At 37.1% G+C, this 72,089-nt stretch overlaps 1 protein-coding gene across 2 annotated transcripts; it reads left to right on the plus strand.

Moving 5' to 3' along the window:
- Positions 1-3,877: 3,877 nt before the first annotated feature.
- Positions 3,878-39,785, plus strand: LOC111884461 (callose synthase 7). 2 transcript variants are annotated; one of them, XM_023880788.3, is made up of 41 exons: positions 3,878-4,289; positions 10,573-10,673; positions 10,832-10,944; positions 11,024-11,111; positions 11,191-11,301; positions 11,982-12,089; positions 12,184-12,273; positions 12,371-12,462; positions 12,539-12,671; positions 12,762-12,887; positions 12,979-13,055; positions 13,128-13,215; positions 13,292-13,405; positions 15,542-15,659; positions 15,738-16,069; positions 16,156-16,208; positions 16,279-16,339; positions 16,417-16,498; positions 16,589-16,638; positions 16,725-16,811; positions 16,899-17,104; positions 17,190-17,271; positions 17,367-17,530; positions 17,621-17,744; positions 17,850-17,956; positions 18,025-18,127; positions 18,205-18,356; positions 18,450-18,559; positions 18,650-18,757; positions 18,839-18,907; positions 18,976-19,162; positions 19,255-19,366; positions 35,141-35,263; positions 35,342-35,460; positions 36,960-37,043; positions 37,126-37,238; positions 37,385-37,614; positions 37,698-38,495; positions 38,572-38,622; positions 38,723-38,905; positions 39,351-39,785. In XM_023880788.3, exons 1-41 carry the CDS (start codon positions 4,088-4,090, stop codon positions 39,594-39,596), a joined length of 5,697 nt encoding a protein of 1,898 aa, XP_023736556.1. In that variant the 5' UTR covers positions 3,878-4,087; the 3' UTR covers positions 39,597-39,785. The 2 variants fall into 2 exon arrangements, with proteins under 2 accessions (XP_023736556.1, XP_023736557.1); XM_023880789.3 differs by having other exon boundaries at positions 13,128-13,212.
- The last annotated feature ends 32,304 nt before the right edge of the window (positions 39,786-72,089 follow it).

Raw genomic sequence — 72,089 nt, forward strand, 5'->3', positions numbered from 1 at the left:
AAATGTGATTAATATGTGAATTACATGTGATTTTCGTGTCATTAACATATGAATGTGTCCATATATACGTAATTCTAATTTAATTCACTTGTGATTTACATGTGAATCATATATTATTCATATATGATTTACATGTGATTAATATGTGAATCACATGTTATTAATATGTGATTTACATGTTAATCACATGTGATTTAGATGTGAATCACATATAATTCACATGTAAATATATAATCTTTTTCGTACCTTATAAAGTAAATAAGTAAAAGTATGAGGCTAGTGCCATTGAAGATAACAAAGTTCATTAAAACTCAAATAATTTTAACTCTATAAATAGTTGATGAACTTTTAGTTACAAATAAAAAAAAATTAAAGATAATAAAGTTCATTAAAACTAAAATAATTTATAATAAAGGACAATACTTTTTAATTGTTTTTAAATAAAGAAACTTGAAAATTAAGTAAAATAATAAATGAAAGATCAAAAATATTTGTGTCATTAAAAGTTACATAAATGAAAATGGGATATATATTATCAATTATCATTCCATTCCACGATGGAGTGAAGAAAAACACCCAATGAAACAATAATGATAATGAAAATACATTAAAACCCAAATAATATATGATAAAAATAACACTTTTTGTTTATTTAAAAATAAATGTAATTGAGTTGATGTAATATAAAATATTTGTGCCATCATAAATTACATATTTAAAAATGGACTTTAGTCAAAATTTTCATGCCATTCCATGATTGAAAAAAAACACCCCCTGGCTGAGAAATGAAAATTAGCAAAATGATTCCTTCCGGAATGGTCAATTCCATTCCATTGGGCAAAACAAAACACTACCTGAGTATATGAACTTAATCACTAGAAATTATAATGAAATGAATGTTTGATTATAATACAAAAAAAAATAAAATAAAAAAGATTGCCATGATCTTTAATGGAGGAAGTACTTTGAACAGACAACTCCCTTTCTCTTTCATTCCAATTATCCTCTTTTGTCCGATAATCTACTAATTTATAGCTTATCTCTTTGCACATGTTTCCAGATGCTTCTAATTCTGTCTCCAATTTAGATACCCTTCCATGGTATGCATCATTTTCTTCTTTGGCTTTATCATACATTAATCTAGCTTTCTCTAGTTCACTCTGTAATTCTTTTGTTTGTTTAACCACAGATGGCATAATATTCTTTATTAGCTCTACCTTTTTCAATAAAGATGCAATCATGTCATCAATTAGTATTGAGAAACTACCAAATTGGTCACCAAGAATTTGGTTTCTAGGATTCAACTTATGCAAAGTGTTTCTAACATGTGAACTAATAATAATACCCTCACTATCTTCTGCATTGAACTCTTCAAGCATCCCAATGTTCCAATCATTGTCAAATCCAACATCCCAACTTTCCTATAAATCATAAGAAATGAGATAGATACAAGAGACAAAAACATGAAACAAAATAACTAAAATTGTAAGAACTAGTGATATTATTACCTCAACTGAATGATGCTCTTGAAACTGTTTTGAATCAAAACTACCCTTTATGTCTTTGAGAACACAGTCAATTTCTTTTAATTTTTAGATTTTTTCTCAAGACTTATCTTGAAAAAAGTGAATAAAGATTCATCTTTTAACAACACTTGAACCTAGAGAGCTCTTGACCCCATTTATCATTACATGTATTTAACTCAGTTTTGAGGGTCAAAATCTCCTGTTCAACTTTCTTCTTTTTCCCAAAAAGATCAGAAATAGTGTTCTTATGGTACTCAACTTCATGAACTAACCATTCCTTCATCAATCTCTACTTTAATTTCCAATACAAATTAGATTTTTATTCCAACATTGTATGGAAATCAAACTAAACTTGTAATTTTCACTAAAAAAGCCTAACTCTATAAACCCAAACTCTATAAAATTATAAACAAATTGATTATAAATTTATGATAGAAATTGGAAAAGTCAATGAACACATTCAAACAATATACCTTCCAGTATCTCCACTTCCCAAAGGCCTGATGTGCTTAAAATGACGAAGTCCGATTATTTCACCATCTGCAGTGATCTACAAAACAATAAAAAATGTAAACAATGTTAACATTCAAATCGAATTGATTTAGAAAGCTGAATGTTAAGAAGAATCAAATGCAAGCACCATTAAACATGACGTCGGAACTTAGAATCTAGTTTAGGAACCTGTAACAAAAAGGAGCTCTGATTCCAATCTCAAACACCGAACTCTATGTTATTAGGTTAATTTACTTGATAAGCGAGACCTATAATTTGCTAAAATGTCCAAGTAGTGAAGCGAGACCTGATCTCATTGAAATCGAAACACAGTTGAAGAAATTGGTCGAAGACTTGAACAACGCCGACAACGATTGAACCTCTGAATCAGGAGGTCTGGAGCGATCGGACCTCTGGTTGACTTATTAGGACACGAAACTCCGAGAGGGAAGAAAGACATAACTATCATGTAGTTTAATCTATCAATCATTGGGGATCTTCATTGGAGATCGGTTTATGATATAATGGATCGATGAAATGGATTTTGTTTCCAGATCAACGGTAGCGGCGTTAGGCGATGGAAATCATGGAGAAAATTGGTGATTGAGGTTGATCCAGGGAAGAGGGGTGATTCGATGAAGAAGACGAGAGAGAGAGATATTTAATCGGGGGAATTAAAAGAATTATTTTATTCCTAAAATGCCCCTGATACATTTTAAAATCATACTCCCGTGTCTTATTTTGTCTATGTATTTACAAAAATACCACAATGCATCTTGACTATCTTTTTTTTTTTGATCCAACGCCTCCACTTTTAGTTCTCGGGTTATCGGAAAAATATGAGTTTTCAAATGATCATTCATATATATATATATATATATATATATATATATATATATATATATATATATATATATATATATATAGAGAGAGAGAGAGAGAGAGAGAGAGAGAGAGAGAGAGAGTTAGGTTCAAATGTTTTCACTATTTATTGTGTGCATATATGATTGATTCTGGACCAATCATTTTAGTTATTTTAAAAAAGTAATTAATGCATATTAAATGTTGAAGATGTAATTAATATCCATTATATCTTCAACACGTAATATACATTAATTACTTTCTTAAAATAACTAAAATGATTGGTTCATAATGAATCATACATGCACACAATAGATAGTGAAAAACAAAATAACCTAACCCTATATATATATATATATATATATATATATATATATATATATATATATATATATATATATATATATATATATTAGTTTATAACCCGTGGGAACCACGGTTACAAACTTAATTAAACTTTAATATTAAAAACTCAAAATTATTAATCACTTATTTTAAATAAATTATTCATTAAGAGATTTTTTAGTTATATAAAATTATAGTCATTGCTTTAAATAAATATGTATAATTATATCACTTTATAATTTGTGTTAATTTTATTTAATTTCCATTCTAATGTTATTAATTTAATGTAATTAGAGTGAAAAATTTAAAATTTGAAATTTGAAATTTGAAATTTGAAATGAAGATTCAGTAGGTTAGCAAGTTGCGTGCATTAATTAGGAGATATAATAGAGTAACACATGTTAAAAGAAAAATAAAATATGCATTAATTATGAGGCCTAATATGATGACGTATGTTAAAAGAAGAATAAAACTATTCTTTTATTAGAATATTAGAATAGGGATATATATATATATATATATATATATATATATATATATATATATATATATATATATATATATATATATATATATATATATATATATATATATATATATATATATATATATTCTTCGTCCCTACCTTCATAAAAAGTTGAGAAATGCTTCATTCTTTACTTGCTATCAGTGAACGCACTAAAAGCTAAGTAATTCCCCAAATTAACAAGCAAAGGATCTTTACACACTCTATATATCAATATTAAGAGATACAAATATTGTTTTCGTGTACAAATTTTCAGCAGCGTTGAGGGTGGATGGAGAGACAATTCCAACAAGTTTCAGGTGGATATCAGGGGTGCTGACGGAGTTGGGGGGCAGGAATGGCGAGTACGAGTGGGACCAAAGATGAGGTGGGTCCACCGAGGTCAGTGTCAAGGAGGATGACGGAGACTTCCGATATGGGTGATCCTGAATTCGATGCTGTTGACAGCGAGCTTGTCCCTTCTTCCCTTGCTGCTGTTGGTCCTATCCTTCGGGTTGCCAATGAGATCGAGATGGATAATGACAGAGTTGCTTACTTGTGTATGTTTCCCCTTACTATATTTGACTCTTCCTTTCCTATAGAATGCAGAATTTCTTATAATTTTGGGTGTGGAGATAAGTTTTTAAAGTGATTGAATAGAGAATATATGGATTCAGACTAGATTGCTTCTATAAATAGGATGAATCAGAATAATAACTAATTACTTTTAATTACAATAGCAAATCACACAGATCCATGGTATCTAGTACTATGTATAGTCCTTCTGGTGCCTCTGCGTGGCTTTTATGGAGTTATAGCTACCTAATGGGATTCAAACCTTGCTGATTCTACCTAGTCGTAGGTCTAACCTCTTAATTAATTAGGGTCTTTTGGTGATCCTTGTTATCATGAGACGAAAAATGGAATAATCTTGGAGTTATTTAAGTTTGTTTCTGCTTGAAATTGGTTTGATTAGTTTAATTAGAATATAAGTTTTGTTTCACCTTTGCATTGTATAGTATGATTTTAGTTACCGTAAAATTTGATTGCTATATTCTTTTGGGAAAAAGGGAGATGCATAGAGATTAATTTTGATTACTAAATAAAGAATGATGGACTTTTCTTTTGAGGTATTCACAAAAAAAAGTGAAAATGCATAAGTTGGTAGAAATGCTGCATTGTAAAAGTAAAGAAAAAGGAAAGCGAAAATAGAGAGAAAAAAAAAAATTCAATATCTTATCCTCAAAATTAAAGTTCATTAACACAGACAACCTTGAAATAGTCTAGAAAATTAAAACAAATTGGATGGGGAGCTGGATGCAGAGGAAAGAGGCACACAAGCGTGGAGAGCCGTTGCTGGGACCCTGGGGCGAAACGTCATTAGGGCCCTGATTTTTGATGTTATTATACCTGAAATAAATGTAGTTTTAATTTTTAATAACTTTTTGGCCCCTACAAATTCATGATATATCTTTATAGGGTAAATGACACAAAAAATACTCTTTTTATACAGAAATTCGATTTTGACACCGTGTTTTTTTTGTGTCAATTTTGACACTGTGTTTTCCAATTTGTTACAATTCTGACCACTTGACCGGTTAACCAGGTTACATGCTGACGTGACATGATGACGTGTCAGTTTTGATGACGTGGCATGCTGATATGATATGCTGACGTGTCAAAATTGATTTTTTTTCCACAAAAAACACTAAGTTTTCACTTTTTTTTTTTTTTTCGATTTTCACTAAGTTTAACTATTTATTTCAATTTTGACACTATGTTTTTTTTTTGTTCCGAACATCATTTATCAAATTTTGTTCAATTTTGTCTATTTTCAATTTGAAACCGTATAAATATATTTTTTTATTACATTTTAAACCGTATAAACATATTTTTTTCGTTTAAAAACCAGATTTTTATTTATATACAAGGTGTTTTTTTCCTTACATTCAAAACATTAGTTATATCATGAGAATCACACTAACCATCAGTTTCTAATAAGATGTAAAAATTTGATGAGTTGCAAACTTGATATCTGAGTTTTGGTCGACTACACGCCTCCAAACCTCCAAACACATTTTAAAGTTGCATATTTAATATAAAATACAATTTTTATATAACTAATACATCTTTATATATAAAAATATGGTTTGAGAGTAAAAAAAAATGTATTTATACAAAACTATGGTTTTTAAATGAAAAAAAACATATTTATACGGTTTAAATGCATTAAAAAAATATTTATGCAGTTTCAAATAGAAAATTGTCAACATCGAACAAAATTGGAAAAAATGATGTTCGATTTGGAACAAAAAAACATAGTGTCAAAGTTGAAAAAAAATTAAACTTAGTGTCAAAATCGAAAAAAAATGAAAACTTAGTGTTTTTTGTGAGAAAAAAATTCAATTTTGACACGTCAGCATATAATGTCAGCATGTCACATCATCAAAAACTGACACGTCATCATGCTACGTCAACATGTAACTTGGTTAACCGGTCAAGTGGTCAGAGTTGTAACAAATTGGAAAACACAGTGTCAAAATTGACAAAAAAAAACACAGTGTCAAAATCGAATTTCTGTGTAAAAAGAGTGTTTTTTATGTCATTTACCCTATCTTCATATATGCTATGCAATTCAAGAAAATTATTAATTTTAGATTATATAGTAATTAACTTCAATAAAGCTTGAAAATCAATTTTATATCATTATCTTTCCTTAGACATCGGGATAATAGGTAAGAAAAATAGATTAGTAGTTAACAAAATCTCAAAAAATTATTGAAAAACCAAACAAATCCTAGAAAAATTAGGTTCCAGGTTGATTAAGAAAGCCAAGACTCTATAAGAAAACAAAAAAAATAATCATATGTAGAACTTATTATTTGGACAAAAAAGAACCGCTAAGATGTGCACTTTTTTTTTTTTTTTTTTTTTTTTTTTTTTTTTTTTATCTCTCCTCTTCGTTGTTCGCTGATCTGCAATTCCGACCAGCAACCTCGGTAGCTGATGAGCTCTATGTCTCTCATCCCCGCTAAATTTGTAAATTTCTTCGCTTTTTCTTATTTTTTTTCTCTATCACTCTTCCTCTCGTTAGATTAATAGAACTTAGATATGATAAAATTTGAATGATAGAGTTGGTTATGAGCTCAAAAAACTCAAAGTACCACAACATTGTTTAAAGGAAAATGCTTTAATATTACTTATTAATTGTTATTTAATAAAACAAAAAAAACCAAATTCATTTGTTAAAAATATATAATTACAAATCAACATCCTAATCATATACTATATATGACCTTTCCGATCGATTTTTGTTAAAAATCTTATATATAATAACTTTGTTAAAAATCTTATAAACATAGAAAACTTACAAAAATTCAAATAGGTATTTTGAATAACTTTATTTGTTTAATAGCTATTATGTTATATTTATTATTAACTAGTAAAAAACCCCTGGCTTAGTCCCAGGTCTTTTTTTTTTTTTTTTTTGGAAACATCATGAAAACAAAAGCCAAAAGTCATAGGAATATCGTATTTTTAGCTGGCAACAAATAAGGGATTAAAAATGTAAAAGTTTGGAAAGTGATGTGGCTAAATGAAGGTCAACAAAAGTTTACTAAGGGACTAAAAATGTAAAAGTTTGTAAAATGATATATATATATATATATATATATATATATATATATATATATATATATATATATATATATATATTCTTTTCTCTTACACTTGCGATTTTTAATTTAACAATTACATGAGATATTTAATTAGTTGTTACTTTTTTTATTATAAATTATGTGATCCCAGTCCATGAGGTATTTGGATGCATAAATGTGAGATTTTGTGTATGCACCTTGATGCATATGCATCTACTCGAATCATAGATATAAAATCACAACACTTAGTTTGATGCATTTATAGTTACACCTTAGTGTGTATCGAGCCATGAGCATGCTTTTTTAAACCAAGTTAGTAAGAAAATACTTTAACTAAGGGAAAGATTTCCATATATTAGGGTCTATGATCCATAAGGAAGCGGTATTGAAGATCACGTTACCACTTCATAAAGTCATGGTCCTGGCAATAGAGTAGCTTTGGAGAGAAACAACCTTGATCCATAACACATAAGGTTTTAAATAATCGAACCCATACCTTTATCCCCAAATCAATGAGTATTCTACTTCTTAGCCTAACCCATTTACATTATTAAGATTACAAAAATGTTAGTTTTTCATAAAGTGTTATCTATAAAATATAACATGCATCACATTTACTTCATATTTAAAATAAAATTTCTTAAATAAAATAAATGTCTACTATATCAAACAAGAATCAGAGCATGTAGACATGTAAAGTTAAGAAGTTGAGGTATGCGATTCAACATGACGCGAGTCACAGAATCTAAGTGCAAGAATGAATTCTGCATTCGATTACAATTTCTAGATGAGATGCTAGAATAACTTGTGAATGCGAATATCAGATTTTCGATTGTGATCCATATTGCTAATTGATGATTTATAAATCGAAAATTGGTCCAAAAAGTTTGGAAAACCAAAATGAGAATCAATTATCGAGTTCCCATCTGCTTATCTATTGGTAGTCGGTCCTCCCTTTAGTGGTTTGGGCTTGGGATTTGAAATTAAGAATCAACATGATTGGGGAAATTAAAAATTGTATTTCTAATATATATATATATATATATATATATATATATATATATATATATATATATATATATATATATATATATATATATATAAGTGGCATGTTTTAAATGAAGTAGATCGTTAATGATCCATACTTAAACCTTTTAATAAAATGATTAACGAATATACAAATAAAAAATTAAGATCTAAACTCTTATGACACTTATGTGTTGGATAAAATCAAGGCCAAAACTTGCTTCATTGCCAGGTCTATAAAATAGAGAGCACACACATGAGTTTTACAAGAAGGACCAAGGATATTGTAAGACTACCTATGTTCTATGGATTTAAATGATGATTAAAAAGGAACGCAAGAGGAAGATAAAGGTTGTGGAACTGAAGATGCTGGATTAGACATATAGTAAAACATTATTGGATTGGGTAGCGAAACTGAGAATCAAAAATTCATTAAGAGTTGAGAATTACACCCACTATAATGAAACTGTAGGAAAGAAAATTTTGTTCGAATATGTTATATTCATAAGAGACAACTAAAATTTTATGGCTAGGAGGGTGGAGAGGGTCACCATAGAGGTGTGAGGAGGAAGTGACACCCAAGAAGGAAGTTAGAAGATAATGTGAGGTTAGACTTGAAGAAGTGACTCTTTTCGAGAAGATATGGCCACTGATAGGAGGGTGTGGATGCTTAGAATTATGATAGTGGAGTAGTATGGAAGTAAAATATATACTAGCTTTCTTATCACTATTTGTGCTTGTCGTGTAGTATTTTACCAGTTAGTTGTTGTGCCCTCTTTACTTTTCATCTTTTATTGCTAGTATCTGCTTTCATTTTTTATGTATCCGTTTAGTATTTACCTAATGTTGCTTATCCTTAATCCTCTTCACTTTAAGCTTTTATTGCTGGTATGTGTTTTTTCTTTAGTACACAACACTTTTATTTCTCCATTGAGGGTGGAGTTTTTTATGTTGGTCCTCCCTTTGGTGGTTTGGGCTTGGGATTTGAAATTAAAAATCAACATGTTCGTGTAAATTAAAAATTAAAAATTATAGTTCTTATATTTATAAGTGACATGTTATAAATGAAGCAGATCGGTAATGATTCATATCCAAACCTTTTAATAAAATGGTTAACGGGTATACGAATAAAAAATTAAGATCTAAACCCTTATGACACTTATGTGTTTGATAATATCAAGGTCAAAACTTGCTTCATTGCCATGTCTAGTAGGATGGTTAAAATAGAAAGGTCCAAGGATATTGTAAGACTAATTATGTTTTATGGATTAATTAAATAATGATTAAAAAGGAAAACAAGAGGAAGATAAAGGTCGTGGAACTGAGGATGCTGAATTAGACATATAGTAGAACATTATTAGAATGGGTAGCGAAACTGAGAATCACAAATTCATTGAGACTTGAGAATTACACCCACTATAATGAAATTGTATGAAAGAAAATTTGGTTCGAATATGTTATGTTCATAAGAGACAACTAAAATTTTATGGCTAAGGGGTGGAGATGGTCACCATAGAGGCGTGAGGAGTAAATGACACCCAAGAAGGAAGTTAGAAGATAATGTGAGGTTAGACTTGAAGAAGTGACTCTTTTCGAGAAGATATGGCCACTTAGAATTATGATAGTGGAGTAGTATGGGAGTAAACTATATACTAGCTTTCTTATCACTATTTGTGCTTGTCGTGTAGTTTTTTACCGCTTAGTTGTTGTTTCCTTTTTATTTTTCATCTTTTATTGCTAGTATCCGCTTTCTACTTTATTGCTAGTATTCGCTTTCACTATTTACGTATCCGTTTAGTATTTACCTAATACTGTTTACTCTTAATCCTCTTCACTTTAATCTTTTATTGGTAGATGTGTTTTTTGTTTAGTACACAACACTTTTATTTCTCCATTGTGGGTGGACTTTTTCATGTGCACAAAATACGAAGTGTGGGCTTGGGTTTTTTTTTTCTTTATTTCCTATGCCAAAGGTCTTCTATGAAGGATTCGCCCTATGTGCCTACATTAGAAGTGTCATTTACTAATTTTATGAATTTATGCAATCACATATTCCTAGTAATATTTCTTTATCTATTATGAATAAGTGACAAATACACATAATGATGGTTGTGATTTCTGGTTGCTTATAACATTTAATGCCTTTAATTGGTTGCATTAGGCCGGTTTCTTGCATACGAGAAGGCTTATAGGATGGATAACAAATCTAGTGGACGTGGTGTTCGCCAGTTCATGACATACCTACAACATAGACTTGAGAAGGTTACAATTATCACTGTTTTTGTCATATTTAGCTAGTCTTTCACATCATACTAGTTACATTAATATGACAATACTGTTTTAAGTTAATATCAAATTATTTGTATAATATTAAACTTTTATAAAATCTAATGGCAATTTCAAATGTTCTATTGGTGTAGGAAAAAGAAATGACAAAACCTAGACTAGCACAAAATGATGCTAAGGAAATCCAAAAATTCTACCAGATCTTCTATGAGAGAAACATCAAAGACAACAAATACTTAAAGAAACCGTAAGGCTTGTTTAATGCTTAAAGATATTATCCTCTACTTACTTGTTAATCTTGTTATTTTGCTTTTGTCACTTTTAAGTGAAGAGATGGCCAAGATTTATCAGATTGCAACTGTTTTATATGAAGTATTAAAGAACGTGGTACCTGGTTCAAAATTCGAGCCAAAGGTATGATTGGTGTATTTGATTTCTATGTAATGTAAGTTTAAATACCATATTGCTCATGTATGATTTCATGGCATTGTAGACTCAACACTACGCACGTGATGTAGAGGAAAACAAAAAGCAATATGAACCCTATAACATTCTTCCTTTGTATGCCGTTGGAATTAAACCAGTAATTATGGAGATTCCCGAGGTCGTATTCGGTTATACATAAATCTTATTTTCTAATATATATATATATATATATATATATATATATATATATATATATATATATATATATATATATATATATATATATATATATATATATATATGACTTTGTGTACTTAATATTAGAGATAGAACCATCAAAACAACACATTTTTAATAAAATACAATCAAATTTCTCTACCATCTTTTTTGCGTCATCTATTATGGATTATGCTAGGCTTTATATAACCTGTTTAGTATACGGGTCTAACAACTAAACACGTAATTTTTATTTATTTACTTTTTGTATGTTTATTTTTATTGTTTTTTTTAATTTTGTTTTTATAATTTTCACTTATTTCAAATTTCAAATATAAATCAACTTTTGGTTTACTCCTTTGTATTTAGTATTTTGTTTTGTATTATATGTTATTTGATAAAACTTATAACAATAAAAAAAAATTTAAAATAAAATTCATTCATATATTTTATATCAAGTATTATCTATCAAAAACAAAAATATTTAAGGTCAAAGTTGAAGAATAAATACTTCAAAAGTCAAATGTGGACAATTAATTTGGGACCGAGGTATTATATATATATATATATATATATATATATATATATATATATATATATATATATATATATATATTAATTTTGGTATTCATATGTGATTAGATAAAAGCAGCTCTTAGAGCAATTCGCACTGCGGATAACCTTCCATCTGACTCAGAAAAATCTGTTAATGATATTCTCGAGTGGTTATCATCAATTTTTGGTTTTCAGGTAACTTGTAGTCATTAACCGCTTTATTTAATTAACTATGCATAAATTGTTTACAAATATGACTGGTTTAAATTTTTGCTATTCTAAAATGAAGAAAGGAAACGTTGCAAATCAACGGGAACACTTGGTATTGTTACTTGCAAATATTCATAGAAGGTTGAAGGGTGTCGAAGACTATGAACAGGTAAAGCTCCCACTTTTTCACTATAATATTTGAACCGAACTTCAATGCTTACTGATCTTTAGAGATGAACTGAATACCGATAAGGAACTTTTTGCAGTTGGGTAGCCAAACGGTAAAGCATTTATTGGATATTACTTTCAAGAACTATGTCTCATGGTGTCATTATTTGCACCGAACATCAGTCATTGAGTAAGTTATTAGCAAGACGGCATAGCATGTTTCTTGTTCTTTAAAGTGAGGATTTAATCTTTTTTGTTTGTTCAAGTTCAAATAAGGTTCCACCTAGTGCTGATAGGCAGCAGTTGCATCTTCTCTACATTGGACTCTATCTACTCATCTGGGGTGAAGCTTCAAACATACGGTTCATGCCTGAATGCCTTTGCTATATTTTTCATAATGTATGTTATTATTTTGTTCATATTTACAAGAATACAGTTATCATTTTGTTTATATTTATGATGTGATCTTATTTTCGTTGAACAAAAAAGATGGCAAAAGAAATGCATGAAACTTTATTTGGCAAAGTCCAATCTGTAAGTGGAGGGAAAAATCAAGTTGGTGAGGAAGCATTTCTGTGTGATGTCATCTCACCTATTTTTGATGTTCTTCTTAAGGTAATAACATCAGAATGCACTATAAGTTCTGTTCCTGTTTCATGAAATCTACTTTCCTAATGAGACTTACTATTTTTTTTAATGGTGGCAGGAAGCCAGGAGAAATCAAGGTGGCAATGCAAGCCATGCTTCATGGAGAAACTATGATGATCTTAATGAATATTTTTGGTAACACTTTATATTATAAATATGGCATTCATGTTAACACTATTGACCAACCTTTAATTCTTTCTCTTGCAGGTCTGACAAATGCTTTAAGTTAGGCTGGCCAATGAATCGCAGATCTGACTTTTTTATTCACTCCGATGAGTCATCGCGCCATCATGTAGTATGTGTGCATTTATGCAACTTTAAAGCTAGCATTATTCACCAAATAAAAATGCTCAAATTTAAGTAATCTGCAGGGGCGCAATCAAGTTGTAAAGAAGACTAAAACAAATTTTGTTGAAGTGCGTTCATTTTTGCACCTTTACAGGAGTTTTGATCGGATGTGGATATTCCTCATATTGGTCTTGCAGGTAGGTATATAACAGAATTGAATTGATTTAACTTTCTCTATCCCCCACCACAGGATAGGCATTCCTTTTATAAATGATAAAAGTTACATATTACATACACCAAGAATAGGAGAAATACACAAAAGGCACAACAAAAGTTACAAAGACATATTACCATCCCCCCTCAAGCGAAAGGGCGGAGAACCGAGACGAAGCTTGGAACGAAAGAATTCAAATTGAGACCGGGAAAGACTCTTAGTGAAAATATCAGCCACTTGAAGCTTGGTAGGAGCAAATTTTGTGAATAGTTTACCGGAGGTCACAAGTTCACGAACGAAGTGGTAATCTATATCAATATGCTTGGTACGTTTGTGAGCCACAGGATTTTGAGTCATGAATAGAGCACTTTGATTGTCACACAAGAGTGTCGGTCGATCAGGGGGCAAGGCACACAATTCATGCAAAAGATTTGTAAGCCATATAATCTCAGCAGTAGCGGTTGCCATAGCACGATATTTAGACTCACAATTGGAGCGGGAAACAGTTGGCTGCTTTTTCGCACTCCAAGAGATGAGATTCCCACCTAGAAAGATGGAGTACCCATAAGTGGATCGACGAGTCTCAAGGCAGCGAGCCCAATCAACATCTGAATAGCCCAAAACAGAGGAATGTGCCATCTTGGTGAAGGAGAGCCCATAGGAAACTGACCCTTGACGTATCGTAAAATTCGTTTAACATGTTGCAAACGAGTAGTGGTGGGAGTTTGAAGAAACCGACTGACTTGATTTACGGCATACGAGATGTCAGGTTTGGTAATAGTTAAGTATTGGAGAGCCCCCACAAGAGATCGATAAGAAGAGGGATCCTTGCACGGTTCCCCAACTGTGGAAAATGAAGCAGTAGTGACTAGCGGAGTGTGAACGGGTTTAGCATCGAGAAGATCATCACGTTGAAGAACTTCCCGAGCATATTTAGATTGGCTGAGAAACAAGCCATCATCAGTGCGAATGACTTCTAGCCCCAGAAAATAGGTAAGACTGCCAAGATCCTTTATTGCAAATTCAAGATTGAGTCGAGCAATGAAAGATGTAAGACGCTTGGGTTGATTGCCTGTTAAAATAAGATCGTCAACATAAACCAGTAAGTACATAATGCATGAATCATGAGTAAAGACGAACAACGACGGATCATATCGACTGCATGAGAACCCATTTTGGATCAAAAAATGACTTAGACGTTGAAACCAAGCCCGGGGAGCCTGCTTTAGACCATAAATAGCTTTGTTAAGTTGACAAACATGATCAGGAAACCGTGAATCAACAAAGCCTGGAGGTTGTTCCATATACACACGTTCAGTTAAGTGACCATGAAGGAACGCATTATTGACATCAAGCTGATGGAGTCCCCAATATTAAGAACAACCATGGCCAAAATGACAAGTATAGTAGAAGCCTTCACAATAGGACTGAACGTGTGGGAGAAATCGAGTCTGGGTATTTGGCTGTAGCCTTGAGCAACAACACGCGTTTTGTAACGTTCAATGGTACCATCGGAACGGTATTTTGTGCGAAATAACCATTTTGAACCAACAACATTTTGTCCGGTTGGTCGTGGAACTAACGTCCAAGTATTGTTATTATATAAAGCATCAAGTTCCTTTTGCATGGCTGTCAACCAATGTGGGCTTTTGACGGCAGTTTTGAAACCTTTTGGGTCACGGGCTGAGAACAAGGCGGAAAACAAGGCATGCCGAGTAGCATGAGAGAAGTCAGCACGATATTTTGGTTTAAATATTCCTGATTTTGCCCGAGTCTGCATTGGATGAGAAGGAGCAGGTGGACAAGGCGGTATCGGGGTAGGGCCAGACTCTGCAGTTCCAAAGAATTCGGTTGTCGGAGTGGAGAGGGATCCAGACGCCGCGTCAGAGACTGGGTCAGAAACTGGATCGAAATTTGGCTCGGAGACTGGCTCGGAAACGGGCTCAGAGACTGGTTGGTTGTTAACAGGCAGAGCCGGAGTGGATAGGTCATCAGAATAGGAAAAATACACAAAAGGCACAACAAAAGTTACAAAGACATATTAACAAGAATCATGCAGTTAGTTGATGGTTTCTTATTAGGCTGGTAGCATTTCAATCTTTTCATTTCGATTTTGTAGGCTATGATAATTGTTGCATGGCATGGAGATGGATCAATCTTCGGAATTTTAGATGAAACTGTCATTAAAAACATCTCCAGCATATTCATCACTTATGCCATACTTAACTTTATCCAAGGTACATACTTACTTCCTGCACATTCTTTCGTTACTTCTAGCTGTTGTCCTTTTTGTAATTTATGGTTTCTCTTCACAGTTAGTCTAGACATAATCCTTAGTTTGAACGCATGGAGGAGCTTAAAACCTACACAGATTCGTCGCTGTATTTTCAAATTTGTTGTAGCTGCTTTTTGGATGGTAATCTTGTCCATTTGTTACTTAAGATCAGTTCCAAATCCAACAGGATTTGTGAAGTTTTTCAGTACTTTGGGAGGAAATTGGAGAGGGCAAATACTTTATAATTATCTTATAGCAATTTACTTGATACCCAATTTGCTGGCTGCCTTGCTATTTCTGCTTCCACCTATAAGGAGACACATGGAAAGTTCCAATAGGCGTATACCCACTCTTATAATGTGGTGGGCACAAGTAAGTTCATTTACGTGTGGATTGGTAGTTTGTATTGATGTTACATTCTTCTTGTTTTTTTTATTGAATTTTGCAAATTTTTATAGCCAAAACTCTATGTTGGAAGAGGCATGCATGAGGACATCTTGTCTCTTTTCAAGTAGGGATATAAAGTTTGATATGTGATTTTTTAAATTTCTTTTTTCTTACTTTGTTAATGTTGATCTTAGGTATACTCTATTTTGGATAGTGCTTCTAATTAGCAAGTTCGCATTCAGCTTCTATGTGGAGGTAATCATGAAAATGATTGTTAACACATATGATTTGTATAGACAGTTTATGCTTAAATATTTGCAATTTTCATATAGATACTGCCACTGGTCAAGCCCACAAAGTTAATCATGAAAATGCATGTTAGCAGCTACGAGTGGCATGAGTTCTTTCCCAACAGTAAAATCTTAAAAATTATATACAAACTTTTCTAATTGTGATTCTTACTATATTATGATCTGATTACTTACTTATTTGAGCATTTTGTAGTGACCCATAATATTGGCGTTGTTATTTCTATATGGGCTCCAATTGTCATGGTGAGTGTTCTTGAAAATAATTACTTTTGTTTTGCATTTATGAGGCCGATTAAACGTATGTAAATTGTAATGTAATTTCATTTTAGGTCTATTTCATGGACACACAAATTTGGTACACGATATATGCTACTATTATTGGTGGCATCTACGGGGCCTTGAGTCACTTGGGAGAGGTTAGTACGCATATATCTTTACTTTACTAAAATTTGAAAGAGAAAGATGACAATTGACATCATCATTCTGTGTTGTTTGATTCTTAGATACGGACACTTGGCATGCTGCGGTCAAGATTTAAATCTGTTCCTTCAGCTTTCTGTGAACGCCTTATGCCTGTGCAAAAAAAAGAACCTAAAAGAGATCACGTGGAAGATGATTTATTGGTGACCAGAAAGAACATAGCAAAATTTTCACAGGTGTGGAACGAATTCATATTTTCAATGCGGATGGAAGACTTGATCAGCAACAGGTTTTAAACAGTTTGTTGTTATTAATATAAGGAATCAAACTGAAGCATGCAGAATATACTGTTGACATTCGTTTTATTTTTGAAGTGAGAGAGATCTGCTTCTTGTACCATATACCACAAGTGATGTTCCAGTTGTCCAGTGGCCACTATTCATGCTTGCTAGTAAGGTAGAAATCCTCCGGCCATGCCTTTGCTTGACGTCTTTTTGTTATTGTTTATCTGAAGTTAAACGTAATCATGGTTTGACTTTTTTCCACTTAAGATCCCCATTGCATTAGACATGGCCAGCGATTTCAAAGGAAAGGAAGATGGAGATCTGTTCCGGAAGATCATTGGTGATGATTATATGCGGTCAGCAGTGATGGAATGCTACCAAACACTTAAGGAAATATTATTTGAACTCATTGATGATGACCGGGATAATATGTAAGGCGTACATCTTGATCCTATTGCAAATTTATACTTACAAGTAGTTAGAAAATCTATTTCATTTTCATTTTCTTTTTCTTTTTACAGGATCATACAGTGTATATGCCATGAAATAGAAACTAGCATTCAACAGCGAATGTTTTTGAATAAATTTCGTATGAGCGAATTGCCTTTACTAAATGATAAGCTGGTGAAGTTCTTGGATAATCTGGTAAGATGAGGCATTTCTTTTAAATTGTGGGCTATTATTCCTTGTCATTGTTAATATATTCCTTAGATTTTTTTTTTTCTGATTACTCCATTGGGTGTCTGCCAGCTAGCAGACAATGTTGATGATGAGAAATACACATCCCAAATCATCAATGTTTTTCAGGATGTCATGGAGATTATCATACAAGATGTTATGATCTATAACGGGCACGAGTAAGTCTTTTATTTTGGACTGACCATCAAATATTCTGTTGTAAAATTTATTTTGTGTCCTTTTGTAGGATACTTGAACGAGCTCACGCTTATCATCGTGATAATGACAGAAAGGAAAGATTTGAGCAAATCAATGTCCGATTAACTCAAATGAAATCATGGAAGGAAAAGGTATCATCTGCCATCTGGGCACCCTCCCGATTTCGTTCTTATTATTCCTTTTTCTAATTTTCCATTTGTGCACCTAGGTGGTAAGGCTTCGTATGCTTTTGACTGTTAAGGAATCCGCATTTGATGTGCCTAGAAATTTGGAAGCTCGTAGGCGTATCACTTTCTTTGCAAACTCCTTATACATGAAAATGCCAAATGCTCCAATTGTCCGTGACATGCTCTCATTTAGGTCAGCAATTTTCCAACCACTCTTATATTTCACTCATGGATGCCCTACATTATTATCCTTAAGATTATATTTTGTTGTTTATGTGAACTTCAGTGTTTTGACTCCGTACTACAAGGAAGATGTCCTCTATTCAGAAGAAGAGCTTCACAAGGAAAATGAAGATGGAATTTCAATTTTGTTTTACCTCCAGAAGATATATCCAGGTGACTATTGATATTAGTTTTGACTGTTGTCCTCTTTATATAGAATCAAAATACATTATTTTTTTTTCTTGGTTGTTAATGCAAAACCAGATGAATGGAAGAATTTTGAAGAGCGGATTAAAGGTATATATGGAGGAGATAAAACAGATGCCACACGTCAATGGGTTTCTTATAGGGGGCAGACTCTTTCCAGAACAGGTTTGTCTGTTTGCATGCTAGTTTAATTAAAAGTTTATATTTTATATATTAATTAGAAGCTCATTCACAAAAATTTCTCAGTGAGAGGGATGATGTACTATAAGGAAGCTCTGGAACTTCAATGCTTCCTAGACTATTCAAAAGACGATGGTTAGTGTGATCCATTAAAAAATTTAAGTGTCGGTATATTTTTTAAATAATTTAAGTTTTTTCCATAGAGATTTTTACTGGATTCCGGACATTGAACATGACTCACCATCACATGTATCTCAAAGAACGTGCAAGTGCAATGGCTGATTTGAAGTTCACCTATGTCGTCTCATGCCAGATTTATGGTGCTCAAAAGAAATCCAGTGAGGAGAGAGATCAAAGGTGTTATACTAACATCTTGAATCTCATGCTGACGTAAGTATATTTATCATTTATGTGATCATGATCATATATTAATCAAAAATTTAAAAGTATATTTTTTAATTAATTATATTTTGAACGGTCAGATATCCTTCTTTACGTGTCGCTTATATAGATGAGAGAGAGGCTACTATCAATGGTAGATCTGAGATGGTTTACTACTCTGTTCTAGTCAAAGGCGGGCATAAGTTAGATGAGGTACCTATATATTTTTCTATTGAATGGAGACTCATTAATACTTATGTTTATTGTCTTGATCTAAAACAAGGGAAGGTACGTACACAATATATAGATAGAGGGAAACCCTAATTCAGGAAAAGCCGGCCCGTGTGCTCAACGGGCCTACCTAGAGAAATATCACATATATACATTCTAATACTTCTCTTCAAGTTGGAGCATAGTTGTTAATAATGTTCAACTTGTTTCAAATATTAGAAAATTTTCTCCTAATTATTGATTTAATATTGAAGACATTAGGAAGCTAGTTTGTCGTTCGAACATGAGACATAGTGAACATGAGATGTAGTGATAGTTCTCTATAGTCAATCTTTTTGCGAGTGAAGTGACAATCAACTTCAACGTGGTTGATCCTCTTATGAAAAATAATATTGTTTGCAATGTGAATGGTTGTTTGATTTTCAAACCATAAGTTCATTGGCTTGGATTAGGGAAACCAATTTCGACAAGTAGATTTCCTTATCGTATCTTCAGCCGTAGCCTTGGTTTCACATTTTGCACTCTTCCGAGAAACAACATTTTGTTTTTTACTCTTCCAAGAAACTAGATTTTCCACTTCAAAACACACAGTATCATGTAGTGGTGTCTGCTGGTTTGTAGGGTCACCATCATAGTTGACATATGTAAACCCTTCCATACCATGATGACATGAGTTTGGTATAAATACCTAAATTCAATGCATGCTTAAAATATTTCATAATTGGGCAACAACATCCCAATGTGAGGTTCTTGGAGATAACAAAAATTGCCTAACTATACCAACTGGGAACACAATGTTCGGTTGTGTTATTGTCAAATAGTTCAGCTTTCCCATAACTCTTCTATATTTTTCTTGATTCTCAGTGGGATTTATCATTTGTTGTTAGCTTCATATTCATAATCATAGGAACTTCACACATATTGATTTAATCAAACAGGATTTAACATATCCCGACAATACTTTTGTTAAAATAAAAAAGTATCCTTTATGAGTACTAAAGACTTTGATTCCCAGAAAGTATTTCAAAGGAACCTGATCTTTTGTTTGAAAAACGAGATGTAAGGAAATATTTTAGTTTCTTTATTCTAGCCTCATTATTGCTAGTAATCACATCAACATATACAACAAGATGCATCTAGAAGAAGACGAAGTAACTAATATCGAGTGTTCATATGAGCTTCTCTGTAAGCCAAACTCTATTATCACCATGTTAAATCATCCAAAGCAAACATGAGGGGACTGCTTTATACCATACATAGATTTGTGTAATTTTCAGACTTTACCATACCCCCTTGCTCCCCTTTAGCAACAAAATAGAGTGGTTACTCCATGTAAACCTCCTCATGTAAATCACCATGCAAAAATGCATTTTTGACATCTAGCTGGTAAAGGGTCTAGTCATACATGGCAGAGAAAGACATAGATAGATGGATGGAGGATAACTTAGCCACTGAAAAACGGTGTATGACTAATCTACTTCATAGGTTTGAGCATATCCTTCATTCCTTTCACAACATGTCGTGCCTTTAGCTGAGCCATCGAATCGTTTGGATCAACTTTAACAGTAAATACTTGGTTGTTTGGATCAACTTTAACAGTAAATACATGCTTACAACCAATCACCTATTTATCTAAAGGTAAGTAAGTCAACACCCATGTACTGTTATGATCAAGAGCATTCATTTTTCCAATCATGACATCTCGTCATCCAGGATGGGTCAAAACTTCATTAACTGTTTTAGGGATACAAATAGAGTCAAATGTAGAAACTAAATATCAAGAATTTACAAATATCTTATCACAGGAAAATAAAAAAGGCAATAAGGTAAGTACAAAAATTCTTACCTTTTTAAATGGAAATGAGAACATCAAGGTAGGGGACATGTGTATCTACATGGATAGAGCACCAGAGGCATGAGGTTCATTGTTAGGTTGATCTGTCGAGAAATATGGCAGCAGATCGAAATTTAATGTTGAAAGTTTTCACATATGGTAGATATGAGGAATTGGTTGCCTAGCAAAATCTTGAGGTTGAGTGGAGGCAGATGGGGTGGATGCCTTATGTGGAGGTGGATTGGGAACTAATATGATAAGTTGCTAGTGTCTTTTTCTTGGAATGGCTAATACAACCTTTAATCCTATTCCTATATTACACCTTTGTCCACCACGAGACTTGAACTATAAAGTCATGATTTTTTACCTTATTTTTTACTTAAAAGAACATTTAAAACATAATACGTTAACATAAGTCTTATTTTTCTTTTATTTTAAAAACATCACCAAAGTCACATTGTCATAAGAAAACAACACTAAAAAATAGTTTAAGTTTGCAAAAACCAACTGTAAATGAAATCTCAACAATCGACTATTATAAGATTTACCAAGAACATAACTACCCAAAAGCCCCATCCGCACCAAGCCAATCAATCACAATATGTGAACAAATGCAAGGCGAAAACAACAAGAAAAGAACAAGTGTTAGCAATTACTAAGTGAGTACTGAAAGTAGGAAACCCTGTTGTTCCATTGATTTGCCCATAGGGGATATATACAATACAATCAGGTCTATAACTATGGAAACACGTATACATCAAAATAATAAAAGATATTTACAATAAAACATAATATATATCTAATATATCAATATATATATATATATATATACATATATATATATATATATATATATATATATATATATATATATATATATATATATATATATATATATATAGACTAATACACCCCCGCAGTCTGACCGATGGTAGCAATCCGAAGACTGGACTTGAACTTCTGAAATAGAGGCTTAGGTAGACCTTTGGTAAAAATGTCCGCATATTGATAGTCAGCAGGAATATGAAGAACTCGAATGGAGCCGATGCACACTTTATCTCGGACGAAGTGTATGTTGATTTCCACATGTTTGGTTCGTTGATGTTGCACGGGATTCCCTGTAAGATAAACAGCAGAAACATTGTCGCAAAATATGATTGTGGCTTCCCGAGTAAATACAAATAGTTCTGTCAAGAGATTCCGAAGCCATGATGTCTCTACAGTAGTGTTTGCAACGCCTCGGTATTCAGCTTCGGCACTAGAGCGAGAAACTGTGTTTTGTCTTTTTGAAGACCAAGAGACTAGATTATCTCCCATAAAGACACAGTATCCTGATGTGGATCGTCTGGAGTCTGGACAACCCCCCCAATCAGCATCAGAGTAAGCAACCAGGTTGGTAGATTTGGAGCGAGTTATTGGGAGACCATGAGAAATAGTACCTTTCAAGTATCTCAAAATCCATTTGAGGTATGCAAGATGTGGTTCGCGGGGAGCATGCATGAAAAGGCATACCTGTTGGATGGCATAAGTAATATCTGGACATGTGAAGGTGAGGTACTGTAAAGCACCAGCAAGACTGCGGTAGAGAGTACCGTCTGTAAGTAAGTCACCAACAGTAGCACTGAGCTTAGAATCCGTGTCACATGGAGTGCCACTTGGTTTACAATCGAACATGTTTGCACGCGATAAGATGTCAGCAACATAAGATTCTTGAGAGAGAAATAAACCATGTGGTGTATGATGTACCGTAATACCCAAAAACTGATGTAACGTTCCAAGATCAGTCATAGCAAACTCCTTAGATAAAAGTGAATTGAACTGTTGAAGGAGTTGGGTATTAGAAGCAGTTAAGATAATGTCGTCCACATATAGGAGAAGGTAAGCCATGTCGGATCCATGGTTGTAGACAGATAATGAAGGATCACTTTTAGTGCTTTGAAAACCACAACTAGTTATGTAATTAGCGAACCTTTGGTACCATGCCCTGGGGGCCTGTTTGAGGCCATATAGAGATTTCCGTAACCTGCACACATATGATGGATTATTTTTATCAACATAACCTGGAGATTGGGACATATATACCGTCTCGTTTAAATCTCCATGCAGAAAAGCATTCTTGACATCCAATTGATGGATTGGCCAAGATCTTGAAACAGCCAGGCTCAAAACAGTCCGGATGGTAGTAGGTTTCACTACTGGACTAAAAGTTTCATCGCAATCAATACCAACCTGTTGTGATCTTCCATTTACGACTAAACGAGCCTTATATCTCTGTAAAGTACCATTAGCATGAAATTTATGACGAAACAACCAGATACAATTTATGAAATTAGTATTAGCAGGTCTAGGTACCAATTCCCACGTGTTATTATCTAATAAAGCCGTATATTCGTCGGTCATGGCATTGCGCCAATTTGGATCATTGAGTGCGGCACTGTATGTCTTAGGTAACGGAGAAATGGACTGGGTGTTGTGAGTAAGAAGGTTTAAGGGTTGTTTGGGTTTGGAGGTACCATCCCTGAGACGGGTGGTCATAAGGTGACTGTTGATGGGTGGAATAGGGGTGGCACCAGTTCTAGGTTGTCGATGATAGGTGCATTTTAGAGGTGGGAGAGATGGTTGGCTAGTGGTGGCAGGAGGAGTTGGGGGACTGTGTTGGGTGTCTGTCGCAGGAGAAGTGGGGGATGTAGGAGAGGGTTGAGGGGATGAAGGTGGGGACTGAGTTGGAACAGTGGGAGGTAGATGGGTCGGTATGGTGGTTGGAAAGAAGAAAGGAGAGGGTTCGGTGTCAAGGAAAGTGTAGTCTTTGGCAACTTGTGTAGTTGCAAAAGGGAAAATAGATTCGTCAAAAGTGACATGGCGTGAGAAAATGACCTTTCCGGAAGTGAGGTCAAGGCACCTGTATCCGCGAAAGTTGGTTGGGTAACCTAAAAACACACATGGTGTAGATCTAAGGGCTAGCTTATGTGGTCTGTTAGCTGTTTGGTTTGGATAACATGCACACCCGAAGACCCTTAAGTGTTCATAATCAAGGTGTCGAAGGTAGAGAGCGGAGATAGGTGTGTGGTTTTGTAAGGTTTTGGTAGGGAGAATGTTATGTAAGTAGGTGGCTGTGAAAAGACTTTCGACCCAATAAGATGGAGGTATCGAAGCATGAGTAAGAAGGCAAAGCATTATTTCATTAAGGCGACGAATCATGCGTTCCGCTTTGCCATTCTGTTGCGAGGTTTGTGGGCAGGAAAAACAAAACTGAAGACCATGTCTGTTAGAAAAGGTCTTACACTGTGTATTATCAAACTCTTCGCCCAAATCACATTGGAATGATTTAATATTGGTATGAAATTGTGTCTGAATATATTTATGAAATTCGGCAAATTTAGTGAATGTTTCAGACTTGTATTTTAAGGGAAAAACCCATGTATATTGAGTTTTATCATCAATGAGTACCATATAGTATTTGTAACCAGCATGGCTTAACAAGGGGGAGGTCCATAGATCACAATGTATAATATCAAAAGGTAAGTAGGTGATAGATTGTGATTCATGAAAAGGTAAACGTTTATGCTTAGAAAGTTGACAAGATTGGCAAAGAGTAGAACTGGAAGTCTTATTACATGGAATAAAATTAAAAACGCGAAGATAATCCATAACATGATGTCCTGGGTGTCCTAAACGAGCATGCCATGGCAAGTTGTTATCAGCAACAAAGGCGGAAGCAGTGGAAGTGTAGGTGAACGGATAGAGATGGCTTGTGCTATCATGTCTGCTGAGGATCTTCCTAGTCTGGTAGTCCTTCACAAAGAAGCCAAAAGGATCAAAGTCACAAGAAACCCAATTATCAGTGGTAAATTGTCTAACAGAAATAAGGTTTTTGATAATTTGAGGAGAAAACAACACGTTTTTGAGATGCAATGGTTTGGAAGATGATGGTAGGGAGGTATTTCTAGATCCTTGGATTGACAGCGACTGACCATTACCAACATATATAGACTTAGTAGATGTAACAGAGGAAGGAATAGTAACCATACCTGCATCAGATGTCATGTGGTTTGTTGCTCCCGAATCCATAAACCACTGATTATCAGTTTCTGGTTGAACATTCAAAGCCCCGAAAGCTTGACCCAGGTCATTAACATCCAAGGGGTTAAGGTCAGTGAGATTAACTTGTGGAGCATTTACGGGTTGCGGAGGTGGTGGAGTAGGTCCACGATTCTGATAGTGTGGCATGGTCCAAGGAGGTTGAGTCCAGCCCGATTGAGTAGGATATGGGCATGGTGGTGGAGCTGCCCACCATGGGGCCCACTGTTGGGAGTGCTGGGCTGCCCAAGGTGGTGGCGATACTGCATAAGGAGCAACAGACCTGGGACCTGAAGGTCGTGAGCCAAATTGGTTTGATGGTGGCTGATTGCGGCGGCCGGAGGGGCGGCGCTGGTTGTTGCGAGGAGCTGAGTCACGACGAGCAGGGGCAGGAGCAGGTGTCGGTTGATCCCGCGAGACGGCTGCAATGACAGGTGTTGGGATATGAGCAGAGTCACAGGCCAATTGGCATCGTTGTTCATGGTCTAACATATTACAAGCATCTTCCCATGAAGGAAATTCATGATTGATTTGAGAGGCTGTGACATCGAATTCAGGGGGAAGACCATGAACAAGTTGAAGAACCAATCGGGTCTCGGTAACCGGGTTATCTATGTCGGTGAGTTTGTCAGCAATCTCCTTCAATCGTTGGCAATAGGCCTCGAGGGAGGGCATGGACCGGAGCGTGAGATTGACAAACTCTTGTTCAAGTGCAGCAACCCTGGATCCCTTGTTGTTGTGGAAGATGTTCTTCACTCTATTCCAGGCTTGGTATGCAGTAGATTCAGTCTCTAGCACCCATACAAGCAATTCGTCTGACAGTGTAGCATAGATCCATTGTAAAACGATTGCATCAATCTCCTTCCATGATGTGTGACTTGGGTCGGTGGGAGCTGGTGAAGGTGTTCCATCAATGTGTTTGAGTACCTTGTACCCAGTAGCATTGAGGCGAAAGAGCTTCACCCTTGTAGCATAAGAAACCTTTGATCCATCCAATATCCTGACTTTATGTTGGATATTAGTTACAGAATAGACGGGGTGGAGAGTAGCCGCTAACGGCTGTGATTTAGAAGCATCACCCATCGATATCAAGAGCCTGAAGGAAAGGTGGCAGAGGCGGCTTGTGAACAGGCAGCGACAATGTGTTTCCTAGGGTAGAGGGCGACTGCGCTCTGATACCATGAAAGTAGGAAACCCTGTTGTTCCATTGATTTGCCCATAGGGGATATATACAATACAATCAGGTCTATAACTATGGAAACACGTATACATCAAAATAATAAAAGATATTTACAATAAAACATAATATATATCTAATATATCTATATATATATATATATATATATATATATATATATATATATATATATATATATATATATATATATATATATATATATATATATTGACTAATAAGTACATCAAAAGTACAATGTTAAAAAAAACATGAATATCCCAAAACGAGTCATTTAGTTATCACATAACATGTAATCAGTTTCATAAATTGTACCGCATCACATACTTGATATTTTTATCACTATAATAAGTTGATATTAGTCATTGTTCTAATCTTCATTAATAATTACTCTTCACTAATAATTACTCTTCATTAATCATTATAATTATTCATCACTTTATAATATTTTTAAATATTAATCTTCATTATCATCGCTTTACTTCCTTATTATGAGTCTTTTTATTATGAGCCTTTATGTTTATCATTAACCCAAAAGGAAATACCCCATTCACTACTAACGTGACTGAATCGACCTAATGCACTAACTGAGACGTTACTCTCACTAGTAATGTTGTCCCCGGTGTGTTGCTTTGCTACTCCGATGATGCATATACAAGTTCATGAGTTTTAGATTGAGAGTGGCACTTGTTATCTGTCCCCCCGTTGTGCTGTGTTCACTACTTTGACAATGCATATCCAGTACATGAGTTGTTGCTTGTTGTTATCTTTCTGTCATTAGATACTTCTCACTCAAACATGATGTTTTTACTTGGCATCCATCAATCGCCAACATTAATCCTGTCCCAACATCAATGGACCATGTACTAAATGGTTGCCTCAAAAAAACCACTCGACTTCAGACATGGCTTAAGCGCTTATCCTATCGGTATTCTTTCAACCTATCAGGCCATCAGAAAATCTGAGTAGGATGAACGCCTAAGTCTAGTTTCCTACCCTCATCCCTCTAAGTATGTTTCCCCATATTAGTTTTATTATTAAATACATACAAAAGGGCCTTTTACATTTCATCGTATTCTCATCATAATATAATCATGCATACCACATCATCACTTTAATAGCCATGTTATATCACTAGCATGCGTTGTGATAATCATAGACAACATAATTTCCAGAAAAACACAGTATACATACATCACATATCATAATCAAATTATACCCCTCTTTCTAGCATGATCATATTCACACAATTCACACACAAACATAATATCAAATATCTAGCTGGCAATACACCCTAGACATTCCTTCCACGGTAAAGAACAAGACATTTCAAACATATACATCATTCACAATCAGGCACATAATTCCTATAACATCCTAGTATCAATTCACACATTCTAGGATATGAGATTTCCCCAACAAAGTACTAGGATTACAAGATAAGATGATTCACATCTACTCCAAGTTATGGGAAGAAATGAAGAGAGGAAGACACTCTTTTGGAAGAAATTAAGCAACCTAAAAGAGTATATAAAAGCCCTTAAAAAATGATCCCTAAAAACAGAAAGTGGCCAAGACAACGCAGTTTTCACGCCGTGAGTAGTGTGAGACCATGCCACGGTTTGGTCGACAAGTCGCGAATCGGAAAAACACAAACCCCTTCACCGCGCCGCAGACACTGGTGTGTCGCCCATGGGAATACTGACTGTTACAAAAATGTTTTTCGATGATCTACCCTCTCATGTCTTATCAAAAGCCCTTTAGGGGGGATTTCAACCATACCAAGCTATGATTAAGTGTCCATAATGGTTAGGACACTTTGAGGATCAACACAATACTTTATACCATGGATTTCTCACAATCTGTGGATATCTCTTGAGTACGACTTAAAGGAATAGTAAAGAGCTCAAGGAAAGTATACATACCTTCTGAAAAATTCTTAAGAACACTAGGGATTGGATAGAGAGGACACATTCTAATGAACGCCACCAAACTCCACCAAGATGGGCAAAATTTTCACTTCAATGACTTCTACTCCAATGATGGAAAGCACTCAAGAACACTCTCTCACTCTAGGGTTTGTTGGTTGCAAATGGAATGAAATTCCTAGGTTTTAGGGTTGGGATAGGTTATATACTCCATAAGTTACAAACTCAGCCCTCAATGTATGAGAAAATTACCCCATGGTCCATATACATGATCAATTATTGTTTTCTTACAATCTGGCCCTCGTAACTTAAATTCAACTAAGATAAAAGGTTAACTTAAGAAAATACATAAAATAAACTAACCTCGATGAAAAAATGGGAAAATTCAGGTTGTTACATGTACCCTCAACCCCTTAAGGGAGGGACGCCTTTAAAAACGTCTAAGAGCCCCTTGGTCATCACTGTCCCTATGATTTCATGATTCAAACACATGAAAGAAGGGTAGATTTTCATGAAATTTAACATACCAAGATAAAATATATCTATTAAGTGTAGGAGAAAAACATTTATCTCCTTTTTGGAGCTAGGAGTAACCAAGAAAGACATACTTTAAGGACTTTGGATCCAACTTAGTTACGTGTGGTCGGGTGTCACAAACAAAACAAGAATTACCAAAGATCTTTGGATGGAGCAATGATATTGTATGGAATAAGGTTGAGAGTCAAATTCCAACATCCAAATCAACTGAGATTATACGACTGATGAGAAAGCTGGAAGTGGAAATTGCATTCGACAAAAAGGTTTTAAGGATAGCCATTTGGAGTATAAGAGTTCTCGATACCTCAAGTAAATGACAACTCTTAGGTTCTATAGAGTCGGAACATCAACGCAACATGATGTATATGGAATGATATTTTGGTGCATATAAGACTGAACGGTTTGAGATGAATACTCTTTTGCATTATCAATATATAGGGTTCTGTCGAACACTTAGTTCGACTTTTCATAAGGTGAACTCAAGTAGTTCAAGAATAATCACGAACAAGATTAACAAAGTACTTCAACCTAATTTTAGATGTAACATGATACAAACCCTAAAAAACGAAATGGACTAAGTCAAAAGGGAATATATGCAACCCTTTTATTTACTTTATGACTTAAATGAATACGTTGATGTTTAGAAAACTGATATGACTCACACTATAAAGATTAAAAATAAGAAAAATCAGGACATAACTTCTTCAAATTATGTAGGGAAGGATGTACTAATCTAAAGCGAGCTTCAATTAGAGACAATGAATTGGAGGAAGTCAATAGGTATGGTGTTTGGATTTCAAATATGTATCTAGGTCATCATATTCCCGTCCTTTGCTAATAATCTTCTTCGTCGATAAATCTAAGAACATAAATCAGAAAGAATGAGACAATACACTTTAAAGCACGAGTAATTTTGCTGACGGATAACATATTAAACAAAAAGTTAGGCTCAAGACCGAATATAATGAAACCAATGGGATAAGTTTAATGGTTCCAAAACCAAGGATAAGTAGGGTAGATCCATCGGCCGTCATCAATTGTGACATGGGATGAAGACATAGGTTTATTGAAATTGGAAAATAATCATATGATTACTTGTCATGTGATTCGAATTCAGAAGCACCAAATCTGTCACCCATTTAGAGATAGAAGATAATAAGTATTTACTAGATTTACATGCCCCGGTAAATAAAACAGTTGGATTCTCTGTTCCCATGAGTTCCCTTGAGTCGAGCATACTTATCACAAAGTATATTGTTAATGTTCTCCAAAAGTAAAAAACATGTGATGAATGGGTCCTTCTGATTTCTAGCCAATAGATTCTTGCATGTGTGTTTAGTATAACCGAGATCAAGGAAATAGTAACACTCGACATCATCAGAAAGTTTGCGAGTTAGTGGTACGGTTACTATGACCTCTTTTGAAGCTCCCCGTGGCCCCTACGAGATCCTCCTTAAAAACTACCATGCAATCCTCGTCGACTAACTAAGGTAATACAATGATCAGAGGTTTTAGAGGATGAAGGCTCTTATTTTGAAAAACATAAAAAAAAATGTTTCCTAACGGCAAGGAAATGCATATTCGTTCAAAAAACTTAGATCTAATACCACCTCTGGTTTTAGTACGAACAGAAAACTTATGATGGAAATATGTTCCCTCCTAAGTTTTCATAACTTTCATATTAACACTTAAGAGAAAAATAGATTTGAGTTCCTCTTAAACTTTGTTGAACTCCTTGACAAAAATAGTAAACGACTTATCCTAATCTTCCTCATGATAGAATGACTTATAGATGTAGATTCAAGAAAGATTGATTTACTTAATTAGAGTAGAGGAAAGAAAGGTAGTCTATTAGTTCCTTCACATGTGGTGATTAAACAAGGAAGAAACAAAATGTTCAATATTACTGCTAATTTGTAAAAACAGAAGGCTCAAGGTAGTCTATTAGTTCCTTTACCATAGGTTATGACCCTCACAAATGAGGGACTGTATCTCATGTGAGATGGGAGGTTATTCTCATGCTTTTGAGATAGAGTCGAATAGTTTCGTTCCATTCAAGTAAGTTGGAGTAGTTTAAATTGTTATCAGTGAGTCTAGTGAGTCTAACAACTACCACCTTAAAAATAATACGTGGGCCACTACTACTGCTAGAAATTTGTCATCTCCTCTCGACGTATTAAGAGGACAACTTGAACTCAAAATCACATAAAAATGAGAAAAGGAATAGAACCAGATTGGAACCCAAAAAATCTCGGATGGTGAAATATGAACCAATGAGATTGGAAGAATTCCAAATGTCGGCACCACACCAAATATCAAAACCAAAACAGTGCTCACATGCTCTCACGTGTCGGTGCATGGTCGAACATTTAAAATGAGATGCGACACGTGTAGCTCATACTATGTTCAGAATGGTGGCATGTTTTTAGATCTTCCTAATGGGGGGATTCTGAAGACAACGATGATGGCATTGAGACAAAACGCACTCTTGAAATGGACATTCTCATGATAAGAGATTTGATAGGTTTGTACTTATAGATTACTCCCATTCACAATCAAAACCAAACCTTCTATCCATTAAAAAAAATTCTCTCTCTTCCACCTATCAACCCTAACTTTTCACACCCATCGGCAAACCAACTCAAACCATTTTTTATTATATAAATCGTCTTTAAGATTATTTTTTATTCTACTAATATTTATAAAATAAAAATAAAAATAATTTATTTAGTTAAAATTAATAAATTATTTATTTTAAATATAAAACTAACTAAAAGTATTTTACATTTATGAAACAAACTTAATAAAATAGAGAAACCAAGTTAAAATCAAAACATGAAATACAAGATTATTGATATGGAAGGTGCAAAAACAACATAATCGTCCATTAGTGCCAAAAAAATTTCATATATGCTCAATCAAATCATTTTAAGCGTGTCATGATCTTCTCTATTATGAAGTTGTGCAATTTTGGTCATATAACGGATAGGTCTGCAATTCGTTGAGTGAAATATTCTAATTTTTTTTCGTCATCTTCAATAGAGGTTCTTCATTGTTGGTTTGTAGGCCTGTCATCTAGAAATTGCACAACTTTATAATAGTGAAGGTATGTACCACGATAATATTATGATTGATAATACACACAATCATAATTTTCCCCATCATATCCTTGTCCATAAAAAATGGGTGTCAAAGAAATGTAAAACGAGATTGTAAAACTCCAAAGTCTAGTTCAACATCGTTTTTAGTGGCCTCTTGATGTTCAACAAACAACTTTTGTTTCTGAAGTTGGGGGGAGTTATTGACTTGAAAAAAGCATCCCATGAAGGATATATATCATCAGTGGGATAATATGCCATATTAGTTTCCCGTATATTCATGACGTAACTCCTATGGGTGTTCGGCCTGCTAAGACATCATCAAAAATAAGAGATCGGCTGAGGACGTTAATGTCATTGCATATACCTGGTGTTCGAAAGAATTCATTCCATATCCATAAGTCATAAAATGTAATGGCTTCCAAAATGATTGTTGGTTTACTGCTTCTACATGCATATTTTCTAGCCTAAGTGGTGGGGCAATTTTTCCATATCCAGTGCATAGAATCAATGCTTCCTATCATACCTAGAAATCCACGTTACTCCGTATACGAACTAGTCTTGCCAAATCAGCTTCATTGAGCCTTCTAAGATACTCTATATTGAAATATTAAATGATACCTTCTAAAAACTTTATTACAACATCCCTTATCACAATTTCACTCATTCTCAAATACTCATCGTGCGCATTTGTTGATGTCCAATATGCCAAGACCTGCATAGGTACGGTATTTCTGCAATAAGGAAAGACCTTGTCTACCGGTAGCATTACGTCTTTGTTGAAAATATAGGTCATTAGTTGTAACCGTTTTCACTATATGGATAAATAGTGATCTTTATATACAAAATCTATGCTGAAAGGTATCTTGATCATATGTTGGGTTTTGAAAAGAGTAGTCCTCCATTAGACGTGCCTCATCATGCTCACGTTCTTAATCACAATACCCCCTTCTTGATTTGGGAGGATGATCTTCTATTAGTAATTCAATGATGAGTTCAGCAAGTTTTTGAGTATGTTGAACGACCTGTGCTTCCCATTCTGAATATTTATTCAAACTAGGTGAGTTTTCATTATAAGACATTTTTCAAAGAGATAAAAAAATGAAGAGTTAGTGTTGGATATTAAAGTATGATGGTCCTATAGTCTATTAATACTAAAAATAATGATTTAAATTTTTTATAATTATGAATAGCGATAATGTTAAATTGCTTTATCAAATAAAATCCAAACATCTAATACAAGGTTGACACCTTAAAATGAAGATAATATTCGATTTGGTAGATGATATGATGAAATTGACAACTCTATGTTCAATAAATATGATACTGACGACTTAATGTGTAAAAAAGATTTATGAACAACATTACTTAATAAAATATATTACAAATATGTGAGATACAAAAATACAATATCTTACAAATACATGCCACATAAAACTCCATAATTAAATGTCTTACAAGTGTATTAGAAGATAAACTGAATATCAAACACATAGTGAATGGTAATCAGTTTTCATAAAACTTTGACATCCGAAAATGTTTCATGTTTTCTTCTTCAAGCGATAAATGATACTTTTGTAGTAGTGTGTTCAGATGCATAAGTTGCATCTTCATTAGCTCCCATTCATTTATTTTTTGCTCCCTTTCTTCAATTTTTTCCCTTTCTTTATCCATTTCAATTATTTTTTCATGACTTCAAGTTCATTTTCTCTAGTAAGACACAGTGAATGAAGTTTTGTAGTAATTTCATTAGAAGCCTTCCTTTTCCCTTTTTTAGCTGCATCGCAACATTTTGGATGTTTAACTGTTAAACCATCGCTAGTTGGCGTTTCTGGGTTGGAATGGACACAATACTCCCCTTCTTCAGTAGTCCTTGATCTTTTTGTGCTGCCGCCACTTTTTTCATTACCCGCTTCACATTCAGGACGATAACGTGTTGTGTCACAATGTAACTCTAAAGCCTATTTCTCGTGTTTACACATAACTTCATTAAAAAAATAATGTCGTTAAAGTTGTTCCTACTTGCCTCATAAATTTTATGGGCTTCATTCTCAGCATCTTTCTCTTTCCGACTCATTCCATTTGTTCGGAGATTTTCTTCTTTATAAACACCAACCCACTTTTGTGCATTTTCACTAAGTTGCTTATAATGACCACTCATTTGATCTTCGTTCTTTTTATTAAGCTTTTATGGATATTCAGCCCGAGCAACATCATACAGTTCCTTCATTTGTTCCCCGGATCATGTTTTTATTTTGGTTTTTTCCACACTTCTTATCTTCACTAGCAAAAGACAATGCTGACATTAAAGCGACATCTTCAACATCATTCCATTTTTAGCCTCGTGGTTGTTTTTCAGTATTTTGTCATGTTTGAAGATTATTTGTAACATGGTCGTGGTTGGGAGTTAAAAAAAACAGAGATTTTTGAGGATTAGAACAATTTTAAGTGTCTCCAAGATTTATGTAAAAATTTGGAAACGAACCATCCATATTTAGAAAATACTAATCAAAAGAGATTAAAAATACAAAATGGAGATTCGATATGAAAATATGATGATATCATACTTTATTTATATATAAAACAAGTTTTAAATATCAGTATTTTTTTAAATTTTCTAAAATGGATAATTTTTAATTTTATTGGATATATAATTTTATCCTATAAAAGTCTCAGCTTTCATTTTCATTAAGACAAGTAGCTTAAAATATATAAAAAAATTGACCAACTTGACTGTTGATACACCCACTCCGTCGGTGGGTTTTGCTTTAGTTTCTCATTTTTTTAAATATTATTTTGGTGACCAATTGATTTTTTTTGTCACCAATGGGCATAGTCTAACCTAGTTATGATACTGTAATCATAAACTCAATAATACTTATGTATATCATCTTGATTTAAAACTAGGGAAATGTAATATATAAACCGAGGGAAACCCAAATCCAGGGAAAGACAATCTCTATGCTCAATGAGAATTATCACACATCAACATTCTAACATGCATAAAATAACTAATTGATGATGGATTAAAGTTTACCTTTGTGTATTTTTGTTGTTAATTGTTATCATGGAATATTCACATGATAGGAAATATACCGTATCAAGCTTCCTGGCAATCCTTCAAAAATCGGTGAAGGAAAACCTGAAAACCAAAATCATGCGATTATTTTTACTCGTGGAGAAGCATTGCAGACAATCGACATGAATCAGGTAATTTAGTACTTTACAAAAGTTTCTTTTTTATTATCTTTTAGAAGCATTGTCAAATATCTTAAATTATAAATATAGGACAATTACTTTGAGGAAGCATTCAAAATGAGAAATGTATTGGAGGAATTTGATAAGGATCAACATGGCCAACGTAGACCAACAATATTGGGGTTGAGAGAACATATCTTCACCGGAAGGTTTGTATAGTTTCATATTTACTTATTATAAAGCTTGTGATGTTAAACCTTCCAAAAGCCACATTCCCCACTTGCATCTCATATATATGGGAGAAGTGAATATACCCTAAATATATATAATCTTAGGTATCTAAACCTAACATAATACACCGTTTTGTATCATATATGCATTATAAGGCTTTTAAACTTCAACCCCTAACTTGATTTATTTTTAAGATTTCCGAAATTTCACTATTATGTTACTCTTACATCACATCTTTCTGCAGACCTACTAGACTATATATTATAGTTGAAAATGCAAATTACTTAAGAGGAAGATAATGTTGAAATTTATAAAAATCTTGGAAGTAAATCAAGTTAGTATTTGAATTTTAAGAACTCTGGACGATTACAATGCATATATGATACAAAACGAAGTAATATAATGAGCTTGGGTGCCTAAGCTTATATACCTTTAAGGCTATTTATGTTGGAAGAATTAGGGTTTATGTTGGAGATCTGGATACCCCTTGGATCGTGTGAACACTTTTGGAACTGATATTTGTACCATATGCCTGAGTTGCAAGAAATTCAGCCTAGGATAATCCAAGATGACACTTACGAATCTAGGCACATAAATCGTAAGCCAAATTTCCGGAAGGATTTTATGTTCATCTGAAGAAAAGAGAGCTAATGGTTGCGTTCCTCTTCTCAAAGAGAAGAGTCGTTTATATAATAAACGAGATTTAGAGTTTGTCTCTTTGGGTTGGCCGTTATGGGTTGCTTTGTAAGCAAGTCAGGGAAATCCGGAATTTAATGAGGAAATCAATGGTTTCCAAAACTGACGAATTTCGTCAGTTTTACCATAATCAACATCAAGATAATCACCCCAACCAGGGGCTCTGCCACTTGGACCCCACTAGGGGCGCTACCCCTAGATCCCGCCAAAGGGGCGCTGCCCCCGGACCCTTGACTTGTCGTTGAACCGACTTCTAAATTGATATTATACATGCGTGCACTCCGCACATACCCTTACATATATTATAGTACAAATTATGAAACCCCTTAGCTCACATGTAAGTTCCAATTACATAAAATGATATGGTAACACTAAAATCACCAACAAATATATATATATATATATATATATATATATATATATATATATATATATATATATATATATATATATAATATTTTATTATTTACATTTTGGCTTATAAATAGAAGTTGTATCAGGTCATTGTAACCCACAATTGAAGCAAGTTGTTTCTGCCTTGTAATGCCTTTTCTAGTAAAAAGGCTTTTGATAACACCTAATTTTTTGTCCCATGTTACCATCTATTTTGCTTTGTATTTACGGCCACTATAACCAATCATTCTCTATGGTTTTTAGCACTAAACTACTACACGCACATTGATCATATAAGCCCCGACAAAGCTTTTCCAACTTTTGTTGGCCAAAATTTTAACGGATGGAAGGTTACCTTAATTCTTTCACTCGTTGAATTATTTTGCAGTGTATCATCACTAGCTTGGTTCACGTCCAACCAGGAGACAAGTTTTGTGACAATTGGCCAAAGGGTTTTAGCAGACCCTCTAAGGTATGATAATGAAAAATGGTTATATGAAATATAAACTCTGCTCTATGAATTCATTAATAGTTAGAATATTTATGCTTCACAGGGTGCGATTCCATTACGGTCACCCAGATATATTTGACAGGCTCTTTCACATCACAAGGGGTGGCATAAGTAAAGCTTCAAGAACCATCAACTTGAGCGGTGATATATTTTCAGGTAACTTTCTCATCATCCCAAAGATATTATGTTGTAGAACTGTTTCCACACAACAAAGACTTAAAATAGTGCAAAACTAGTTCTAATATCTTTAAAGTTATGTTCTTGAACTGCCCTATGAATTTAATCTAATTACATTTTTCCAGGTTATAGTTCCACTCTGCGTGGAGGTTATGTCACACATTATGAATATATCCAAGTAGGCAAGGGTCGTGATGTTGGTATGAATCAGATATCCCTTTTTGAATCCAAAGTTGCAAATGGAAATGGTGAACAGACGCTTAGCCGTGATGTTTACCGACTTGGTCGCCGCTTTGATTTTTACCGAATGTTATCATTCTACTACACCACAGTTGGTTTCTACTTTAGCAGCATGGTATAACAAAATAAAAACTACTTCTATTTACTTATAACTTTTACAATATTATTACTTGCATTAAATAACTTCTTTTGATCCAGGTTACTGTGCTCATTGTTTATGCATTTTTATATGGACGTATATATATGGTTATGAGTGGGTTGGAAGGGAGAATGGTAGAAGATGAAAGTCTTAATAGCAAAAAAGCCCTAGAAGAAGCTTTAGTCATCCAATCTGTCTTTCAGCTCGGTTTACTTCTCATGCTTCCTATGGTTATGGAAATAAGTATAGAAAGAGGATTTCGCACCGCATTACGCGACTTTATCGTAATGCAACTCCAACTAGCCTCTGTGTTTTTCACTTTCCAGCTTGGAACGAAAGCACATTACTTTGGAAGAACAATTCTACATGGAGGTTCAAAATATCGTGCCACGGGTCGTGGTTTTATTGTCTTCCATGCAAAATTTGCAGATAATTACAGGCTGTATTCGCGTAGTCACTTTGTGAAAGGGCTAGAATTGGCTATTCTGCTTATTATCTATCAGGCGTATGGGAACTCATACCGAAGTTCAAATCTATACTTATTCATTACGTTCTCGATATGGTTCCTGGTTGCTTCATGGTTGTTCGCTCCTTTTGTGTTCAATCCTTTGGGAATTGACTGGCAGAAAACAGTGGAGGATTGGACGGATTGGAAAAGGTGGGTAGGAAATCGTGGTGGGATTGGAATTGCACAAGATAAAAGTTGGGAATCATGGTGGGATGCAGAACAGCAGCATCTTAAGTACACAAACAAAAGGGGCAGAATTCTTGAAATTATACTTGCGTGTCGGTTCTTCATTTATCAGTATGGACTTGTGTATCGTCTTAATATTGCAGGTGGCAGCAAAAGTATACTGGTTTGTTTCCTCCTTCCTAGTTTATTTGTCTTGTATAGGGTGCAATCTATTCTCATTAATTATTTTATTTTGTCAGGTTTATGCGCTTTCATGGTTGGTCTTGATATCTGCTCTTCTAGAATTGAAGGTAAAAAAACTAAGTTGATCATCTATGATTATGTGGTAGACCTAGAAAGGCAATGCAAATCCTGAAAGCCTAATTGTATGGTGTATACTCTTTTTGTCAGTTGGTCTCAATGGCCAAACAGTTTGGCACATATTTACAGCTCATGTTCAGGATCTTAAAGGCATTTCTCTTCCTTGTCTTCCTTTCGATCATGACGGTCTTATTTGTTGTATGTGGCCTGACCATCAGTGACATATTTGTTGCCTTCCTTGCCTTTGTGCCAACTGGTTGGGCATTCATCTTGGTAAGTAACCCTTTGGATCAGTGTAGACTTGAGTGGTGTTTTTTTTACTTAATGGGCTTAATGAGTTAAACACTTAATCGAGATAACTATACATGGCTGTTAATCTCACTTCAACTAGAAAAAAATGACTTAATGGGTTGAGACATAAAAATTGGCTTAATGGTTTAACACTTAATCTCACTTCTTAAGTTGTTGGTTCAAATTTTCACAATAGTTAATCAGTTTATCAAGCATTTTGAAAAAGTAAAACAATAGACAAACCTATGTGTTTCTTTTTTACTTAATGCAGAAAGAATGAACTAATAGAGAATGTCATGGAACTAGGACTTTCCCCAATAAGTCATAACTTTTTACTAATTTATCTCATTCCTTCCATTTCCCCCAAGTGTACTGTCATTATTTAAAATATATTTATTGATAGTGTTTGTTTTATGGAACTGTGAAGATTGCTCAAGCGTGCAAGCCTTATGTAAAAGTCATGGGATTTTGGGACTCGGTAATGGAGTTAGGACGTGCATATGAGTGCTTGATGGGATTGGTAATATTTATGCCAATTGTTGTACTATCATGGTTCCCTTTTGTATCAGAGTTCCAAACAAAATTGCTTTTCAGTCAAGCATTGAGAAGAGGTCTTCAGATTTCAATGATTCTTGCTGGGAAGAAGGACAAGGAAAAGACTCAGCCAACTTGATAGGTAAAATCAGTCAACACCTTGTTAACAACTCAAAGAAAGTTTTGAATTTAGAACACTTCAATCCAAGATTTCATTTCTACATATGTTTTTATCTGTATGTATTCTTAAAATTCAAAATTCTTTTTAATGTTAATTGTAATTACAACTTATAATAGTTATTTTTTTGAGATCGGATCTTGATGAACATTGTCTGAGATTATAGTCATACATGTTCAAATATATATATATATATATATATATATATATATATATATATATATATATATATATATATATATATATATATATATATATATATATATATATTGATGGCATTCAAGGTAACAGATTTGTCTTAAAGAAGTCTACGGTTGTTTGATGTTCTCTAAACCAGAATCTTAGATGAAGTTGCAATAATCATTTCTACGTTCTTGACAAATCTTATTTTGATTCACCTAGGCACCTCAAAAAAAATCGAAGAAGTTTTATCATTCTGGTTTTATTTTTGTTCAATTTAAATGAAAAGAAGTAAAATGTAACTTGTTTCACCATTGACTTGACAATGATATGATAGTAAAATCACCGACATGATAAAATATTTGAAATAATTTTGAATGAATTATATAAATTGTCCTTGTAGTTTGCCAAAAATTATTGATTGTCTATATCCTAAAACTTTAACCATCTCCTTCTCCCATTATCAGTCCATGTGGTTTGGTATTTGCAACTCTTGTCCTTAGTCGGTTTAAAATGATCGATTAGCCCTCCCCTTTTTTTGTATTTATTAATTATTTAATATATTATAATAATTAATATAAATATATAAATGGTCCCACCCTCCGCCCCCTCCATCTCCCTCACCCTCTCCCCTTCCCTATCGCATGACCTTTCTTCTCCCTTTGTTTTCTCCGACGGCCAGTGCCTTCGTCGATAAGAGCACCATTGTTGAATCCATGAAGCTAGAGAGATTCGTTTTTGATTGCATCCTAACTCTCCTCCCTACCACATTATAATGTAGGGCCATGACCCGAAGATCAAGTATCAAAAGGCTTCGGGCTTTGGGAAAGAGAGGTGTAGATCCATTTGGATGTGGGTAATGTAGATTATGTGTTCCAAGAGTTCGGTTTGTGCTTTGGAGTCAAAGGGTAAAATGGGAAAAGTGGTGTTTCACACTTCTATTATGAATTAAGATTTTTATTTCGATGTGTTTGAAGTCAAAAGCAATTAGATAGGGTTGTAGAGCTCCTCAATACCTTTCCATGGATACAAAGATCATCAAAAACGGAGTTGGAACGAAGAAGTTATGATCGTTAGAAGTTAGGAAGGTTTCGGGCTTAGTCTAGTATGTTGGGCGTACAGGAAGTACGTTGGGCAACTGGGAATCCCTAGTACGCTGGGCGTACTAGGAGTATGATGGGCATACGCGATCAGAACCCAAACCCTATTTTTGTGGTTTGAACCCTATTTAAGCTCCTTAACTTCCCCAAACCCATTCCATTCTCAACCTCCACCTCTCCAACACCCTCCCTTGAAAACCCTAACCCTAGTTTGAGCCTTTTGAGGAAAATAAGGTGTTCTTGAGTGCTTTGGAGTGTTCTTGGTGAAGGGTTTTGAGTAAAACATCAATCCTATGGTGTACATGCAAACCCTAATAGCATTTGGATCTAGTTTGTCTGATGAACATGCAATTGAATCTCCAAAGCTATAAACCCTAGATCTATCATATAAGAACTGAAATAAGGGTTTAGTAATTACCTTTGATTGTTATATTGTAATAACAATCAATTCCTTGCTTTGATTGGCTTCAGAAAGCTTAGTTCCTCAAGTGCTACACCTCTAATGGAGTCACAAACACCACTAAGCAACAAGATGAAGAAGAGAAGAGAGGAGGCTGCCAAAATCGTCCAGAAACCCTAATCCAAGAGTTCACCCCGTTTTTGGTGCATAGAGGGCCTTTATATACATGTAGGTTATTAGGGTTTACAACTAGGAAACTCTAATCTGGCTGCTTAAGCCCTAAGCAGCCCATGGACTCCCTTAACATATCCATTGGATGAATTCTTAATGGGCTTCCCATAGAATTCGTTGTAACGCCCGCAAATCTGGGCTAGTCAAATTAGAGGCAATAGGGGTCGAAAACGACTTTTCGACAAAAGATTATTTAGAATAAATAATCTTAATCAAGTTGTAGAGTATGTTACAAGGTTTTCGTACATATAAAGAACGCCGAAAACTGAGTTATAACGAAGAAGTTATGACCCGTTGAAGTTTCGCGACGGAACCGGCACGATACCGAGAAGCGTAAATAGTGAATTTACGATAGAGCGAGATTTAGCCTTAGCGATCTAAACGAAAGTCATAGAATATGTTAAACTAAGAACATTGATAAAAAGAACGCCTAAATCTGACTTCGTATGAGGAAGTTATGAACTTTTTCTAAGATTTAGCATAGCAGTGCACAGCCCGAAATCTGAATTTTAGATCGGTCGATTTTTAGCCGACGGGATCTAAATGAAAGTTGTAGTACTCGTAAATACCAACGCGTGGATATAAAGAACGTCGATAATAGAGCTCGTATGCAAAAGTTATGGACGAAGCTTAGTCCCTACTTTTCGAGCGCGGCGAATTCGATACAGTTTTGTAAATACGAGATAGAATGAGAATTAGCCAACGAGGTCTAAATGAGAGTTGAAGATCTCATTAATAGGAACTCAACGGTAAAAAGACAGACAAAAATGGAGCTCGTATGCAAAAGTTATGGACGAAGCTTAGTCCCTACTTTTCGAGCGCGGCGAATTTGATACAGTTTTGTAAATCCGAGATAGAATGAGAATTAGCCAACGAGGTCTAAATGAAAGTTGAAGATCTCATTAATAGGAACTCAACAGTAAAAAGACAGACAAAAACGGAGCTCGTATGCAAAAGTTACGGACGAAGCTTGGAGACTACTTTACTATACACTTCCTATAAATACAAGGGTGAACTCCTCATATTTTCTTCACACCATAAGCCTTTCTTTCTCTCTCTAACTTCTCTCTAACCTCCCTAAACCCCTCCCAAGTCTAGGGAACCTCCCTATCACGAGAAGAAAGCCCCAGAGTGCCCGACGGCTCCGAGAAGAAAAGCTTTCGGCTCGGAAACGCTGCTCCAGCGAAGCCCGGTTTTTAATAAAAACCCGCTGTAAGTGAGCTACGCCTATAGTATATTTAATATAGATTTTATTTAATTATAGTAACATTGTTAGGACCTTAAAATAATTATTTAGGCTATTATTATGAGTTATATTGAGTGTTATTTAACGCTTATATAATAGTAATAATAGCTAGACTATTAAATTAGTCTCGTCAAGCGTTAGACTAAACTCTAGTGGTAATGATACTAGGTTTCGTCAAGGGATAATTGTTTTAAGAGTAACGAAGTGCTGTCCGAGTGCCGACTCACCACCTTTCAAGTGAGTGCATAGTCCCTTTCATCTTACACATAGATATGAAGTATTTTATATAAACTACGTGCTATGTGTGCACATTATCTGAATACTTGCTGTCTATGTTGGTTGAACGTTTTATACATGTTTTAAAGGACTTAAACTGTATACGTATTTTATATATACGAAAATGTTGGGTATGAGATGGGTAGACGAATGATGAGAGATAGAAGATGACGTGAGTATACATTGGCAGCTATAGACTTAGTGCCTATAGGACAAACACCGGTAGCTATGGACTTAGTACCTTTTAGACGTTGGTAGCTATGGATTTAGTACCTGTTGGGAATTGGTAGCTATGGACTTAGTACCTATTAGTTAGACGCTGGTAGCTAAGGATTTAGTACCTGTAGGAATTGGTAGCTATGGACTTAGTACCTGTTGAACATTGGTAGCTATGGACTTAGTACCTATTAGATAAAGACTGGTAGCTATGGATTTAGTACCCGATGAATAGACTATAGCAGCTATGGAATTAGTGCTTTATGAACGAACATTGGCAGCTATGGATTTAGTGCCAGTCCTATAACCCTGGAAGTAAGGGACTTCGGAATAAACGAATGCAGGATAGACGACTCTTAGGTTAAATCCTTAAGAGTAAAGAAGATAACGGGGATGGGTAATGGGGTTAATTGTTTGATGATTAAACATAACAATTATATTATTGTGGGTTGAAAACCCTATGTACTCACCAGGTTTCCCAACCTGACCCACTCAGTTTATGTATATCACAGGTGACGAAGTGAAGTGACATTACACTGAGAGATTTAAAGAGATGTAGATCACTAGTGTAAATCATTGTAAGTTCTGTTTATGCTTATGTTTCGGTATTAACGATGACATCCCAAACGTTTTAAAATGAAATAAATACGTTTCCTCGAAAATGTTTTAATAACGTATTTACCATGTTTTTCTGGGAACACATTCCGCAACCTTTTTATAAAACGAAGTACTCTGATTTTCATAAAGCATAAACAAAATCGGTCTTTTCTGGCCGTGATTTTGGGGATGTCATAGTTGGTATCAGAGCATTAGTTTAAGCGAACTAGGAATATGGATTTATTTCTAGACTTAAACTTAGAATGCTAAGCGATGATTGTGAGGTGTGAGCACTAGCTTATTTTAGGAATTGTGCCTAAAATGCTTTTATGTGCTAAATGCTTTGTGCATGATATGTTGTTAATTGTTCGGATCTATGGTCTGTTGCCGACCGGATCTGGAAACCTTATGTGTTTAGGATTCTAAACGTACGACTACGGTATTAGAACTAGCATGTAAACGTTTCGGAGTGATAAGGATGATTTAAACGTCAAGTAAAGGTCTAAATTCACCTTATTCGGTGTATAGATCGAGATGGTAAGGACCTGTAGCGGAAACGTAAACGCAAATGGGAACAGGAACCAACCCCCAGTGGTTCAGCAAATACCTGTTGTAGAAGAAGTTGCGCCTGAGCCAGTCACCATGGCTGGAGTTCAAGCCATGATTCGGGCTATGTTGGCTGAACAAAGGGAAGAAATGAGACGGATGTTGAATAGGGACGGACCTACTATGCCCATTGAGCAACCCGAACTGATTCCCGAGCAATCTGAGGAAGGGAACTACAGCCGCCAAGTGAGTCAAGTTGGGACTCAAGGTGAGCAAAGGGATGGCCCAGAAGGGAGAAACAACAAGGATGGGCGGATGTACAAGAATTTCTTGGGTGCGAAACCCCCAAGTCTCTCAGGAAGCCCGAAGCCGGTTGAGATTATGGATTGGATCTCTGAGATGGAGATGGTGTTTGAGAGCTGCAGCTGTAACGAGAAACAGAAGACTGTCTTCGCTGTAAGACAACTGAAAACTGGAGTCTTGAGCTGGTGGAAGCTATTGGCAGATACGATGCCACGAGGAGAAGCCTTAAGGATGTCGTGGGAAGAGTTTTTGGAACAGTTGAAAATGCAGTACTGCTCAGAGGTAGATCTGATAGACCTAAACAACGAGTTTCAGAACCTGAAGAAAGGGAAGATGAGTGTTGATGAGTATGCCACCGCATTCACCGAGAGGATGAAGCTATTCCCCTACTTGGTGCCTACTGAACTCTCCAAGATTGATAGGTTTGCTAACGGACTGCCCACTGACTTTGGCCCAATGGTCAAAATGGCAACTACCTTGAAAGCAGCTGTTAGGGCAGCTAAGAACGTAGAGGCCCAGATAAGAGAAAAGGGTCTAGAAAAAGATAAGGCAGGAGAGAAGCGAAAGTTTGAGGGATCTTCGAGGTCGAACAAGGAAAGAAAATTCTCAAAACTTGGAGGAGCAGATGGAGGTGAAGCAAGATGGTGTGATAGATGCAAGAAGAAGCATGGTGGGAAGTGCAATGGAGAAGTGACTTGTTACAAGTGTGGGAGGACTGGCCACTATTCCAAAGACTGCACACATGATGATAAAGTATGCTATGGATGTGGAGGCAAGGGGCATATGTCCAGAGACTGCCCAAAGAAAAATAAAGCAGTAAGACCAGAAACGCCACCAAGGCCAAGGGCATTTCACATGATCCTCGACGAAGCAGAAAACCGTGCGAGGAATCACGGATGAGGACTTCATATCAGAAGAGCAAGTTATGTAGTAGCCATAGTATTTTATGATGTAGCCTAGTAGAGGCATAGTCTAGGGTGAACTTGAACACCTATGTAATCGTTTCAAGAATTAATATAAAACCTTCGTTTTGTTATCTGATGTGTCGAATGATTGTGTGATTTGCTGCATGGTGACTTGGGAAACTGCGAGACAATACTTGGGACGAGTATGAGTAGGTGTGAATGGTAGTAGAGGCCTATACTACCGGAAGCACAGGACTCACACTTGGATCAGGGAAAGTCACAAGGTTACCAAGAAGCTAGTAATTGATTTCGTTCTATTCAAGTGTGTTGTTACCATCGTTTCGGTAATGACTAAGAAGATTGTTGATATTCCGACCCTAGTGGTCATATCGAATCGAGTCTGACTACGATGAGTATGTTGAGTGGTTCAGAGAACCAAGTTTGATGTAGCGTCCGACTTAAACCAAACAATTGAAATCAAAGCGATCAATAGAAGTATCGCACTCGTTGTTAAAGAAGTTGGTAGCTGGAAATGCCAAATGTTAAAATGTGATTATATCACATTAAAACATAAAGGAAGGCATAGCTTGTTTTAGAATTTAACTCTAAGAGACCTAAGTCTAAGAGTTGCAACATACGATGATAGGTCATTAGAATATGACACATTGATCCATAGTAGTAATAAAAGAAGTCATCTCAAATTCGTATCCAGTAAGGATCGAGGTTTTGACTTGAAGATCATAATTTGGAGTCTAGCCTGAGGAAGAGAGCAGGTGCACGATCGAGTACTCTTACAGTCAATGAGTTTAAGAGATAGAATCGAAGGAATGTAGAAGTTATAATTATTACCTAGGATGAAGAGATGACGTATGGAGTCATTATACGACCCTGTTTCGTTGATGATTCCGGGACGTAATCATCCTAAGGGGGAGATAATTGTAACGCCCGCAAATCTGGGCTAGTCAAATTAGAGGCAATAGCGGTCGAAAACGACTTTTCGACAAAAGATTATTTAGAATAAATAATCTTAATCAAGTTGTAGAGTATGTTACAAGGTTTTTGTACATATAAAGAACGCCGAAAACCGAGTTATAACGAAGAAGTTATGACCCATTGAAGTTTCGCGACGGAACCGGCACGATACCGGGAAGCGTAAATAGTGAATTTACGATAGAGCGAGATTTAGCCTTAGCGATCTAAACGAAAGTCATAGAATATGTTAAACTAAGAACATTGATAAAAAGAACGCCTAAATCTGACTTCGTATGAGGAAGTTATGAACTTTTTCTAAGATTTAGCATAGCAGTGCACAGCCCGAAATCTGAATTTTAGATCGGTCGATTTTTAGCCGACGGGATCTAAATGAAAGTTGTAGTACTCGTAAATACCAACGCGTGGATATAAAGAACATCGATAATAGAGCTCGTATGCAAAAGTTATGGACGAAGCTTAGTCCCTACTTTTCGAGCGCGGCGAATTCGATACAGTTTTGTAAATACGAGATAGAATGAGAATTAGCCAACGAGGTCTAAATGAGAGTTGAAGATCTCATTAATAGGAGCTCAACGGTAAAAAGACAGACAAAAATGGAGCTCGTATGCAAAAGTTATGGACGAAGCTTAGTCCCTACTTTTCGAGCGCGGCGAATTTGATACAGTTTTGTAAATCCGAGATAGAATGAGAATTAGCCAACGAGGTCTAAATGAAAGTTGAAGATCTCATTAATAGGAACTCAACAGTAAAAAGACAGAAAAAAACGGAGCTCGTATGCAAAAGTTACGGACGAAGCTTGGAGACTACTTTACTATACACTTCCTATAAATACAAGGGTGAACTCCTCATATTTTCTTCACACCATAAGCCTTTCTTTCTCTCTCTAACTTCTCTCTAACCTCCCTAAACCCCTCCCAAGTCTAGGGAACCTCCCTATCACGAGAAGAAAGCCCCAGAGTGCCCGACGGCTCCGAGAAGAAAAGCTTTCGGCTCGGAAACGCTGCTCCAGCGAAGCCCGGTTTTTAATAAAAACCCGCTGTAAGTGAGCTACGCCTATAGTATATTTAATATAGATTTTATTTAATTATAGTAACATTGTTAGGACCTTAAAATAATTATTTAGGCTATTATTATGAGTTATATTGAGTGTTATTTAACGCTTATATAATAGTAATAATAGCTAGACTATTAAATTAGTCTCGTCAAGCGTTAGACTAAACTCTAGTGGTAATGATACTAGGTTTCGTCAAGGGATAATTGTTTTAAGAGTAACGAAGTGCTGTCCGAGTGCCGACTCACCACCTTTCAAGTGAGTGCATAGTCCCTTTCATCTTACACATAGATATGAAGTATTTTATATAAACTACGTGCTATGTGTGCACATTATCTGAATACTTGCTGTCTATGTTGGTTGAACGTTTTATACATGTTTTAAAGGACTTAAACTGTATACGTATTTTATATATACGAAAATGTTGGGTATGAGATGGGTAGACGAATGATGAGAGATAGAAGATGACGTGAGTATACATTGGCAGCTATAGACTTAGTGCCTATAGGACAAACACCGGTAGCTATGGACTTAGTACCTTTTAGACGTTGGTAGCTATGGATTTAGTACCTGTTAGGAATTGGTAGCTATGGACTTAGTACCTATTAGTTAGACACTGGTAGCTAAGGATTTAGTACCTGTAGGAATTGGTAGCTATGGACTTAGTACCTGTTGAACATTGGTAGCTATGGACTTAGTACCTATTAGATAAAGACTGGTAGCTATGGATTTAGTACCCGATGAATAGACTATAGCAGCTATGGAATTAGTGCTTTATGAACGAACATTGGCAGCTATGGATTTAGTGCCAGTCCTATAACCCTGGAAGTAAGGGACTTCGGAATAAACGAATGCAGGATAGACGACTCTTAGGTTAAATCCTTAAGAGTAAAGAAGATAACGGGGATGGGTAATGGGGTTAATTGTTTGATGATTAAACATAACAATTATATTATTGTGGGTTGAAAACCCTATGTACTCACCAGGTTTCCCAACCTGACCCACTCAGTTTATGTATATCACAGGTGACGAAGTGAAGTGACATTACACTGAGAGATTTAAAGAGATGTAGATCACTAGTGTAAATCATTGTAAGTTCTGTTTATGCTTATGTTTCGGTATTAACGATGACATCCCAAACGTTTTAAAATGAAATAAATACGTTTCCTCGAAAATGTTTTAATAACGTATTTACCATGTTTTTCTGGGAACACATTCCGCAACCTTTTTATAAAACGAAGTACTCTGATTTTCATAAAGCATAAACAAAATCGGTCTTTTCTGGCCGTGATTTTGGGGATGTCACATTCGTCCAACCTATATTATTTAGGTAATCCATAGCCCAATTGCACTTATCTTATAATTACAAATCCAGTCCCCTAAGTTTAATTAATCTCTTTTAGCTACAAAATTAATTATTGACTAATATTAATTAAACAATATGATTTCTCCTTTAATATATTATTCTCATAATATATTAATAAATCATAATTAAACCTTTCTCTCCTTAATTCATCCTACATATTGCTATGGTGAAGGCAACCCAAAAGGACCATGCTCATAACCGGGTCAAGTACATACCAAAATAGTTATGGACTTAGACACTAATCCAACACTTGGTGCATCATGGAGAAGAAAGAGCTCTTTGGAGAAGTGTTGGTTACATTGGAGCTTATAGATACAGACTTTGTTCACCTTGATCTTTCTTCTAGAGGTATAAAGCTTGAATCTTGATGATGCACTTGTTAGATCTAGCTAGTTTTGTATGTTATGAGTTTTTGGTCACTTTAGTGTATAAAGTTTAGATCTTGAAAGTTTGTGACCCTGTTATGGCTAAAGTTGGAAACTTTATTTATCTAAACATCACATTGATTTATATCTAAAGGTTGGAGGCTTGGACTTAATGTATTAAGTTGAAAAAAAGATGCACTTTTTGTCCCTTTGAGACTTAAATACTAGATCTTGGTTGTTTGGACCATTCTAATGGATAAAGTTGGAAACTTTATCCATTATGGAGTTATTAGGAACCATAAAAATGTGATCTTGGGCATTAGTTTCCTTCCGTGCATGATCTAGGTTGTCTTAATGGGTCAAAAAGCTAGGGTTTTGATGTAAAGGTCTTATTAGCCATGCAAGACGATAAAGTTGGAAACTTTATGTTTAAGAACATCTTTTGAGGGATAGATCTGAATTATGGATGAAAGAGCTTAAGGATTAAGCTCTTAATGGGAAGAAGGGGGTGACAGCCGCGTACGTCAAGCATACCAAAGGGTATGATGTGAGTATGTGGTCAGCCCCTCGACTCTGGTCAAACGCATAGTATACCCTGCGTATCTGTTGAGTACACCCAATGTACTCACTAAGTTGACCCGGTTGACTTTGGCTTTGACTTTGACTTAGACCATGAGTTTGACCTAGGGGTATTTTGGATATATTGATTATAAATTAAGTTTGATCATGATCTAATGAATAGGTGACTGGTAGAGCTGATATTCAGAACAATGTCCTGTTCAGCGATCATTCAAATTGAGAGGTGAGTCTTCTCACAGTACTTGCGGGTTGAAGGTACCAATGTCGGCCCATTGGATTATATTATAGAATGCTAGCTGTCTTTGTGACTCTTTCATGTATTGTATGTGTTTGTATGTATATCAAACAGGGACTAATGAGTGTATTGGGTGGGGCCATCGCATGTTATTGACATATATGTTCCGGGCGTGGCCCGATGGTTGTCAGGAAAGGCCCATTGTATGTATGGTATGAGGTATTTTGGGGAACTCACTAAGATTTGTGCTTAAGGTTTTACATTTATGGTTTCAAGTACTTCTGGTACGAATGGAAAGGGCCCGGTGTGACTGCACCGCATCCACCAGAGTTTTTCGCATTGGCAATTTTCAATATTTGCTCTGATGTTTAAATAATATATTCACTTTGATTGGTTTTGGAACAACTTGTTTGTATGGTTTATTGTTTAAAAAAATATGAAAATTCTACTATGAATTTTTGGAACGTTACAAGTTGGTATTAGAGCCTTGGTTTGAGGGATTCAGACACGGTCTCGGGTGTGTCTGAACTCAAAATGAGGAAATGGTAATCTTTTGAAAGAAAATAAGTTTTCTAAAAGGATATTTATAAAGAAAAAATGGGTGTGAGAGTAAGTGATTCCCAGAATACCTATACATGTTTTTTATGATATATGTTATGGGAATTGAATGCTAGTATGGATTATAGATGATTGGGAGAGTTTGGCCTAATTATATAATGTGTTGGTTAGATTTTCCGATGTCCAAATGTTGCATGCTTTGTGATTTGTGGGACTCATATTAATGTAAGCTAATTATTTCATGAATATGTTAAGTTGCATGCCGCAAAGGTTAATAATCTTAAAGTGATGGGCTTAACCCTATTACACAACTCTTGTCTGAGTCCAACTGCTGTAGGGATTGAATATTTTACTCGAAGGATTATCTAAGCTTTATTGCATGTAATTGTATTCATTAAACCAGCTAGTTGCATTTAGTTGGAGTTCTTCAGCAGCTGATGGTAGGGTGAGCTCTGGAACCTAGGAGAGCCTAGGAAGTGCTTTAGTGGGTATGATTGCATTGTTTAGCAGGTACTTGGAGTACCTATTTGAGAAGGTGACTTCAAGGATTGTGGATAACTCTTGAGGAAAGTGTGGGTAGGTGTGGAAGGTAGTATTCGTCCTCTACTATTGAAAGCACAGGATCCCTACTCGAATCGAGGGGAGTCATGGAGGATCTAGGAAGCCTAAGGGATGAGGATTCTTTGAGTATGTTCTGATTATTGTATGGTTGCATTTGTGTATGGTGGTGAGTACTCATGGTGAAGGATCTGGTTCATACTTAGGTGTTGGAACTGAGCCGATTGATGAGCATTTGAAGAATTTTATCTCGCTGAACATCACCCGCGGTATTTTGGAGCAGGCTCCTATGATCTTTGGTACGATCAAGGAGGGGATCATGGAGATTATGCAGGAGCATCTGGATGTGCACCTTTATGGGATATGGAGTTTGGATGAGCGACTCAAGGATTTTTGGGTCGAGATCGCGGCAGGACAGTAGGGAGCATGAACTTCCTCATTTAGGGAGTTTATGGTTTATGGAGCTCCAGAGTTATTTGGGGTCTATGGACCCCATTGCTAGCTGTTGATGGATCACTGACATGGAGAATGCTCAGTGGACGAGATTCTGCCTTGAAGGGGCGAATTTGGGTTTTGCATCTTGTTTTTTAAGGGACCGAGCCCGTGATTGGTGGGAGGAGGTCAGTAGGGCATTAGGATCTACGATCGTGGTGGCCATGTCTTGGGAAGAGTTTGTAATGAGATTCTAAGAGGAGTTTGCACCGACAATTCAAGTACAACAGCTAGAGAGGGAGTGTCAGGGCCTTCGCTAGACTACTGAGATTGTGGCAAATATCACTGCCAGGTTTCGGGAGAGGGATTTGTTGGCTCCGCAATATGCATCGGACTTGGAGATGAAGAAGGTGAGGTATCATGATATGCTGAGGGATGACATCAGGGAGTTTATGAGCTTATTAGGGTGTAAGACACTGAAAGATATGAATACTAGAGCCTAGGAGCGGGATATTGATTTGGAGCACCTCAGAAAGAGGAAGTCGGAACAGGTGCAAAAAATTGGGGGTCCTGCAAAGTGACCCAAGACTACTGATCAACGAGTGATAGGCCAACATGGTTGAGGTTAGTGGTGCACGTGTAGGAAGCAGCACGATCGTGTTTGTTGATCTTGGGGTTTGGGTTGCTACAAGCATGGCAGGCATGGTCATGTCAGTAGAAATATTCCCTAAGGGACGAGTCCGTTATGTTTCCATTTACAGTTTAATATATAAACTTCACAACTTAATACAATCTATTTTATACTAATCTACATATTTAGAGAAGTTAAACCAAAACTATATCACCACCATTACATGCTGCCATCAACCATCTGTGTCACCATCACATCCACCATTCATTCAAAATCATATATGTATATAAAGTCATATATTTACAGCTTAAACACTTCATTCACAGTTTAATAAACATATTAATTCACTTTCTTTGAATTTAATGCAAAAAATATTATATAAAAACTAATACATTATTACATACTTATACAACACAAAATAAATATATTTACATGAAAATTAATACAAAAAATCATACATAAATCATTCATATTTTAACACAAAATTATATAAAATATTCACAACTTAATATAGTCAATTCACAACTTAATACGGCAAATTACAGTTTAATATACAAAATTCACAAATTAATATCACAAATTCATAATTTAATACACAAAAATGTTATATATTCTTTACTTAAAACGTATATTTATAACTTCAAATAAAACATTTACATTTAATACAGTCAATTCACAGTTTAATACACAAAAATTATATATTCATAGCCATATTATCAACTTAAAACTTATATTTTTACATTCATATCTAGAGGCATTTATGTGTATTAAAATGTGAATTTATTGTATTAAGCTTAAATACTACATTCACAGTTTAATAAACATATTAATTCACTCACTTTGAATTTAATGCAAAACAATCATCTAAAAACTAATACATTCTTACATACTTATACAACACAAAACTAAATATATTCACAAAATAAATTAATACAAGATTTCATACATAAATCATTAATATTTTAACACAAAATTATACTTAATACAGTCAATTCACAACTTAATATAGTAAATCACTCTTTAATACATAGAATTCACAACTTAATATAGCAAATTCATAAACTAATACATATAAATGTTATATATTCTAAAATTATTCTAAAATTAAAACTTATATTTATAACTTCAGATAAAACATTCACAGTTTAATACAATCAATTCACACTTTAATACACAAAAGTGACAGTTACATAAAAATTATATATTCACAGCCATATTCTCAAATTAAAACTTATATCTATATGTTCGTATCTTGAGACATTTATATGTATTAAAATGTGAATTTATTATATTACACTATTAATAAAATTCACAACTTAATATACAAAATTCATAATTTAATACACTACATTCACATCTCATTTACATGTATAAAATTCAGATTCGGATAAAAAAAATCAAAATTCACAATTTAATAAAATATTTCAAATACTAATTCGAAGCTAATTAAATATTTCAAACACTAAATTTCACAACTTAATGCGTCATAAAAAAATTAGAATTCATAGTATAATACACACTTCAAATACTAATTTACAGCTTAATACAAAATTTTAAACACTTATTCATAACTTAAAAACTTACAAATCCCATTCAAGCATTTGATCAAACACCTTATATGCATATTGTTTTTAGATCTGTTGTGATTTATAGATCTGAGATTGTCATTTATCATAAAGTCTCCGGATATTCGAGATTTGAGCAGATCTAACCAGATATCAGAAATCATTATGCCTTTGACTTCAGTTCTAAAATTTTGATGGCAGTTAAAGAGTTTTCTGGCAGTTTGAGGCGAGGAGGCAGTGATGGCGTAAGATATATGATACTATGGTGGAATCACCGGTGGCTACCATGAGATGCTTCATACATACAAGATCTATGACTGAAATTGTACCAAACACATCAGATTTGACCATATCCAACCAGATTTGAGAAATCGATATGTAACACCCAGATTCCAGGAGGCTAAGTTGGGGAAGGAAAAACTCTAAGTCAATGAGTCAACTTGTCGAGTCCAAGGAAGAACTCGACGAGTCGGAGCAAGTTCCATGTTGCGCATTAAGTGGCCGACTCGGCGAGTCGGGGGACTGACTCGACGAGTCTGGTCTGGGTTGGGAAACCCTAATTTTAGGACTTGGTGCCCTATTTAAGCATCGTATTCTCATTCCCTCAGCCTCATCTTCAGCCCCCAGACCCCAAACCCTCACCCACGAAACCCTAGTGCATCTTGTGAGTGTTTGATCCACCTTGGTGTGATTTTTGTGCTCTTAAAGAGGAAGAAGAAGAATAAGAAGGAAGTTGGAGGTTCAAGAAGGATGAAGTAGATCCAGAAGATACACTCTATTTGTTGCATTTCATGGTAATCAAGTCTTCATCTTGGCTTTTGGTTTATTAGATCTCCTTATAGCCCCTTTTTGGAAGGTTTTTGGTCCAAGAATGGTTGTATTTGGATTTTGGACATCCCCCAAGCATGATCCTTTTAGATCTGGAAGTATTTGGGGTGGTTAAGGAATAAAGATGCAAGATTTATGCCATTAGGAAGTCCCATGCAAGCTTAAATAGATTAGTATGGCCTTTTAGAGCTGTAAAGGCGAGGTAAGGAAGGAAAGTCCAGGACTTTACGTGGTTATTGGATGTCTAGAGTCTAGATCTTGATTTCCCTGTCTTGGTTTGGTGTAATAAGGGTTTTTGGACCATGGAGTTATGTCTTAATGAGCTAGGGTTTTGTCTAAACCCATTAAGAAGGACTTAGGATGGGTAAAGCTGGAAACTTTACCTTTAATAAGTCATGTCCAGAGTGTTTATGAAGTTTGGAGTTTAGATCTGAAGTATAGGGGCTTAATCCTTTATGATAGTCCAACAGACCGAGGAACTCGGTGAGTCCAGGGAGGGACTCGACGAGTTTAAGTGAGTTGTCTCGTTTTCCGGTTATGGGTGAACTCGACGAGTCAGGGGAATGACTCGGCAAGTTGACTCAGTTTGTCACGAGTCTGGTTAGCCAGGGAACTCGATGAGTTGGTTCGCGATCGCAGGATTCTGAGCTTTTAAACTCTGCGAGTTGATGTAGAGATGAGCATGGGACGGAACTGGTACCGACCCGTACCGTTCCCGATTTCCTGAAAACCGAATTTTATCAAAAGTCAATCCCGAGTATCGAACTAAATTAACATCACCGGTACCGGTATCGAGAATGGTACCGGTTTTAGGTACTAGTACCGGTACCGGTGGTACCGAATCCCGAATTTTGTGTATTTAGAGTACCGAGTACCGTCTCATACTTTCAAACCCGGTACCGATTCCGGTACGGTACCGGTACAAGATCGGGATCGGGATATGGGACTAACTGCTCATCCTTAAGTTGATGGAGCAACTCGGCGAGTCAAGTCAACCTGGAAGTGTTGAGTTTTACCATGGACCGTTGACTTTGACCTTGTCTAGAGTTGACTTAGTTTGACTTCTAGAGGGAATTTTGGGACTAAGTGTTATATTGGTATTGGTAGCTCGGGGAGCTAGGGAAGCAGCAGTTTGGGGAATTTTCGGATAGCAGCCAAAGGTTTCAGCCAGTCTTTAGTTGTGCGAGGTGAGTCTCCTCACTGTTGCATGGGTCTAAGGCACCAATGTCGGCCCATTATGTTTATGTATCGTAGGGAGACCTGAGGGTTAGCCCTAGGCACTTATTGTATATGTTACGGGTTACGATCTAATGTCGGGCGATGCCCGAGAAATGTTTAATGCTAGAAGTCTTTATGATTCTTGTATGTGTCGGTACGATAGGATCCGGACCGAGGTCCGAAGTCGGGGTAAGCCCAAAGTACGTTTATATGGTAGTATGTTCCGGACTAGGGTCCGATGTACGTTAATACGGGGTAAGCCCAAAGTACGTTTATAAGTGCATGTTAGATTATACTTGGTGTCTTTGTGATACTTGTAAGTGCCTGGTAAGGAGGTGAGTGTGGGCGAGGTCCCATATCTCATCACTAGCTGAGTATGGATGGGGTTTCATATCTCAATATTAGCAGAGTAGTTGCAAGGCCCATAATAGGAGAGAAGTGAGTGTAGGCGGGGGAGCGTATCTCACTAACCGCAAGAGTGTGGATGGGGTTCCATAACTCATCCATAGCAGACTAGGGTGGGGCCTAAGATAGGCGATGCCTTAGTATAGGAGTTCAGTAGAGAATGTTTTTTTAAGCGCTAGTACGTTATTTGATTGCATGTATGTGTATAGCGGGCGAGGCCCAGAGATAGGCGAGGCCTAAGAAACACAGATCTGTATACTGAGTGGGGCTTGATTCCAGGCGGGGCCTGATGTCGGGCGGGGCCTGATGCCGGGCAAGGCCCGATGCAGCGGGCGAGGGGCTCGTACGTGGTTATGTGTATGTGGTTATGCGTATGTGGTATGTGGTACGTTGGGGTAACTCACTAAGCTCCGTGCTTATTGTTTTCAGTTTTGGTTTCAGGTACTTCCAGTAGTGAAGGGAAGAGCTTGGGATGATCGCATGGCACACACCAAGAAGTTTTAGCCTGGGATGTTTTACTCTGATATAAATAGAAATATGTTTTGATATGCTGATTTGATATATAAACCTTTAGTTATGGTCGTAACAATTTGATACTTATAGCTTTAGTAATGTTTTTAAAATAAATTTTTGGTCATGATTTTTGGGATGTTACAAGTTGGTATTAGAGCCTTGGTTTGAGGGATTCGGGCATGCTCTCGGGTGTGACTGAACTCAAACTGAGTACGCGGTAAGAAAATTTTCAAAAGAAAATCGTTTTATGAAAAGAACTTTGAAAAGAGAAAGGATTTCGAAAAAGGAAAAAGACTTTGAAAAGAGAAAAAGGGTGTGGCGCATGCAATCAGCCGAGCTCAAGTAAGTTCTCCCAAATTACCCATATAAGTTTATGTTATGATATGATTATGTGATCATCATGCTAGTTTAGGGCTAAGGATTTAGGAAGGATGCCTTATATGCCTGTTATATGTGTTTATGGAGCTGCATGTTAGTACTGGTTAGACAGTGGTAGGATAGCTTGATTAGGTTATGCCTGATTATATGAGCTTATATCGCATGCTAGTGCAGATTCTTGATATGTGAATATGATTGCTTGCTTATGTTATGGTTAGATTTTCCTTTTGTCTGAATGCTACTTGCTTTGTGCTTTGTGGGACTCCGAATGATAGGATTTAGCCATTAGGTGAATACGCCAAGTCACATGTGATCAGGGTTGAATAATCTCAAAGTGTTGGATTTGGCCCTATTGCGCATCTCCTGTTTGAGTCCAGCTGTTGTAGGGATGAGTCCTTTACTCGAAGGATTATATGAGCCTCGTCACATGTGATGGTATTCAAGTAATGGCTAATTGACATTATAAAGATACATTCAGTAGTTGAGGACTGGGTTTGGGTTGGAGTTTTCCCTAGGGTAAGCCTAGGATGAGTTTAGTGTTGGTAGCAGTAGTGGTAATGAAAGGGACTTGGTGGAGTCGAGGTAACTCTTGAGGAAAGTGCGGATAGATGTGGAACGTAGTATGGGCCCATACTACTGAAAACAGAGGATCCGTACTCGATTCAATAGGGGCCGAGATAAAACCATGGAGCTTGTAGGGTGTGTATGATCCCTCGGTAGTGAGGTGTATTATGATGGTTGTTATGGCATGTTTTCAGCATGGTGGCGTTGCATGAGAGACCGGTGGGCGGATCAGGCGTCGGAGAGGGATCAGACTCAGGTTCATGAATCGAGCAACTTGAGGAGCGGATGAGGGAGTTTGTATCAGCTGAGATTACGCGCATTATTCTAGACTAGACTCCTGTGATCTTTGGTACGGTTAAGGAGGGCATACTGTAGACGTTGGATGAGAGGCCAGGAGCCTTCTGTATTGAGATGACGACCATGATGGGAGCGCGTAAATTGATATTTCGAGAGTTCAGAGCTTGTAGAGCTCCAGATTACCATGGGGCTAGGGACCCCATTGCTAGCAGCAGATGGTTGACGGATGTCGCCAACGCCTTTCGTTCGAGCCGGTGTCCCGAAGAGGACAAGGTCAAACTCGCATCCTGTCTTCTGAAGGACATAACGTATGATTGGTTGGAGGAGGTTGGTCATGCTATTGGGGATGATGCTGCATTGGACGCGATGACATGGAGTGATTCTCGGTCAGGTGCAAGGCTGAGTTTACACCAGTGATTGAGGTGCAGCAGTTAGCACGAGAGTTCCAGGACTTGCGGAAGACTACTGAGACTGTGGCGAAGATCACCGCCAAGTTCAGGGAGAGAGCCCTTTTGGTTCTGCAGTATGTGGCGGTTGAGGAGATGAAGAAGGCTCGGTACCATGAGATGTTGAGGAGCGATATCAGCCAGTTTGTGAGTCGGTCCAGCTGCTAGATGCTGGAAGATATGATTGCTCGAGCCAGTGAGAGAGAGAGAGAGAGAGGGAGATTGATCTAGAGACAGAAAAGAAAAGGAAGTTGGAGGTTTAGGTATATATGCGTTCGGGAAAGAGGCCCAAGGCATTGGATTCTAGGTCAAGAGGTCATCAGGATCGGGGCCGCTATGGCAAGTGTTGCAGGACGTACGAGGGTGCATGTAGGAGAGGCAGTGGGAGTGATTCAGGCTACTTCAAGTGTAGTCAGATCGGTCATTTTAGTAGAGATTGTACTGCTACCACCACCCAGGGATCAGAACTAATATGTTTTTCTATTGCAGTCAGAGGGGCCACAAGAAGGCCTAATGTCCGAGTTTGCTTTCAGCAAGATAGGTGATAGCACCTGCCCCTGTAACCTTGAGGATCACCGACAGCCATCAGGGACGGGCAGAGGCACCTGCGGCGAGGAGCAAGACGTATCAGTTTGTTTTAGAGGAGGCGTGAGCAGCTCGGTGTGTCAGGTGCGCATCTTCCATTTCTTTGTCAGTTTATGTTATGATTTTAATTTTATGGTTCTGCATCAGTATTGGTAATGGTATTTTTGTATTTGGTGGCCTGCTTTTGATAGAGTTATATGCCATCTATATACCTTAGATTTTAGAATGATAGTTAGAGATTGTTCCCTTTATAGCAGGTCACTCATGATGCAGTAAATGTAACATGCATGTGTGAGACTCAGGTGTGTGTCGCTAGTTTTCAAGGGAGGTATCGTATGGAAATATGTTGGTTAGATCACTAGCAGTGGTAGTGTGTATTGTCAGCAAAGTGACCAGAGGATGATGGGGAGAATTGGGAAATTCTTCCAAGCTATGATATGTGAGAAACTAGCTGAATCGAAGTGCGGGAGAGCCACCCGTGTGGCCAAGGGAAGAAGTACATGCGAGACTGGGATGAGCTCGCATTCTTGGTAAGGAAGAAGCAGCTCAAGTGGCTGTTTGGATTGAGAGGCATGTAAGTTGGGAGCTTGGGAAACTTCCCCCACATTGAGTTTGTGTCCCCACGATTAATTGATGACTGGGTTGGGAACCACGTTGGAGAATTCTGGCAAGGCGCGGGTCTAGGAAGGATTTAAGATTGCACAGTAGTCGCAGCTTTCCCCAGCAGTGAGTTAGTGAGGGAAGCGTTGTGAGGCTGCGGGTAAGCCGTAGCATTCATTAGTTGCATAGTTAGTGGAGTGTGGGCGGGGGACTATATCTACAAATTCGTATTATAAGAATCAGGTAAGGATAGCAAGCCGAGATTAGAGGAGGAGTGGGCATGCATAGCCCTGGATAGGTGAGAACTGTAGGAGATGCCGCTCTGAAATGTAGTTGGGTGAGACCCGTGGGTGTGGCTCGTGTAATTATAGCAGCAGGTGGGACCTGATAGAGATCTTAGGGCAAAGATAGGGGATCGATGATCCTAGATCTTCTAGAGCCAGAGTGGCTAGATTGGTAGAGTAGTTCAGGTAGTCGTAATATATTCAGAAGTCACTGAGAGCGACTGAGAGATTGTTCTTGCGTCTGGTAACCAATGGGCGACCGGTATTTCGGGCAATGGTAGATCAATCGGGACCAGGGTGGTCTCGCTTCATCCAGAAGATAGATGAGGGTCAGCATGATTTCATGCATGAGTGATGATAAGGGATTTTGTGTGTAGAGCAATGAGCTGATCAGGAGATGCTAAGTTGCTCATGGCGGGATTAAATAATCTCAAAGTGATTGATTTGACTCTGTTGCACAACTCTTGTCTGAGTCTTAATCGTTGCAGAGAGGAATCTTCTACTCGAAGGATTATCTGATTCAAACGTTGGGTGGAGCTTACAGCATTGGATCATAGTAAGTGAAATCATTTAGTGGTAGTGACCAGCACTGAGGGTGGCTGGAGAGGTGGATGCTGCGAAAGGTATATCCTTCACAGAAAAAGAGAAGGTTGTTATTATGTATGTAAAGTTGCCTTGGGAAAGCCGTGTATCACGCAGGAAAAAGGGGTGAACCCCTAGGATGTCCAACATAAGTGCTCGAGGAGTACCAGAGAGATTGTCGTTTGGATAAGATGTATGTTCTCAGGATTGTTGGTGATGGGAGAGCTCTCGAGGTTTTTATCTCCAAGGATTTTTTTTGCGGAATGACCAGGCGGAAGACCATCGAAAGCGGTTCTCCGAAGGGTGGACCACCGAGGATTGGACCAGGAGGGCAAAGTGCGTATCATGTGGGGAAGTTATAAGCAAATTGTAAGGAAGTTGGCCATTACGGACTTCGAGAACGAAGTCCAGTTTAAGTAGGGGAGATTTGTAACACCCAGATTCCAGGAGGCCAAGTTAGGGAAGGAAAAACCCTAAGTCAATGTGTCAACTTGTCGAGTCTAAGGAAGAACTCGACGAGTCGGAGCAAGCTCTGTGTCGCGGATTAAGTGTCTGACTCGACGATTCTGGTCTAGGTTGGGAAACCCTAATTTCGGGACTTGGTACCCTATTTAAGCATCATATTCTCATTCCCTCAGCCTCATCTTTAGCCTCCAGACCCCAAACCCTCACCCACGAAACCCTAGTGCATCTTGTGAGTGTTTGAGTGTGACATCCCCAAAATCACGGCCAGAAAAGACCGGTTTGTTTATGCTTTGTTTAAAAATCAGAGTTACATTTTAAATGAAAGTGTTGCGGAATTTGTCCCAAAACAAATATATGATAAAGATTTATCAAAAGCATTTCCATAGAAATGTATTTCATTAAAAGACTTGGGATGTCATGTTCGTACAGATCAAAAGCATAAACAGTACAATATAAGCCTTACTACATTATTTCATATCTACAGGCCTATATCCGTAATCCCTCGTCCAAAACATCACACCTATGCTCATGCGCCACTACCTGTAATACATAAAACTGAGTGGGTCAGGCTTGGGAGCCTGGTGAGCACATAGGGTTTTCAACCCACAATAAATAAGTTTATTAATTTCATCAATCAACAATAACCCAATTACCCGTTCCCGTTATCCTCACTTTACGTCCCTAAACACCTATCATAAGGGACCTAGCCTAAGGATCATCATCGGGACGGACACTACTGCTAAGGGGATTCCTCAGCAATAAATGTCCTAAAGGCAACCATGTGGGGGATGGAGTACACCGGTGAACACGTCGTTCACAAACACCTACAGGTTGCGAGCCTGCTAGTGTTCCACTGGACTGTCTAGAAGAGTCCGTGGTCGTCATCCATACTCCGCTAGATGACAGAAACAACAACATCAACATCGAGGCCTCTCATCATTTTATCACACATCACCTATTACATCTACCCATGTTTTACCCCAACATTTTCGTGGATATAAAATACATATACAGTTTAAATCATTGAAAACATGTATAACAACGTTCATCCAGCATAGATAGCAAGTAATCAGATAATATGCACACATAGCACGTAATTTATAAAATACTTCATATCTATGTGTAAGCTGAAAGTAACTATGCACTCACCTGAAAGGTGGTGACTCAGCACTCGGACAGCGCTTCGATACTCTCAAAACGATATTCCTTCGATAAAACCTAGTACCAACACCACTAGGGTTTAGTCTAACGATAACCGCGATTAATTAATAGTCTAGCTATTATTATTATTATATAAGCGTTAAACGATACTTATATAACCCATAATAATAGCCCAAGTACTTATTATAAGGTCCTAATAACATTACTATATTAAAACGTAAGCTAAACTAAAGATAGGTTAGGCGTAGCTCACTTACAGCGAGTTTTCTCGAAAACCGGGCTTCGCTGGAGCAGCGTTCCCGAGCCGAAAGGCTCTTTTCTCGGGACTCCGGGAGCCTCGGGGCTTCCTTCGGGTGCTAGGGGGTTTACCTAGGCTTTAGGGGGCTTAAGGAGGCTTAGAGAGAGAGTGTAGAGAGGGAAAGAAGTGGGGAAAGGTGTGAGAAATGAGAGAACCCGACACTTCTATTTATAGGGTGAAATCCTGACGGACTCGCCGAGTTGGTTCACTGACTCGCCGAGTCAGTGCCACGTGTCATCATCTGATGGCTTTCCTTGGGGAGAAAGCCTTGGCCCATATTCAGCCACGTCACCCCTTTTGCAGCAGCACTCTGCCAACTTCTAAGCCCCGTAACTTTCGCATACGAGCTCCGTTTTCGACGTTCTTTTTTTCCACGCGTAGGTAAAAACAAGATCTACAACTTTCATTTAGACTCCGTCGGCTAATTCTCGACCGATCTCAAATTTAACAGTAAGAGGCGTTTAGATTTTTAAATGACCGCGAAGAATTCATAACTCCTTCATACGAACTCCGTTTTCGTCCATCTTTTTACCGTTGAGTTCCTATTAATGAGATCTTCAACTCTCATTTAGGTCGCGTAAGCCAAAAACCGCTCGAACAAAAATTCGAGTTTCGGGCCGTGCACTGCTAAGCCGAATCTTAGAAAAATCATAACTTCCTCATACGAAGTCAGATTTGGGCGTTCTTTTTATCGACGTTCTTAGTTTAACATATTCTACAACTTTCGTTTAGATTGATAAGGCTAAATCTCACTCTATCATAAATTCACTATTTACGCTTCCCGGTGTCGTGCCGGTTTTGCCGTAAAACTTCGACGGGCCATAACTTCTTCGTTATAACTCGGATTTCGGCGTTCTTTATATGTACATAAACCTTGAGACATATTCTACAACTTTATGTAGAGACATCGGGCTTATCTCATACTTTAATTTTGACGCTTATTTTTATTCTTTATTAATTATACACTTATAATTAAATAATAAACACATAAACACACATAATTCACATAATACTCAAATATTTCATCTTTATTTCTTCAAAAAGAGTTACAAGAGTTGACCTAGACTATTACATTGACAAAAATGCTTAGCCCTGAAACCCGGGCGTTACAATTCTCTCCCCCTTAGGATGATTCCGTCCCGGAATCATGCATCAGCAAACAGATGTGGATAGCGACTCATCATGTCATCCTCTGTTTCCCAAGTGAGGTTCGGCCCATTCGAATGTTTCCATCGGACTAGCACTAAGTCGACCATCTTGCGTCGTAACTTCTTAGTCTTACGGTCAACAATTGCCTCAGGCTCTTCGATCAGCCTTTTATTGTCATCCATCCTTAACTCTGAGATTGGAATTATGTCGGGAACATCTCCCGTGAATTTCCTCAAATAACACACATGGAAAGTGTTATGAATACCATTGAGTTCTTCGGGCAATTCCAACTTGTAAGCTTGGTTCCCTATCTTCTGAAGAACTTTGAACGGTCCAATAAACCTTGGACTCAACTTTCCTCGTTTCCCGAATCTTATAAGTCTCTTCCACGGTGAGACTTTAAGCAAAACGGAATCCCCAACTTCGAAGGTTATCGGTCGTCTTTTCTTGTCAGCATAGCTCTTCTGACGATCCTGAGCTGCTAACATTCTTTCCCTAATCACCTTCAACTTCTCAGCAGTCTCATGGACTATCTCGGGGCCCATAAACTGCTTCTCTCCGGCTTCAAGCCAACAAGACGGCGTACGACACTTTTGTCCATACAAGGCTTGGTAAGGTGCCATCTTGATGCTCGAGTGAAAACTATTGTTGTAGGAGAATTCTACCAGAGGTAAGTGCTCGTCCCAATTCCCTTGGAATTCGAGGGTACATGCTCTCAGCATATCTTCCAGCGTCTGAATCGTTCTTTCGCTCTGACCATCAGTTTGCGGATGATAAGCAGTACTCAACCACAACTTTGTACCTAACTCCTCTTGTAGACTCCTCCAAAACCTTGACGTGAAACGACTATCACGATCTGATACAATCGTAAGAGGGACACCGTGAAGTCTTACAATTTCCTTCACGTAAGCATTTGCGAGCTTATCCATAGACCACTTCTCGTTGGCTGCTATGAAGTGTGCACTCTTGGTGAAACGATCCACGACTACCCAAATCATGTTGTGACCGTTCTTCGTCCTGGGCAGTTTAGTCACAAAATCCATGGTGATGTCTTCCCATTTACCCATGGGTACAGGTAAAGGTTCCAAACTCCCATACGGTTTCTGATGTTGTGCCTTAACCCTCGCACATGTTACGCACTCGGCCACATACTTCGCAACATCGAGCTTCATCGTCGGCCACCAGTAGTAGGGTTTTAGGTCCCTATACATTTTAGTGCTACCGGGATGAATCGAGTACATGGTCTTGTGTGCTTCTTCCATCAGAAGATCTCTTATTCCTCCCGTCTTAGGTACCCAGATTCGATTTTGGAATACCTTCAGTCCTCGACTGTTTGTACCGAACACTAACGTTCTTCCCAAGCGTTCTTCCTTTCGGTCATTTTTCTCTAAAGCTTCTTCTTGAGCTTTCCTGATACTTTCCACAATCGTCGAGACGACTTCAATTCTTAACGCTCTTGGCCTTTTCCTTTCCAGATTGACTTTCCGACTGAGAGCATCAACAACAATATTTGCTTTACCTGGGTGGTAAAGTATCTCACAGTCGTAGTCCTTGAGAAGTTCTAGCCAGCGTCGTTGCCTCATGTTCAACTCCTTCTGATTAAAGAGATATTGGAGACTCTTATGATCAGTGAAGAGCTTGCACTTCGTGCCGTAGAGGTAATGCCTCCATATCTTTAAGGCAAAAACTACCGCTGCCAACTCCAGATCATGAGTGGGGTAGTTCTTTTCGTGCTGTTTCAATTGTCGAGATGTGTATGCAATCACCTTTTCTCTTTGGGTCAGAACACAACCCAACCCGACTCCAGAAGCGTCACTATAAACCACGAAATCTTCGACTCCATCGGGTAGAGAAAGTATCGGTGCTTCACATAACTTCTTCTTTAGCTTCTCGAATGCCTCATCGTATTTCTCACTCCACGTATACGTAGCTCCTTTATGAGTCAAAGCTGTTAATGGAGCAGCTATCGAAGAAAAGCCTTGGATAAATCGTCGATAATATCCGGCTAATCCTAGAAAGCTTCGAATTTCCGTGGGACTCTTTGGGCGTTCCCACTTCATTACAGCCTCGATCTTTGCGGGGTCAACCATTATTCCCTCCTGGTTAACAACATGACCCAAGAATTGGACTTCCCGTATCCAAAAGTCGCATTTGGAGAACTTTGCAAAAAGCTTCTCCTTCTTCAACACTTCTAATACTTCCCGTAGATGCTTTCCATGCTCCTCTTGGCTTTTTGAGTAGATGAGAATGTCGTCGATGAACACTATCACGGATTTATCGAGGAATGGTTTACAAACCCTATTCATCAAATCCATGAATGCTGCGGGAGCATTGGTTAGCCCGAATGACATAACCAAGAACTCGTAGTGTCCATATCTCGTTCTGAATGCAGTCTTCTCAATATCCTGCTTTCTCACCTTTAGCTGATGATATCCTGACCTAAGATCGATCTTTGAGAAGTAGCTCGAACCTTGCAGCTGATCGAATAGGTCATCAATCCTTGGCAATGGATACTTGTTCTTCACCGTTGCCTTATTCAGCTCTCGGTAGTCTATACACATTCTCATACTTCCGTCCTTCTTCTTCACGAATAACACCGGAGCTCCCCAGGGTGATGAACTAGGTCGAATAAAACCGTTGTCCAATAGCTCCTGAAGTTGCGTCATGAGCTCCTTCATCTCCGTCGGTGCTAATCGGTAAGGTGCTTTTGCTATTGGTGTTGTTCCTGGTAACAAGTCTATACGGAACTCCACTTGTCTATCAGGTGGTAATCCGGGAAGATCTTCGGGAAAGACTTCCGGATAATCACACACAACCGGTATATTCTGCACCTCTTTCTTTTCTTTCTTAGCATCGATTACGAATGCCAAGTACGATGCGCATCCTTTGGACAAACATTTCCTGGCTTTCATCAGGGAGATGATTCCAGAATTCACTCTGCGTTTGTCCCCGTACACCATAAATGATTCCTTTCCGGGTGGGTTTACCTTTACTATCTTCTTTTGGCATTGAATCTCAGCATCGTTGGCGCTAAGCCAATCCATACCCAAAACGATGTCGAAACCGTTTAACTCTATGGGTAATAGCTCTTCATCGAATTCGTTTCCGTTTAGGTCAATGACGATGTTCCTAATACGATTACTAACAGGTACGAATTTGCCACTGGCAACTTCTACAATCAGGGCATTATCTAGTTTTTCTACAGGCAATGCTAATTTCCCACCAAATTTATGCGACACAAAGGAGTAGTTGGCTCCGGAATCAAATAGTATATTTGCAGGCAAACCATTTACAAGAAAGGTACCTGAAGCGACGGTCTGCTGCCTCCTTTGCAGCCTCGAGCGTCATCTGGAAGGCTCTCGCCTTCGGCTTCGGTGGTATGTTGGGTCTTCCTGTCTCCTTCTTCTTCTGGCAATCCCTTGAAATGTGCCCCTCCTCGTTGCACTCATAACAGACCTTCTTAGTGAACGTGCATTCATTGGCATAGTGCCTAGGCTTTCCACATTTGTAACAAGTGACCCCTCCTTCACACTTCCCAGAGTGCTTCTTCTTGCACTTGTCACACCACTTCGCTTCTGATCCTCCTCCTCTCGAACCAAACTTCGAGAATCTACCTTTCTTACCGGACCTTGAGGATCCGTCAAATTTCCTTTTCTCTCCCACTTCCGCTCTCTCCAGACCCTTCTCTCGTATCTGGGTCTCCACATTCTTAGCAGCCCAGATGGCGGCTTTCAGAGTGGTAGATTGTTTGACCATTGGACCGAAGTCCGCTGGTAAGCCGAGGGCAAATTTGTTAACCTTGGAGAGTTCAGTTGGGACGAGGTGAGGAACAAGCTTCATTTTCTCAGTAAAGCTTGCAGCGTATTCCGTAACGCTCATTCTTCCCTTCTTCAGATTTTGGAATTCGTTGTTGATTTCCAGAAGATCCTGCTCAGAGCAGTATTACATCTTCAAATGTACCAGAAAATCCTCCCACGACATCTTGCTTGCTTCCCCTTTGGGCATTGAGTCAGCTAGTAGCTTCCACCAGCTTAGTACTCCAGATTTCAACAAAGGAACCGCAAGAGCGGTCTTCTGCCTATTGCTACACTCGCAACTCTCAAACATTGTCTCCATCTTAGAGATCCAATTCATGACTTCCACCGGCGTCGGGCTTCCAGATAGACTCGGTGGCTTGGATGCCATGAAATCCTTGTATTTGCATCCACGTCCGTCATTTCCTCCCTCCTGGTGGTTTTGCCTAACTATCGGTGGGTTGGCTTGACCAACAGTCCCACTATAGTTTCCCTCCTCAGTCTGCCCTTCGTTCAACTCGGGCTGTTCGATCTGAATAGTCTCTTCCTCTCGATTTTGCTGGAGCAAACGTCTGGTTTCCTCCATTTGACGATCCAACATAGCCTGGATCATCGCTTGCACTCCGGCCATCGTGACTGGCTCAGGTGCAACTTCTTCTACAACAGGTATTTGTTTAACCACTGGGGGTTGGTTCCTATCTCCATTCGCGTTCACGTTTCCGCTACGGGTCCTTGCCATCTTGATCTATACACCGAATAAGGTGAATTTAGATCTTTATTTAGGATAGACGTTTGAATTGTCCTTGTCACTCCGAAACGTTTACATGCTAGTTCTAATATCGTAGTCGTACGTTTAGAATCCTAAACACATAAGGTTTCCAGATCCGGTCGGCAACAGACCATAGATCCGAACAAATAACAGCATATCATGCACAAAGCATTTAGCACATAAAAGCATTTTAGGCACAATTCCTAAAATAAGCTAGTGCTCACACCTCACAATCATCGCTTAGCATTCTAAGTTTAAGTCTAGAAATCCTACAAATTCCTAGTTCGCTTAAACTAATGCTCTGATACCAACTATGACATCCCCAAAATCACGGCCAGAAAAGACCGGTTTGTTTATGCTTTGTTTAAAAATCAGAGTTACATTTTAAATGAAAGTGTTGCGGAATTTGTCCCAAAACAAATATATGATAAAGATTTATCAAAAGCATTTCCATAGAAATGTATTTCATTAAAAGACTTGGGATGTCATGTTCGTACAGATCAAAAGCATAAACAGTACAATATAAGCCTTACTACATTATTTCATATCTACAGGCCTATATCCGTAATCCCTCGTCCAAAACATCACACCTATGCTCATGCGCCACTACCTGTAATACATAAAACTGAGTGGGTCAGGCTTGGGAGCCTGGTGAGCACATAGGGTTTTCAACCCACAATAAATAAGTTTATTAATTTCATCAATCAACAATAACCCAATTACCCGTTCCCGTTATCCTCACTTTACGTCCCTAAACACCTATCATAAGGGACCTAGCCTAAGGATCATCATCGGGACGGACACTACTGCTAAGGGGATTCCTCAGCAATAAATGTCCTAAAGGCAACCATGTGGGGGATGGAGTACACCGGTGAACACGTCGTTCACAAACACCTACAGGTTGCGAGCCTGCTAGTGTTCCACTGGACTGTCTAGAAGAGTCCGTGGTCGTCATCCATACTCCGCTAGATGACAGAAACAACAACATCAACATCGAGGCCTCTCATCATTTTATCACACATCACCTATTACATCTACCCATGTTTTACCCCAACATTTTCGTAGATATAAAATACATATACAGTTTAAATCATTGAAAACATGTATAACAACGTTCATCCAGCATAGATAGCAAGTAATCAGATAATATGCACACATAGCACGTAATTTATAAAATACTTCATATCTATGTGTAAGCTGAAAGTAACTATGCACTCACCTGAAAGGTGGTGACTCAGCACTCGGACAGCGCTTCGATACTCTCAAAACGATATTCCTTCGATAAAACCTAGTACCAACACCACTAGGGTTTAGTCTAACGATAACCGCGATTAATTAATAGTCTAGCTATTATTATTATTATATAAGCGTTAAACGATACTTATATAACCGATAATAATAGCCCAAGTACTTATTATAAGGTCCTAATAACATTACTATATTAAAACGTAAGCTAAACTAAAGATAGGTTAGGCGTAGCTCACTTACAGCGAGTTTTCTCGAAAACCGGGCTTCGCTGGAGCAGCGTTCCCGAGCCGAAAGGCTCTTTTCTTGGGACTCCGGGAGCCTCGGGGCTTCCTTCGGGTGCTAGGGGGTTTACCTAGGCTTTAGGGGGCTTAAGGAGGCTTAGAGAGAGAGTGTAGAGAGGGAAAGAAGTGGGGAAAGGTGTGAGAAATGAGAGAACCCGACACTTCTATTTATAGGGTGAAATCCTGACGGACTCGCCGAGTCGGTTCACTGACTCGCCGAGTCAGTGCCACGTGTCATCATCTGATGGCTTTCCTTGGGGAGAAAGCCTTGGCCCATATTCAGCCACGTCACCCCTTTTGCAGCAGCACTCTGCCAACTTCTAAGCCCCGTAACTTTCGCATACGAGCTCCGTTTTCGACGTTCTTTTTTTTCCACGCGTAGGTAAAAACAAGATCTACAACTTTCATTTAGACTCCGTCGGCTAATTCTCGACCGATCTCAAATTTAACAGTAAGAGGCGTTTAGACTGTTAAATGACCGCGAAGAATTCATAACTCCTTCATACGAACTCCGTTTTCGTCCATCTTTTTACCGTTGAGTTCCTATTAATGAGATCTTCAACTCTCATTTAGGTCGCGTAAGCCAAAAACCGCTCGAACAAAAATTCGAGTTTCGGGTCGTGCACTACTAAGCCGAATCTTAGAAAAATCATAACTTCCTCATACGAAGTCAGATTTGGGCGTTCTTTTTATCGACGTTCTTAGTTTAACATATTCTACAACTTTCGTTTAGATTGATAAGGCTAAATCTCACTCTATCGTAAATTCACTATTTACGCTTCCCGGTGTCGTGCCGGTTTTGCCGTAAAACTTCGACGGGCCATAACTTCTTCGTTATAACTCGGATTTTGGCGTTCTTTATATGTACAGAAACCTTGAGACATATTCTACAACTTTATGTAGAGACATCGGGCTTATCTCATACTTCAATTTTGACGCTTATTTTTATTCTTTATTAATTATACACTTATAATTAAATAATAAACACATAAACACACATAATTCACATAATACTCAAATATTTCATCTTTATTTCTTTAAAAAGAGTTACAAGAGTTGACCTAGACTATTACATTGACAAAAATGCTTAGCCCTGAAACCCGGGCGTTACATTGAGCCACCTTGGTGTGATTTGTGTGCTCTTGAAGAGGAAGAAGAAGAAGAAGAAGGAAGTTAGAGGTTGAAGAATATCTAGAAGATACACTCCATTTGCTGCATTTCTTGGTAATCAAGTCTTCATCTTGGCTTTTGGTTTATTAGATCTTCTTATAGCCCCTTTTTAGAAGGTTTTTGGTCTAAGAATGGTTGTCTTTGTGTTTTGGACGTCCCCCAAGCATGATCCTTTCAGATCTGGAAGTATTTGGGGGTGGTTAAGGCATAAAGGTGCAAGTTTTATGCCATTAGGATGTCCCATGCAAGCTTAAAGAGATTATTATGGCCTTTTGGAGCCCTAAAGGCCATGCAATGAAGTAAAGTCTAGGACTTTACGTGGTTATTGGATGTCTAGAGTCTAGATCTTGATTTCCCTATCTTGGTTTGGTGTAATAAGGGTTTTTGGACCATGGAGTTATGTCTTAATGAGCTAGGGTTTTGCCTAAACCCATTAAGAAGGACTTAGGATGCGTAAAGTTGGACACCATACCCTTAATAAGTCATTTTCGGAGTGTTTATGAAGTTTGGAGTTCAGATCTGAACTATAGGGGCTTAATCCTTTGTGATAGTCCAACAGACCGAGGAACTCAGCAAGTCCAAGGAGGGACTCGACGAGTTTAAGTGAGTTGTCCCATTTTCCAATTATGGGTGAACACGACGAGTCAGGGGAATGACTCGGCGAGTTGACTCGGTTTGTCACGAGTCTGGTTAGCCAGGGAACTCGGCGAGTCAGGGGATGACTTGATGAGTTGGTTCGCGATTGCAGCATTTTGAGCTTTTGAACTCGGCGAGTTGATGGAGCAACTCGGCGAGTCAAGTCAAACTGGAAGTGTTGACTTTGACCATGGACCGTTGACTTTGACCTTATCCAGAGTTGAATTAGTTTGACTTCTGGAGGGCATTTTGGGACTAATTGTTATATTGGTATTGGTAGCTCAGGGAGCTAGGGGAGCAACAGTTCGGGGAATTATCGGATAGCAGTCGTTGGTTTCAGCCAGTCTTCAGTTGTGCGAGGTGAGTCTCCTCACTGTTTCATGGGTCTAAGGAACCAATGCCAGCCCATTATGTTTATGTATCGTAGGGAGACCCGGGGGTTAGCCTTAG

This window comes from Lactuca sativa, chromosome 3, assembly GCF_002870075.4.
Source record: "Lactuca sativa cultivar Salinas chromosome 3, Lsat_Salinas_v11, whole genome shotgun sequence".
NCBI classification, from domain to species: Eukaryota; Viridiplantae; Streptophyta; class Magnoliopsida; order Asterales; family Asteraceae; genus Lactuca; species Lactuca sativa.

What these genes read in the sequence shown, in the direction of transcription:
- LOC111884461 (XM_023880788.3), top strand. Translation starts at nt 4,088, where the DNA reads ATGGCGAGTACGAGTGGGACCAAAGATGAGGTGGGTCCACCGAGGTCA. An exon ending in CACCGAACATCAGTCATTGA is followed by an intron (nt 12,463 to 12,538) that starts GTAAGTTATTAG and finishes TGTTTGTTCAAG; the next exon opens with TTCAAATAAGGTTCCACCTA. An exon ending in TGAAGTTCTTGGATAATCTG is followed by an intron (nt 17,745 to 17,849) that starts GTAAGATGAGGC and finishes GGTGTCTGCCAG; the next exon opens with CTAGCAGACAATGTTGATGA.